Source organism: Zea mays, chromosome 5 (assembly GCF_902167145.1).
Source record: "Zea mays cultivar B73 chromosome 5, Zm-B73-REFERENCE-NAM-5.0, whole genome shotgun sequence".
Lineage (NCBI taxonomy): Eukaryota > Viridiplantae > Streptophyta > Magnoliopsida > Poales > Poaceae > Zea > Zea mays.
In genome coordinates, this window is record NC_050100.1 from 173,497,246 (window position 1) to 173,568,486 (window position 71,241).

The following is a 71,241-nucleotide window of genomic DNA, read 5'->3' on the forward strand; positions in this document are numbered from 1 at the left end:
GTAAACGGGCCGTGTCGGGCTAGCCCACCGTGCCTAGTTTCTTGTCCGAGCCCGGCCCGCTTATTTATGCCGGCCCGGCCAAGCCCGCATAGAACCGGGTCGTGCCGTGCTCGGACCGACCCAAATAACGGGCTTCGTGCCGGGCTCACGGGCCTCGTGTTTATTGGACATCTATACTAGTGTGTCAAACATGGGCAGCGATGTCCTCGCAGCAGGCCCCATGGGCCATGGCCCTTCTTGCAGGCTTTGTAGCATGCACTCAATTCATCATGCAATGTGTGTCCATAACCCTATGCCAGTAGTTGGGTGGTATCGAAACTTTTATTTGCTTTGACCTGTTTGAGCTAGCCGCCGGGATACATCATGCATGTGGCTGTAGAAGAGTTGTATAGCTGGCTGCAGAGGTTACGATCGAACATCAGAGTTGAACGGCGAGTAGTCAAATTTGCTGCTGACTGATCCAGGATCACTGTCAACTAGCGTGCTTCTTCCCATGAAATCTATACGGCAGGATTGAAGATTCGGTGGACAGAATTGTCTTCTCTAGTCGAGCTACTGTCTATATCATGCGTCCTTGCCAGCGCAAGTAAACTGTGGGCTGTAATAGCAAGCTAGGATAAGCATTTGACTATTGCTTCTGCTGCCTTTCCACTGGTTGGTCCCAATGTCAATTTATGGTTGTAACGGGTCCTCGTTTTGAAATTTGAACCAATTGATTAACTAGTTGCATTGGTTGCACCTTCTTCGTTCAATCAAGCTTGATTTATTTCGTAGCCTGTGCGTATGGATGTTGAACTTGCAGAAACTAGCAGCGCCTCGTTCAGCCCGGTGAACATGGCATCTGACGTGCGATTTTCAGAATATGCATGCTTTGATGTCTTGCTAGGATGTGTCATGTGTGTGCGCAACTGCGCACAGTGCAGCTAAGCTAGCATAGTTGCTTAAAGTCATCTAGAAGCGACGACAATGGCTGCGGGAGAAATCAAGTGATTCAGGTGGTATTTTGCACCCATGAAACAAAAGCAATAACAATTCAAAACTGTCATAAACTCGACCAATTTAATATGCTTGGCTTACTGATGAAATGATTAATTGTAGGATCCTGCGTCCTGCCACAACGAATCTGTGTGTTGTATAGATGGTACCTCCAAAAAAAAGTAAGTACGGTGAAATGGAACTAATTTATATAAAAGCATACAAAAGAAAGTTATCATGCATGGTTTTACAGAAAAAATATGTACACACATGAAACGTGACCGTTGCTTCCTGAAATGTATGAAAGTTAATGCAGACAAATTCAGAAAATTTTGTCTTTAGAAAAGAGCAGACATTAACGCAAATCAAAAGCCAAACGCAGCCTCGATCGAGGACTGTATGTCAAAAGAGGAGGCTCGTTTCAGATAAGGATGACAATGGGTATGTAACACAAATAGCCGACCAGTTTTACCCGTTATGAACACGAGTATGTTCATAGATTATATGATGGTTTCATTATAGATAGGTATGTTAATGGGATCGGATAGATGCGTACGGGTACCAGTAGTTACTACTACTCATACTCGTGTATCCGTACATAAACACTACCAAAACTAAGAGCATCAATTTAAAAAAATCCATTATTATACTCACACCATAGCGCTAAAAGAAATCATTCTCCGGCTATCGTTTGTTTAACTATCAAGTTATATAAATCATATGATTTGTTATGTTTGAAGTTGAATGATTATTTTATATTTTAAGCGATTGGCATATTATAATTTGACACTTTTTTTAGCGAGTATAAGTAAGATTCTACACCCGCGAGTGGATATGGATAACCCCATGGATAGGATTTTTTATAAGTACTGATATGAAATGATACTACCAAACGGTTATATACCCATTGTTATCCCTAGTCTCTAGGTGATAAACCTAAATATTTAAAATGAGGCCCTACTTAATGAAATACCTGAACAAATTCTTCAACGAGAGGACATCCCATGTGATGGGGATGCGATTCACGATATTCTGTTAGGTTCAAGAAAATCTCTCATTTTAATGGAACGCGGCTCACCGACCCAATCCCTACACTGATTTCAAGATAACTCTCATTTTAAAAGACTAAAGTTTGAATTCTAATTGCGATACTATTCTGAGTAAATATCAAAAACAATTTTAGGTAAGTAATAATTAGCGTATGGGATAACATAATTCAACATGGTATTATATATATTGTCATCTGTCGTATGTTTTTTTTGTCTTATGTTTTTTTGTCTTATGTTTTTTTTTTGTAAAGCTTTGGTACATGCAAATCTATTACTTGTTTACATGCACAATCTAGAGAGACCAACACTAGTACATAACTAACATTCATTGTGTCTGCTCTGTCAGTTCACATTCTAGCAGGGATAGAGGTTTTTTTACCCAGGAATGATACATGTTGTTCGGTTCGGATTAAACCCAGGTGTTCGGCCCGCTGCAGCTGCAATCCATAGCCTGTTTTGAAGTAGTGCAAAAGCCAGACGGTCATGGTATTGATGAAATCAATACCATATATAGATATTGTTGATGGAGGTAGGTATTGATGAAATCAATACCATATAAAAATATCTTATTGTTGATGGAGGTATTAAATCCTACAAAATTTAAAAAGTATGAACTCCCTGTCGAGGATTTCAACTCTAATGGATAGATTCCACCAAAGAAAAGTATGGTTAGTCCACATTGTCGTTCTTAGGGCATGTATAACCCTATTTAACATATGTTCTATTGAGAGGTCTTTAGGGACTAAATGAAAAAAGTGAAAGAGACGGTCTTACATGACTCTCTATACATATTATCTTAACTATATTCATGATATAAAGGCTTAGGGTTTATATTATACAATCTCTTAGGTTTCTCTTGTACATAGAAACCGATCTAGAGGTTTAGGGTTGTATATGCCCTTATGTTCCACAGCTCGCGGCTCGGTAGTATTTTTTCTTGGTTGTAGCAATAAATTAAAAAACTAGCTAGCTTTAGAAAAATCTTACAATAGAAAAATATTACATATACCTATACACTTCAATAAAGCAAACCCTACTAGATATTCTATCACTTGGCAAGGTATTAGGTATCCACATCATTTCTCACTAAGTGCTCTACTAACTTGCAATTCTTTCATGCAAGTTATTCATGCCATCCCTTATTTATTATAAAAATTGTCCATGGCATATACTTATATGCAATACTTTTAATCTATCAACATATAAACCATCTACATATCTTGTTGTTGTAAAAATTAATATAATATTCTATTGCTTTTCTTCTATTAGCTTACTGATTTTTATTAGATTTGATGCAATAAAATAACATGCAAATCAAGCTCATATATAATTGAACCACACCTCTTACAGCATCACGGATTTTGTCAATATGCAGATAAAACATATGCTTACTAACCAAATGCAAAAAAAATCTACATTTTATAATCACAATATGCCACTAATAATTAAGCCACTCACATTATCCTAAATTAGTTGCCGCTATTATATTCGTGTCGAACAAACTTTCTTAACCAAAATAAATATGTATATCTTTATAAAAAGTTTATTATAAAATAAACTTTAAGATATATTTAATGCTACTGATTATATGTACTATAAAATATTAATATTTTTTATTTATATCTAGCCAAAGTTAAAAATGGCTAACTTCTAAAAAAACGAAAATATTTTGTACCGAGAGAGAACTACCACACAGTTATAACGTTATATAAACATAACACATGAAATGAAATTGAAGAATGTACATCTTTAAATTTATTCCAAGTATAAACTAAGGACATAAAGCTCCCAAATCATATCCCAATTAATAGACAATTTTCACTATCGTCGAGAGTATGTCCCTACCTAAAAGGAGAATCAAATGTGTGCTCCTCTTGGCTACAAATATCAATGTAATGTACATGCATGATACTACATTGTATATTGTGTATCAACAAGGGTAAGAACCCCGGTGTGTTTGGAGGCATGGCGAGTCCTTCCAAACCCTAGCGTGTGTCTTTAGCATCTCCTTTACCCTGAGACCAGCCCTCTCGCCGGCATTGGTCTGCAGCACAAGCAGCAGTTTTGCCACCACACCGACGGCGAGCATCTCCTGCCGCACCGAGGGCGTCGGCGAGTGCCTGGCCACTGCGTGGAGGGCGCGCACGGCGCTCTCGGTGGCGGCTGCGGACACCCGCATGACCTTCTTGGACAGGACGGCCAGCCCCGCCGGGTGCGCGACCAGGTCCGACCGGCCCTCCGCGCAGCCGCATAGGTGGTCGATGGCCACCACGGCTAGCTCGGTGACGCGGCTGCCGCCCTCATCGAGGAGCAGCTCGACCAGCGCGGCCACCGCGCCGGCCTGGACGGCCTTCACGCGGTTCCGGCCCCACGGACAGAGGCGGCACAGCACGTGCAGCGCCGCCCTGACAGCCTTGGAGGACACCCGGTCCGAGACCACGAGCACCACCTCCTGCACCAGGTCGGCGCTCACCATCATGAACTGCGCCGGCGTCATGACCTCCGTCATCGCCTTGAGGAGAAGGATGCCATAGGCGCGCGTCCGGTAGCTCGGGCGGCGCAGGACAGACGCCAGCGTGTCGAGGAAGTTTCCTTCCCGTTCCATGATCTGGGCAAGGCTCCGCTCAGACGGCTTGAGCGAGTAGAGGACGCCGAGCGCGTCCTCCGCCGGCGAGCTCATGAAGGTCGGAGAATCCAGCACCTCCTCCCCCAGGGAGTCACCGTCGTCGGCATCTTGCTGGCTGCTGGCACGCTTGGATGGAGACCTATCGGCCGAGGAGTCCTTGGCGACTAGTGAGGCGAGGAAGTCGACGGCGCCTGGCGTGGCCTCGACGCAGCGCCTGTTGCGCTCGCTCTCGGCGATGACGGCCTTGATCTCCCTGAGCGCGGCGGCCGCCCCGCCGTGGCGCCCCTGGTCGAGGAGCGCGGCGACGCGGCAGGAGTCGAGCGGCTGGCGCGGCGTGGGGAAGCGCTCGACCTGGTGCGCGGCGCACCAGGCCTGGATGAGGCGGCGCAGCGTGTGGTTGGGCGTGGCGTCCATCTCGGCGGGCGCCAGCGCGCGGCGCGTGACGGGGCAGGTGGCGTGGCCGTCGGTGAAGAGCCAGCGCTCGATGCTGGCGCGGTCGTAGGTGATGCCGGTGGCGAGCGTGACCGGGTCGCGCATGACCTCCAGCGAGATCGGGCAGAGGAAGTAGTGGGGGATCTCCGCCGCCGAATACGACGAGGCTAGCTCCATGGCCATGCCGCTGCTGTGGAACTGCTCTGCTTGTGCGTGTGATCGGAGCGAGGTTGACACGGTAACGATCAGTTGAGATCTTGCCTTACAGATCGATGAGGAAGAGGAGGAGAAAGGAGATGGTGTTGTTTGCTGAGAGCCTGAGAGGGTTGAACCGTTGAACGAATTGAAGGGGAAGAGCGACGGAAGGCGCGTTTTATAGGTGATGAGGAGGGGGTCCGGACCGAAGTCCGTAGCCGAAGGGAAGAGGAAGCGAAGAAGTCAACCCGCGCGCGGCGATGCGTGTGGTCACAGTGTATTGTAAATGGGTTGGTGTGGTGGCGTGCGTTAAAACAAGCAGTAACTTTTATTTAATCGTTACTATTCTATACTATACTTAAAGCACCAGTTTCAACGGTCGTCATGCGTCATTTTTTACAAATAACCCCTCACAGCTATTTTAAATTAATCCGCTGCACGTTTATAGATGGCCAAACGGCACCCGACACGGGCTAGACGCACGCGGGCCACAACTATGGCCCAGGCACGTCATGCCGGCCTGCTAACTGTGTCGGGCCAGCCCGTCGACCCATTTAATTAAATCAACGTAAAATGTTAAAAACGATGCAGGAGGTGGGGTTCGAACTCATGTCCTGAAGAAGAAGGACGGGAGACATTAGATGAAGCTGTCTAACTAGTATTATTATTATTAACCAGTCGGTTAAAGATCTATTTGGATTGTCTTCTCTAAATTTTAGAGGTAAAATAAAGTCAGATCTAAACTTTAGTCTATCTTACATTATTAGAGCTTTAGATGTGTTAAAACTAAACCGAAGTGTGTTCTGAAGTTTTTAAAGTGTTCAAAGTTTGAGAAACGAACTCTAAAGTTTTTAGCTAGAGCTCTAAAATTTGAGAAAGGAATCAAGAAATTCCCAAGTTAATGGCGTAGAAAATTCTCAGAATCTCAGGTCGCTTAAGTACGTTACTCCTCTCGGTGGCGGGGTCTGTTTCCACTTTTCATCTCCCGTGCATTTTACACGCTCGGTTGTTGTGCTTGTGCATCCATAAAGTCTCTTTTGAGTCATTTTTATGTACCACAGTATATACTTTTTCGTCGACGTGTTCACAGCACCAGCGTGAACATCGCCCGGCGGTACATCAGAAAACGCGAGACTGCTAAAAACACGTAGCTTGGCGGGGCCATCGAATACAATAGGCGTGGGTCCTACCGACGGCAGTTAAAACCGTTACCGAGGCCGTCGAATATAATAGGCGTGGGTCCTACCGACGACAGTTAAAACCGTTACCGAGAATAAACTTCGATGGCCAAAAGTGATCGTTGGATATAGCTTAGGTTCGACGGCCGCCGTCGAAAATAAGAGTATTTATGACCCTTTACAATCGAGGGACAGGTACCATCGAACATAATCCTTCGGCCGTAGAAAATAACTTATGTCCGACGACTTTAGACGTCGGAAATTTCCTGTTTTACTGTGGGTGGATTAATCAATTGCCGGTTAATTTCATTTGCCCGGGACTGGTTAAGATCAAAAGGAAGAAACTAGTAGGTGGGTTGTATACTTGTATGAGTCTAGCTAGCTACCTGGTCGGCGTTGGTCTGTGGAACGAAAAGGTATGGCTGGCCAGCCCCCGCTGACCGTACCATCGCCGCGTTCTTGTCTATCCTTGGCCAGGGCCAGGTTGACTTTTAAGGGCTAATTTGGTGACCGGGGATCCCGAGGGGAAGAAATCCTCTTGCTATTCAAAATTGAATTGCAAGGGAATTCCTCCCCATGGATCCTCTAGGGATCCCTAATCACCAAATCAGTCATAATTGATCCCTTCTCCTCCTCATCCCCCGGTGGTATATCTTTGCGTGGTCGTACGTCAGCTAGCCCTTGAAAGATTCCGTTCGCCTTCTTGGGCGAATTAGTTACGTGCCTTTGACGCTTCCTACCTATATCTATCCATCTCCAGAATTTATTAGAAGACGCGAGCGGGATATACCAATTCCAGGCTAGCTATAGGCTATAGCAAGTTTCGCCATGCAATAAGCATGAACGCGTCCACGTACGCATATATATCCACAAAATCACGCGGGATGAGCATATATAGCTAGCTATTAGCTAGCATATCATCCCAAATTCCCATCCATATATGCGTGTTCGATACGTTCTATCGTACGGTTCTCTGTATTGAGAATCGCGCCCATGCTGGACAATATCAATATTATTAATGTTTCACAGAGACTTTCCATACTACTGTACGCACGTGCTGTGAATCTCTTCGACATTTAATTTGCATATCTTCAGTATTGTTACTTGTGCAGGCCTGGCCTCCAGCGAAGTCATCGCATATGTAATCCTTACCAGATCCATGTGCTGAAATAAGGGATACACATCATAAAATTCTAAACAAAACAAGAAAGAACCACCAATTAATCATAGACCCAAACTGGATATTTTTATTTTCTAAAAACTTGCACACCCTCTATCATTAGATGAAAATAAGATGAATCATATGGTTGGAATTTAGAAATACATTTAACGCGTTTTAGCTTTTATTTTTTTAATATAATTGTGGAAGAGGTAATTTAGATCCAAATTTAATGTGTTAGTTAAAATATCTACCATAATCTTTTTTTTGCGGGTAAGAATATCTATCTATCTTGATGACATGGTTGACAATCTATATACAAATTTATGGACTAACTTTAGATTATTTCTCATAATGGCACTGGGTGTTTATTTTGTTTTCAGTTCCATTGATATGTAAATGACACCAAAAAATTATATACGATTGTATTAATAATGTCATTGCTCACAGAAGGACCATACTCTGGCGGCCACCAAGACATATTTAAAGATTTTAGTACAAGAGATTTTTTGCGAGGCCCACCATGATGGGACCACTTGAAAGCTCTCTTGTGGGTTTTGGTGGTTTGGATGACAACCCAATTAAGGGACTGATAAGTGTGCTAAGTGTTGAACAGGTGCTTAGTGAAAAGCATGCATGGTTCAACACAAGTGAACAAATGTGATGGTCCAAAGGTTGAGTGGATCATGATTGTGGACATCACAAGTGAAGGAGAACATTGCTTAAGTGAGTCTTGGTGTTCATATCTTGGAGACAGCTGATCAAGCCAAGGAAGAAAGAAAGAAGAGCTTCGAGGTACCGAGTTCACGGGAGAAGGTCAAGGAGGCCGAGGAACCCATAGTCAGGGGTGAAGAAGAAGACTTCAAAGTCAAGGTTGACCGAGTTGAGAAGAGCTATAATGCATCGAAGATCACTAGTTAAGGACGTAACTTACAATCAATGAGGTAACATCTATAGTTATGAAGTATAAGTCATAAGGCTCAAGATCAAGCTCAAGATATAGAGCAAGGTCACTAGAAGGAGTAATGTCAAAGCTAGAACCTAGAAGCAGCCCAAAAGAGCTAAGTTCATTCTGAATTTTAGTTTGGGTTGTTCTTGTGTTTGGATATGTTCTGTGTGACTTATGCAGGATGTTGGAGCTCATAAATGGAAAACTAGATCAAGTCATGGAGACGTGGAGTTTTGGAGTCCAACATCAACCTCAAACAGGCCAAAAGGGGCAAAACGTTGAAGAAGGTTAAGTGTGCAGATTTGAATGTTCAAATATATTGCATACACCTTCTACTACGCAAATGGAACCTTGGTTTTGCTCTCTAACCATGTTTATAGAGAAAGTGTCATCTGAAGCTCTGTTTGAGGTGAAACAGAAAAGCTAGGAGAAGAGGTAATCTTTTCGTTCTTAGTCAATTGATTTATACTCTAACTATGTTTGTCTAAGTCACAAGAAGGTCCTCCAAAGAGTTGAAATCAATGGTGAAGAAAAGGAGGAAAAGTGAGTTTGTGCTGCTCTCTGGGTAGCACCGGACAGTCCGGTCCCCCAGGGCGGCCAACTGCCTAGCCTCTGGTGTCTCGGCTAAAAATGTCGTACAGTCCAGGCCCAGTCATCAGACATTCCGGTGGTCTTCGGGCAATGGATAGTTTGCCACGCCAGCAGGCGTCAACGAGAAAATTGGAGCACCAGACAGTATAATGCCCCCACAGAAGAAGGCGACCAATCAAGGATCTATAGACTGTTGTGCGGAGGCGCACTGGAAAGTTAGGTGCCCGGTAACCAGGGCAACTTTTTAGCAGTTTATTTTTGAAAGGGCAACGGCTAGGTGATCTCTTGGGGCTATAAAAGGGAGCACTAGGCGCCCGTTTGGAGTAGACAAGTGCAGCAAACAAGTCCATACATCAAGTGATCATATTCTTTCTCTCCCTCTCTTGTGTATCTCTCTAGTTTGTGTAGAGGCACAGCTATAAGCCTTTAGAGAGAGGGAAAGTGATGCTAAGAGCAAGAGCAGGATCTTGAGCATTGTTACTTTGTCGGGGTGCTGTCGAGAAGATTGTAAGCAGCCACAACGTCGTTGTAACCAACAAGTGACATAGTGGAAGGCTCTATCTATGGCATTGACAGATCTAAGCAAACCGAGGAAGGAGTTGAAATAGACTCCAAGCTAAGGTGTGGCTAACTCCAACGAGGACTAGGCAATCATTTTCAGGCTTGGCCGAACCTCGGGATAAATCTCTTTTTCTGTGTGATCTGCTATGTGTTGTGTGCTGTCACTTTGTCTTAATTGATTTTATACTTTCACTTCAATACTTATCTATTGTATAAGCTATCTTTGAAGTGTACGATATTTTGAGATAGGAACTTCATTTCTGCTGCGACCTACTCGAAGTGTCTTTCATTCCACCGCGATCTAGTCTTTGAGTAGAGTAAGAATTTTCAGTTTTTATTCACCTATTCACCCCCTATAGGCGACATCTAGCTCGTGTTCCCAGGCAAAGGGAACTTTCACCACTACTAGGGGCCCCATGCCTCGAGGACCTCCCATGACCCCTGCTAGGAAAAGGGCCTGCAGGCACTAGGTAACTTGCTACTGATGCACTCCAAATAGGAACAACTACACCAAGTCACGATCAGAGAGACTCGGTGGCCCTCCGGACCCCAAGGCGCTCTGATGGTTGAGGCCCCTAGTGCTCTAGGATCTTCAAAGGTGAAATAATATAAGTCTTCAAGGGCCCTTATTCCACGAGGCACTAATCAGTGATCGATACAGGCCCTCGGACCCCTTGTGCTTCAGGGCGCTCATGAGAGTAACTCCTCAGGCACCTCACCCCCGAGGTGCTCATAGGTCCAAGTCCTTGGGGCCTCTAGTACTTTGAGATGTTACAAAAGGCTATGGGTACTCAGGGTAGTCCATCATTCGAGCACTAGCGTCACTTAGATGCTCAAGGACCTATGTCGGCCCTTGGCCTTCTACAAGTATCTAGCCTCGCATCGTGAGACCAGCGAGCCCCAAACCCTTATCGAGTGTTGCACCTCCTAGATCTTGCCTTAATCTCTACTGTTCTCGAGTGTTGTAGTGTAGGCTAAACCTGTCGTCTATGCCATGCAGTCTACAACCTAAAAATCCTTGATTTCTAACAAAATTCAAAAGAATGGTTTTGAATAAACTCTATAATAAACACAAGAGTTACAACTTAACTTGGATATAAAAACGGTGATTCTCTAGTTTTGAATTATAAATGTTTTGACTTCTATGTATATATACATGCATATTGTATATCTAAGTTTATAACAAAAGTATATATATCTAGAAATATCAAAATATCTTTTAGATTTGGAATGGAGGGAGCAACAACCATTAAGTTAAAAATCTGAATTCAACATTAGTATCCATATGATGTCATGAAATTAATATGGGATACAACCAGAGCTACCATAACGTATGCTAATTAAGATTAGAACTAAAATTTATCTAAGAGATCTGAAGGTGCCGTGCAAAGGGAGAAAAAGCTATAACATTTATGGTAATAAATAAGTAGCATTAGATATTTGATGTTATAATTTTTGTATATTTTTTGTTAAACCATTAATGCTTTAACTTTTTTGGGTAAAATAACTTATAATAGAACTAGGTAGGTACCCGTGCGTTGCGACGGCATACAAAATATTAAATAAAATGGTAATGCACAACTAAATCATTTTAAAAAAGATATGTAATGCTCAAATGATAGTGTTGTGGATGTCAAAGAGCGGACGGACGCTCCTGGATAGCGAAGCGTGGAGAACGAGCGAGCGGGTGGGGCGCGACGCACAAAAACCACGACTGGAACTATTAAAAGTAGTGCATTATAGTAGTAAAGATAGTAGATAAAATACCCCTACCAACTTTTAAAGATGGGATAAATATATTAGTCCAGATTTCCAGATAACAAAACCACATTAAATTAGCCAAAGAGACTATATGGTTCTACACTTCTACATAAAATAAAATAAAATAAGAAAGAAAATTCTTGTTGAAAGAGAAGTGATAACAATAATGGGAAATGAGAAGAGAAAGAAATACTCTACAGTAGGGTCTATCATATGAAGTTCGTGAAATAAAGTTCTAGCTCAAAAAACAAGTTTATTCAAATCAAGGCAATATTTACAGTTATACAATACACATGCTGCTTTTGACTGGGAGGCGCTGCTAATTAGCAGTCAAACTCATCAGCATAGACTAAACAAATGGTCTCAAGCTTTATGTTGCCTAAACAATGGAAAAGCACACACGCAAGCAATTCTAACATGCCCTAGTAGTTGACACAATATTCAAAGGAATTTGGTTATCACACGGCAGGAAGTCTGAAACGTTATAGTTGCGACCGTAGGTAATGCTCGATTATTGTAGACCCTGCATGACGGATTACTCAAATAGTTAGTGTAGCGCTATATAGAGATTAGGGGGGCAAGCTAGCAGACCCCTATTCAACTTGGTGATTATTTTGTGGGAAGATAATTCTTTCAGAAAATATTACTGTCCAAGGTTAGTGCGATTATAAAACTTACCCAACAGCAGTGGCGCCCCCATGAAGCAACATTATAAATGACTTTAGTTTCATCCCATGCCTTCCAGATTTTACTTTTCTTCTTTTCAACTGAAATCGCCTTCCTAAGAGCTAGAATATGAACAGTCAAAAAGTTTAACATCAGAATATCCGATAAAAAATTGCATTTGACCGTTCCTCTTAATTAAGGGAAGAAAAAGAAACCTTTTTGAAGTTGATCAGGGAGCAGGTCCTGCATAGACATGAAATTCACACATTAAATATGTAAAACACCTCTCATACAAAGATGCAGAGACATAAAACTCCTCGCTCAGCATGATGATACCATCAAGTGAAGAAAACAGCTACCTTGGTCTTTTTAATTGACACCAAGCATGCAGCCATAAAGGAAGTCATCCCATCAACAACATCCTCCTGCTTAACAAGTACATATCCATCATCTGAGCCACCATCTTCCCACAAATCGACTGACGTTATTATATCCCATGATGTAATGATAATTATTTTCCTTTGGTTCCTTTTATGTCTCTGTTCAGTGTTGGACTGTTAATTGCCTTGATTACCCTATTACATTGCATTACATGCTGCAAGAGCTGGAGGAAGAGGCACACATACCACCTAATCTCAAAAGGAGGATTTCAGAAAGAATGTACATCTAATGATATTGTTCCTATTCACCATTTCATTAGAGTTAATCATCCATGGATAAAATCCTACCATAACCCCTTATGAGCAAGCAACATAGACAACGGGTTAATTCGGTGACCACGTAAACCCTGGGTTATAAGATGGGAAAATTAACATGGTTTGATCTGATCCAAACTTGAAGCATCGTAACTTATAAGTTCAAACTTAAAACTCCAAGTTGCTCCTAGATTCTATTATTTAACTATTTTCAGTACATTTTATTGGAGACAAAAGGTGCTGAAAGCAATAGCTATCATGTTTGTGGTACCATTCACTAAAAAAATTATGGAACCTCAAGAACAATGTGTTCACAAGTTACCCACCTTTATTTGTGTCGTTGTGTACATATGAAACTCATGGAACCGTAAACTACCAGCAAACGCAAACTTCTTGTAAAGGATTATGTCCAAAACTGAGAAATAACACCCAACATACCAAAGAAGCAGGAAGTGGATCTTCTTTCTTTCAAGAGATCTCCTACAATGACAAACATGAGATAAATTGTTGCAAACAATTGTAGCATAAGAGTTGGCTTACCAAATCTGGTCCACGACAACCGCTGTTTGTACCTCACCTGACCAAGAATTGCGGGATGCGGGGTGGGGTGCGGCCGCGGCAGCGGCAGAACGTGCACCATTGGGGTGTGGATGCCTACATTAGACACATAATTAGTAGTAGAGATGGTGAACTTAGAGTAACATATAATCCGTTTTAGACTCCCTGTTGCTATTAATACAAAGTCATAAGCACTCCCTGTTGCTATTAATATTTTTTTGTTTAACTGGATGGCATGTGCTAACCCACTATAATGGCTGATTAGTTTTTTGTTTTAAGTTGTTTTCACAATTTTCATCTTATGGAAGTATGTTAATATAATGATAACTACATCCAAAGTCTAGGGCTTTTCTCTTCTGGTACGGCATGTAAATAGGATTGCCTTACTTTGTCAGCTAATTCACTCTATTGTTGTGTAAAATTGTCTCTATCTAAATTGTTCACCAGGCAGTAAATTTTAAAAAAAACAGGTAGCACATTGCATAGGAGCTGAGGGCTTATAGATACCCAACTGTTTTTGGCTCCTATGTAAGAGTCCAGGGTCTGTCAGATTTGCTAATACATGTGTTTTGACTGTCAAAGAAAATTCTGGTATAAATAGGAGACACCAGCAATTTCAGTAAGGGATTCGATGATATCTTCTGGTACAACATGTAAATAGGATTGCCTTACTTTGTCAGCTAATTCACTATATTGTTGTGTAAAATTGTCTCTATCTAAATTGTTCACCAAGCAGTAAATTTAAAAAAGGTAACACATTGCATAAGAGCTGAGGGCTTATAGATACCCAACTGTTTTTGGCTCCTATGTAAGAGTCTAGGGTCTGTCAGATTTGATACCTATTTGCAACACAGCCGACAGAAAACTGAGATTCTATTCAGAAGACAAAAGTAGTGTTTCCTTTGGCAAAAATCATGCTAGAGCCAGTACTACTACTACACCACATGAATAATAGTACAAACTGCTAGTACATGTGTTTTGACTGTCAAAGAAAATCTGGTATAAATAGGAGACACCAGCAATTTCAGTAAGGGATTTGATGATATTTGCTCGAGATCGACTAATATTAATAACAGTAATAATTCGAGCCAAATTACAGAAGAAGGCAGGGCGGCGAAGAAATTCCCATACCAGAGGAGTAGCGGGAAGGAGAGGAACTCCAGCGAGGGCGTCACTTGTTGCGCCTTGCCCTGAAACACACCTCAATGCCTTGTTGCGCCTGATGCACCCAAGGAGGATCACGCTGGTGTGGTGGCCTTGATATATAGGGGTTTTCTCGATGGTAGGGGATCTCGTTCACCTCGCGGCGTAAGGAAGGGAGACACTGAAGGTGGAAGGGCAGATTTGGCTCGGATTTGTAGGATTTGGCGCGGACTCATATCAGCGTAGAGCACCAGCCACGGGTGGGTGCATTGGGTATGCTCCCCCACGGATTTGGCTCGGATGCTCCCACAAGGGTGGGTGCATTGGGTATACTCCCAACGGATTTGCCAATGGATGGGATTGAAGAACGCTCCCCTCTCGGCACCGAAGATGCTCCCCCACAGATTTGGCTCGAATTGGAAGGGGCGCGGATGGGGCGGAGGCGTCCGTTGATGGCGGCACGGATGGAGTCACGAGGTGGGACAAAGGAGAGGGAGGCGTCCGCGCCCGTCGCGGAGAGGATGGAAGGGGCGCGGATGGGGCGGAGGAGATGGAGGCATCAGTCGCGGAGAGGATCTCGGAGAGGAAGGCGTCAGTCGCGGAGAGGAGAGGGAGGTGTCAGCCGTTGGCAGAACGCGCACCACTGGCTGTGAACTCCTACAATAGGTACATAAGTAGTAGTAGAGATATATCTAACATTCAATTCAATTATAAAGCCATCCTGTTGGCATTATAAATGAATGACCTGATAATGACTCTACAGTACTGTACTACAGACTCTACAGTACTGTAATACAGATCACGCATGCAACTGTGTCTTTTTGCCTTGGTTGACACAGATGGAAAAACAAACAAACAAAATGGGCATAGACTGGTGTTCACAATATTTTGGAACAGGCATTAGCTGTAAAAGACGCAAGATGGCTTACGATTATTATTATCAGTGTGTTCCAACTGAAGCTCACCATTTCCCAGCAAATTCCTCCCAACTATACTCCACTTGTAGTTGGAAACTCGACAAAGGTATATTTAACATGTGGAATGAAAAGCTTGTTTGTTCTGTTGGAATTGGAAGTAGCTGTAGCAGGATAAGTGACACAACTACCTTCTCAACGATGCTAGTTCCTTTGTGCAACCAATTCTTATTACTAAAGTCCCCTGGTGCAAATCAGTCTGCACAGTATACCGCACCACTGAACAGTCAGCACAGGCATGGCTATCAGATCAGATGGACCAAAAACTGGGGATTGCCTCCTGCAAAGGCTCCAAACCAGAGTTTTTTTTTGACCCTCTCTATTGGCTTTAGCACAGACAGATAAGAGGAAGGTGGAAGCAATGTAAAGTACAAAAGAGGCTTCAACCCCAATCCAGGTGGAATGGAAGCAGCATAGCATGCAGTGGAGACAAAGCAAAGGCACACAGATAATGTGGTAGCATAGTTCACAAGGAAGAACCAGCAGAGAGCCAGGCGGCCGTCCATGGCCAAGCATGTGACTTCTCCAATGCATTTATCTGTCTGCACACGGATCATGGCATGCATGTGTCAGCATAAGTGTCGAATCTACCTAGTTTGACGATGACGGGCATCCCAATGTTTGAAGGGCCGGTTACGCAAGGCTTTGGAAATTTCTGAACCGACCAATGTAACGAAGAAATTTCTTGTCCATGCATGGCCATGCCACTGATCGAGCAAGCAAATTAAACCACACGGTTTGTTGTGCGCATGCATTGCATGCTTGATCAGAAACGCTGAGCAAAATTCCAAACCACCTCCTAGAATAGAATCCTAGCTCCTACAGCGAAGCCGATGCAACATTTCGCACTGCTACTACTGTATTAATTACTGTCTAAACAAAGAAAGAAAGAAGAAATGAATGAACCCATGACCTGGGAGCCGATGATGACCGCGCCGCGGTGCAGGAAGAGGGTGAAGCGGCTGGTGAGGTTGAAGCTGCCCGTGAGCCACCTCCCGAGGGGCACGTCGAGCCTGGCCCCTCCCCCACCGGCGGCCCTCGCTCCCAGCTCCGCGACGGCGCACCGGAACGCCGCGGTGTTGGGCGTGGCGTCGTCGCCCACAGCCCCGAACTCCTCGACGGATGCCCATACCTCGCGCGCCGGCCCCGCGCCCGCGTAGAACCCCGCGCAGCTGTCTCCGGGATCGAGGGGGCGAGAGCGAGGGGCGATCGGGAGGGCTATAGATCATCTAGAACACTGACTCATCCTTCGCCTCTCCGAGATCCGGCGCTAGGAAATGCTCCAGATCGACGGAGGAGGACAAGAGCTCGCTGGGGATGGTGGGGATCTGGACGTACGCGACCTCTGCGGGGCTGGGGCGGGCGCCGATGCGAGATTGCCGGGGGGGAGGAAGAGGGCGGAGGCGTGGTGATGCCGGTGGGGCTGGGTTAACGCGAGGGCGTGCGCGAGATCTGGGGGCGAGGGCATCCAAGCGCGGTCGTGGGAGAGAGCGGTGGGAATGAGCGGAGCGGAGCCGACGATGCCGTGGCAGTGGAGGCAGAACCGTGCACCATATCGGTGTGTGGACGCCTACACTACGTTCTTAATTAGTTGTAAAGATAATATTAAGGTGAGGGCAGAGGGTGGCGGTGTTGCTCACTGTTTTCTTGCAATGCCTTATGCCTGTGCACTTTTCAAAACGTTGTATAAAAACTAGGATGTACGGCCACCGTACCCCTGTCGGCGAAGATTTTAGACCGGCCGGGAGAGAGGAGGAGGAGAAGAAGAAGATGCATGTGTGAGACCCTGTTTGGTTTTGGTAATTGATTGACAACTTATGTGGACTAATAAGTGTTTATGTTGAGATACACAGGTGATTAGTCCACAGGTACACTAGTGTGAGTTATTTTAGCCATGGTGATGATGTGGCTTGGTGATATTGAGATGCTCAACTAGTGTGATAAAGGAGCTCATTGCATATGAAGACATGACATGGTGTCATGTGGCTATATGGAGAAGATCAAGAGATATGGCTTGGTTTCGATGGACCGAGTGGCTAGTGTGAAGGGCAAGTCAAAGGCTCATGTGTGAGGGACCGCGTGGCGGTGAAGCAAGAGCAAGGACTTAGCACCGATGGACATAAAGCAACGGTGAAGAGCAAGCTATGTTGAGATTGATGAACCAAGAAGGCTATGTGATAACATGGAGTGGATCATATCATTACAGAAATATCAAGCCATGTGTTGATCTAGGCTATTGATCAAGTGGCTTAATGATGATGGTGGAGGAACTTCATGCTATGGACAAATGGTAAAAAGTATCATGGTTGGCTACACTTATGGATGCCCATTGTTCATCATTTAAGGAGATGGAATTGAATGCTCAAGGCAAAGGTATAACAATAGGTTTTTGTTTTACCGGTCAAAAGGTGCTTAGAGGTTGATAATTGACCGGGTTAGTAGGCTAGATAGCCGTACTATCAAGAGGGGTCAATTATCTTACTTGACATGTCTTTAGTGCCTCATTGCTCATATAGTTGGTGCATTTGCATGAGGGCTAACAACGCTTTGGTTCGTAAAACTTATTCAAAAGCGATTTCTTGAATGTGGGCTGAATTGAGGTACCGCGGACCGTCCGGGCCAGCATGGCGGACCGTCCGCAGGTCTAACTTGAGATGATGGGCAGAAACACGGAGTTTTTGTGTTTCGTGAAGTTTTTGTACTGCGGACCGTCTGGTCCCAGGTGGCGGACCGTCCGTAGTTGAAGGACTGGTGTTTGGACAGAACTCGAGTAGTTCTGTTTTGGTTTTATTTTTTGAACTGCGGACCGTCCGGGGCCTGAGTGCGGACCGTCCACAGTACAAATATTTTGTATTGCGGACCGTCTAGGGTCCAGGTGCGGACCGTCCATAGTACAAATATTTTGTATTGCGGACCGTCCGGGGTCCAGGTGCGAACCGTCCGCAGTACAAATTTCAGCAAATGTGCAGAGTCAGCAAAACTTCGTTTTGGCTCAGTTTTATGTATCGCGGACCGTCCGACCTTGAGAGGCAGACCGTCCGCAAGTCATTTTTGAATGCTCTGACATTTTTATAACCGTTTATAGCCGTTGGGATTCTTGTGCGGACAGTCTGGGCTTGTATTGCAGATCGTCCGCATGTGCGCAGAAAAGGGGCAATTGACCCATAACGGCTAGTTTTGGAGAGGGGGCTATATATCCTTGTGTTGCCCGGGTTGAAAGCAAGAAGGAGGCCATTTGGAACACTTGTGAGCATATTGGAGCCTTTCCTCTCCCTCTCTCTCACTCATATTGGTTGGGATTGCATTCTAGTGAGATTGAGAGCCATCTAGTGCATTGCATCAAGTTGTTGATCTTTGAGGCACTAGGGAGATCATCAAGTGAGGTCGTTGGCTTGTTACTCTTGGAGGTTGCCGCCTCCTAGACGGCTTGGTGGTGGTTCCCCGTGAGCTCTTCAAAGGAGATTGTGAAGAGGCCGCGGTGGTGATTGTGAGAGGCGTTGTGCTTGCCTCGCCGGAGCGGTGAAAAGCAACTCTAGTGGAATCGAGGTTTGAGGGTTCATTGACCAATCCGGCTCAAGAGATCAAGTGGAGACTTGATAGAGGAGCGATTGGGAGCTTTGAATCTACCTCAACGTGGACTAGGGGTGACCGGCAAGTCATCGACACCACGGGAAAAAATCATTGTGCCACGTGTCATCATCTTCCCGTTGGTTTGCAACTTTCCTCACTAGCTTGTACTTACTTGTTCATATACTTATGCTAGTGAGTATTTGTTGCTCGTGTATGCTCTTGTATATCTAGTCATACCTATAATAAAATAGTTGCTCACTTGTTGTTAGCTTGTGTAGCTAATCTGTTTTACTTAGCTTGTGTAGCTAAGTAGTTGTTTCTCTCTAGTAGTGCTTGTGCTTTGTGCTCTTTGCTTACTAGTATGTTTAGGAGCTATCGTTATGATTAAAATTACTTTGAAAAATTTATATGTCGTTGCTAACTAGATTTGTATGGGAGAGCTCTTTCACTATCTTGGCACCTTAGTTGTTTCAATTAGAATCTTTTGTTAGGTGTTTGTAATAGTTAGAGGAGTGTAGTCTTGGCTAAAACAAAATAGTTTTAATTCCGTATTTATTTGTGTTAGCCATTGTAATTAGTTTTAGAAAGGACTATTCACCCCCCCCTCTAGTCCGCCATCTCGACCCTACAAGTGGTATCAGAGCCTGGTTCTCTCATTTGGTGGTCTTAACCGACCCGAGAGTAAGCTGGATGGCGACTAAAGGGGTAGAGGTTACTTGTGAACCACATATTTTTGATGGCACACATTTTGCACAGTGGAAAACTTGCATGAGTCATTATTTTCATACAATTGATGCAAAATTGTGGTGGATCATAACTGTAGGCTTTTATAAACCCTTTGATGAGAACACAAAAGATCTCACCCAAGAAAAAGAGAAATGCTTACATCTTGAACACCAAGCTATTAACATTTTATATCAATGGATAAGTGATAAGGTGTTTAAGGAAATTATGTATATGGAGACCGCCCATGATATTTGGACATATCTTGATGGCGTATATGGGAGGATCTCTAGCAAGGATGTGGAGCACATCCTCAACACGGTGGTTGTGGAAGATTGCTCCACCTCATGGTCAAGTGATAATGATGAAAGACATACCACAAGTTCACTTGATAATGATGATTGTGCTGGCTCAAACTCAAGTGATGCAAATGATTGTTCTATCTCAAGCATACTTGATGATTATGGTGATTGTTCATGCTCGGACGATGATATCGCTACTACAAGCCCATCCATTACACCACATTGCTTCATGTCACAAGGTAATACGAAGGTATATAATGCTAATGTGACTAATTATTCATATTCATATGATGAGCTTGTTGATAGACTTGCTAGCATGAACATTGATTTAGAAAATGAGAAAGATAAAACAAGAAATTTGGAAAGTGAAAACTCATTTCTAAAGTATTCATGTGAACAACAAAAACATCTACTTTATGTTATTACTTGTTCACATGAGGAGCTAAAATTGAGTCATGAGGAACTTAGTGTTGCTCATGAAAATTTGATACAAGAGCATGCTTTTCTCACTAACGAAATTTCTAGTAAAGAAAATAAAACTAGTGAGAATTCATCCCATGAATTATATGATCAATTGAAAAATGTTGCTAATCCATGTGATGAAGGCAAGAAGCATGTACCCACCTCTTGTGATGATTTATTAGCTATGCCATGTTCTTCAACTATAGATTATTATTATTCTTCCTTGTCTTGTGAGACTAACCTTTTGAAGGAAAATAATAAGCTCAAAAACAAAGTGAAGAATTTAAGCAACATGTTTGAGAGATGGCATAAATCAAAAGTCACTCATGATCTTATATTGAAAAATCAAAGAAGATATGATGACAAGAGTGGCCTTGGTTTCAATAAGAGCAATATCAAAGGCAGACAATTGAAAGTAAAAGGAAATAAGATATCTCACTTCATGTGCTATAAATGCCATGAGATGGGTCATCTTGCAAAGGCATGCCCCAATAAAAGGAAGCTCAAGTTGAAGAAGGAAGAAAGGTGGCTAAATCATGACAAGTGCTTCAAGTGCCACACCTGGGGTCACCTCACCTCAATATGCCCAACCAAGAAACAAGTGAAGCCTCAACCAAAGCCACGAGTTGAGCAAAAGAAGAATCCCCAAAAGCAAATCAAGTTTAACCATGAATATAATGGTGATGTGGGGAAGAAAAAGAAAACAAGAAGAGTAAGAAGAAGGCATTCAATATATAATCAAGATGACATGATGAGCACAAATCAAAAGAAGAAGGATGATTTGGCTCAAATCAAGTGCTACATGTGTGATGATATGGGTCACTTTGCCTCAAGGTGTCCCAACAATCTTGAGAAGAAGGCTCAAGCAAATGAGAAGAGGCAAGACAATGTGAAGCAAAATTTGAGAAAGGAAGAGAAGGCTCAAACAAAGAGAACTTGCTACACATGTCGGGAAAGGGGACACATGGCAAATTCATGTCCCTTAGGTAACAATTCTAAGCCTATTTTAATTCATAATAATATTATGCTTAGAAAGGATGGCAATGGTACCTCATTTGTTGCAATTGCAAAACATCCCGCTATTCATACTAAGGCAATGCCTAAGTATGTTGCTCCTAACTTAAAAGGACCCAACTTAGTTTGGGTACCATCAAAACGTGGATGATCATGAACAGGTACCTTGGGTGTTGGAGGCTTGATTCAATAATATTCATTTAATCATCATATGTTGAATTAAGTGTTGAAGACTTATAAAATTCTATCCCAATGCCAAGTCAATAATAAGTAAAGTCCAAATTCTACCAAATACAAGTGCTTTATTCAAGTTGGTTAAATTATGAATGGATTGCAAATAAGTTAAGCTCAAACTTGCTATTGGATGATCATGAGGCATATAAAGTATAATATTTGTTGACCAAATTCATTTGAATGCATATGAGTTGATTGAATTGGATATATATGCATATGTTGCTTGCTATAAGATGATTGAATGGACAATTTGCTAAATAATCAAGCTTGGATTGATTTATGTTGAATAAATTCAAGAGACTTTATTTAGTAAGTGGTTTGAATGGATATTTGTCTTTTGAAAGTGTTTCATTTCAGATTTGATTCAACTTGAAGAAGAGTGACTCAATTTACTGAAATCTGGCCAACATTGAAAATCTGACAAGGCTGTGCTCATAACCATGTTTGAGTGATCAAATCTATTTGGATTGGCTTGAAATTCAGTTTACTTGCTCTATACATATGATAGCAAAGTCTGTGCAAATTTCATAATCATTGGATAAGTGAAACTTCTTGATTAAGTCAATCTTGTCAGCACAAACACAGCAGTTTTCAGCATGTACCTACTGTGGGAGATATTATGGCTGGCAGCACATATGAAGTCAAATGAGTCTCAACTTTTTACAGCTGTTAGCAGACTTATTAAAGCACATCTCCACCAATTGTCGTGGTCATAGGATCTGTACATCAAAATTTATGAATGTTTCTTTGAAGTATACAGAATCTGTCATAAGTGACAAGTATTTGAAATATTGAAAGTCACTTTGATTGGAAGGCTCTCATATAGGATAAATCACATAAGTTGTCTGAGAGACCATAGTTTGGTTTTTAATTGATCTATAATCATGGAAAGTGAAGGGGTACAAGGATATTTGTTGAGAAATATTTTGGCACTTATCTTGGTACTCCAAGTTGAAGATCAAGACCAAAGATGATCAAAATTGAGGTTATCATATAACAGATTGCATAATCTTCTTTCTTACATATGGTAATACAAATGCTTAAATTGGTTGTAAGTATTTCTTGGCACATTTCAATTTGATTACTCTATTATTGCCATGATCTAGACATAAAAGAGAAAACCCTCGTGTTCGTGAATGAATAAGGTGCTAAGTAAGAAATTCAAATTCTTAAAGCACTTATCTAAAGGGGAATTCTCTATATGACTAGAGTTGTGAAACTATTTTTTTTACCTAAGTGATCTATGTAGTTTCACAGCATGAGAATGAGTTTCTCAAATGGACTATGCAATTAAACGAATAAAGAAGAACAATCCAAAACTATGTGATGTATTCTCTCTTGTACATTTGGATTTATTTCTTCTACATTAAATACTCACCATGATATGATTTAAAATTAGCCTTTGAACTTAATCAATTTATCATGCATGTTTAATTTGTTAAAATTAAGCATTGAAGATTAAGAGAATTTTAGTTCATATAATAAGGTTTCCTTGTTTAAGTATCTGCCTACTTTATATATTCAAAGTGTTATAAAAGAGAATTTGGTGCTTGTATTACTAACAACATCTCTTTTGAGCTTGTTCATGAAGTCCAGTGAAAAGAGATTCCATATGTTCAAATTGGTTACTCCTCACCAAAAAGTAAGAAAAGGATTGCTAGAGGCAAAGTGGTACTTAATTGGAGCAATCAAAAGATTGACCGAGAAAGAGAGCAAGCAACACATTCAAAGGCAAATCAAGCAAATATGATTGATGTTTCAAACATGGATTGATTTTGAGTATTTTCCAAGTATTTTTGGTTTGACATCAATTCATGATCACTTATACTCAAATCATGTACATTCATGCAAATTATTTATATATGGTTGAATACTAATGCTTGGTGCAGTCATAAAGTTCAATGATCCTATTTTAAAATTCAACTATTGAGAAGTTAACAGTCAGCTCAATGGAATGCAAGTTCCAGGTCTCGGACCGTCCGGTCCTAGGCCACGGACAGTCCGAGAGATCAGGCCACGGACAGTTCGAGCTCCCACTGCGGACCGTCCGTGAGTAGCAGTCTTGCATAAACAAAGGAATTTTCTGGACCAGTATCTCCACAAGTGGTATCATCCTTACAAGTGATATTCCTATATTCCGTGCAAATTCATAATTCTCTCACATACAAGTGGTATTGAAGGAACAAATGCATGTGAACTACAACATTCAAATTGTGCACTTGATCTTAAATGGGTTCTCGACTTCATACTGGTGAAGAATGGATTTCTTATTGATAATTGGTCTTCACCAAGCTATTCAATTGGACTTCACATTGCTATTGGAGAGCTAATCAAAAGAATCTTGACTATCCTCTACTCCAACATAGCAAAGGTATCATTGTGATGTGCATGATCATATCATCCCCTACTAGTATGTGGTTAGTGCATATAGTACATACTTAATAGTATCATGCATATTTAATGAAATATTTAAATTCATGTTCTACCACTATTGGTTATTTTCGTTGATTGAAACTAGTGGTAGCATATGAGTTTGTTCATGAGCAAAGTGAACCCATGTACTTAATTTATTTTGGATTGCAACAAGCTACAAGAACAACCTCGATAAGATAACCGCTTAATGCGTGTGAAGAAGCTTAAAGAGGGTTCAACCCGAACTTGGAAGCTTAAGCAAATCTATTTGGTTAAGTCACATATTGAGCTGCTCATGAGGATGACTTATGAAGAAGATACCAATGCAAATGAATATCAAAACCTTCAAGTGGCATCAATATCTACAGAGAAATGTCCAGGCCAATATTATTCCTTCAATTGGTATTCACTAAGTGGTTTCTAGATCAATCATACAATTGATATCCTTTGAGTGGTACAAGACTTCAAGTGATCCACAACCTTAAGTGATCATCAACTCAAGAGATCAACTCTCTCCTAAAATAAGTTCATGCAAGTGATGTCAAGGATTTTTATCATGCATATGGTGTCCATCAAAAACTTATTGAGTACTTTCAAGTTGATATAATATTCACAAGTACATTTTCCCAGAGCCTTAGAACAACCCTTTTATGGTAATTAATGACAAAGGGGGAGAAGTTGGAACAAAGATATGTAAATGTGCAAGTTGGAACAAAGATATGGAAATATGCACAAGAGAAAATTGGACATGAACTCAGGGGGAGCTTTTGGTCAATTGTGTTAGAATGAATATGAATGGATCAAGAGCAAAGTATAATGGTATGATATTTTATTGAACAAGAGATGCACACAAGTAGGGGGAGCAAGCTCGTGAATATATGTTTGATGCATTTGTTTGTGCACAACATTTCTTGCTTGCATCACATTTGTCTTATATTCCTACATACTTGTGTGTAAGTGTTTGCTAGAACTAAGACTTGGATGATGATTGATTTAGTGATATTTATAAGACTAGTCTTAGTATGAAAGGAGTAACTAGAATCCTATTTATTATGATCTCATGTGGTATCTAGTTTCACTTGTTTCTAGCATGATGATGCTAAGGATGAAATGAAAAGTAGTAAACACGCTACAAAGGTACATTTCTATTTTGTATACTTTAGCATCATGTGGTAGTGATAATGTCCCCTCAATTTTCATATCTTTGCATGTGTGTAAGCTTGAAACCAAACCATCCAAGCACACATGTAGGCGATGATATCACTACCAAACCGTTTTTATGGTGTTTATCCAAATCTTAACAAATGAGCTTAAAGTTGGATAAGGAACATAAGAACTTTGCCAAACTAGCAATTTACACTTGTGTGAAAAGCTAGCTTGGAAAAAGAACAAAAACGACAAATCTTTGTAGAGTTGTCATCAATTACCAAAAAGGGGGAGATTGTGAGACCCTGTTTGGTTTTGGTAATTGATTGACAACTTATGTGGACTAATAAGTGTTTATGTTGAGATACACAGGTGATTAGTCCACAGGTACACTAGTGTGAGTTATTTTAGCCATGGTGATGATGTGGCTTGGTGATATTGAGATGCTCAACTAGTGTGATAAAGGAGCTCATTGCATATGAAGACATGACATGGTGTCATGTGGCTATATGGAGAAGATCAAGAGATATGGCTTGGTTTCGATGGACCGAGTGGCTAGTGTGAAGGGCAAGTCAAAGGCTCATGTGTGAGGGACCGCGTGGCGGTGAAGCAAGAGCAAGGACTTAGCACCGATGGACATAAAGCAACGGTGAAGAGCAAGCTATGTTGAGATTGATGAACCAAGAAGGCTATGTGATAACATGGAGTGGATCATATCATTACAGAAATATCAAGCCATGTGTTGATCTAGGCTATTGATCAAGTGGCTTAATGATGATGGTGGAGGAACTTCATGCTATGGACAAATGGTAAAAAGTATCATGGTTGGCTACACTTATGGATGCCCATTGTTCATCATTTAAGGAGATGGAATTGAATGCTCAAGGCAAAGGTATAACAATAGGTTTTTGTTTTACCGGTCAAAAGGTGCTTAGAGGTTGATAATTGACCGGGTTAGTAGGCTAGATAGCCGTACTATCAAGAGGGGTCAATTATCTTACTTGACATGTCTTTAGTGCCTCATTGCTCATATAGTTGGTGCATTTGCATGAGGGCTAACAACGCTTTGGTTCGTAAAACTTATTCAAAAGCGATTTCTTGAATGTGGGCTGAATTGAGGTACCGCGGACCGTCCGGGCCAGCATGGCGGACCGTCCGCAGGTCTAACTTGAGATGATGGGCAGAAACACGGAGTTTCTGTGTTTCGTGAAGTTTTTGTACTGCGGACCGTCTGGTCCCAGGTGGCGGACCGTCCGTAGTTGAAGGACTGGTGTTTGGACAGAACTCGAGTAGTTCTGTTTTGGTTTTATTTTTTGAACTGCGGACCGTCCGGGGCCTGAGTGCGGACCGTCCACAGTACAAATATTTTGTATTGCGAACCGTCCAGGGTCCAGGTGCGGACCGTCCATAGTACAAATATTTTGTATTGCGGACCGTCCGGGGTCCAGGTGCGAACCGTCCGCAGTACAAATTTCAGCAAATGTGCAGAGTCAGCAAAACTTCGTTTTGGCTCAGTTTTATGTATCGCGGACCGTCCGACCTTGAGAGGCAGACCGTCCGCAAGTCATTTTTGAATGCTCTGACATTTTTATAACCGTTTATAGCCGTTGGGATTCTTGTGCGGACAGTCCGGGCTTGTATTGCAGACCGTCCGCATGTGCGCAGAAAAGGGGCAATTGACCCATAACGGCTAGTTTTGGAGAGGGGGCTATATATCCTTGTGTTGCCCGGGTTGAAAGCAAGAAGGAGGCCATTTGGAACACTTGTGAGCATATTGGAGCCTTTCCGCTCCCTCTCTCTCACTCATATTGGTTGGGATTGCATTCTAGTGAGATTGAGAGCCATCTAGTGCATTGCATCAAGTTGTTGATCTTTGAGGCACTAGGGAGATCATCAAGTGAGGTCGTTGGCTTGTTACTCTTGGAGGTTGCCGCCTCCTAGACGGCTTGGTGGTGGTTCCCCGTGAGCTCTTCAAAGGAGATTGTGAAGAGGCCGCGGTGGTGATTGTGAGAGGCGTTGTGCTTGCCTCGCCGGAGCGGTGAAAAGCAACTCTAGTGGAATCGAGGTTTGAGGGTTCATTGACCAATCCGGCTCAAGAGATCAAGTGGAGACTTGATAGAGGAGCGATTGGGAGCTTTGAATCTACCTCAACGTGGACTAGGGGTGACCGGCAAGTCATCGACACCACGGGAAAAAATCATTGTGCCACGTGTCATCATCTTCCCGTTGGTTTGCAACTTTCCTCACTAGCTTGTACTTACTTGTTCATATACTTATGCTAGTGAGTATTTGTTGCTCGTGTATGCTCTTGTATATCTAGTCATACCTATAATAAAATAGTTGCTCACTTGTTGTTAGCTTGTGTAGCTAATCTGTTTTACTTAGCTTGTGTAGCTAAGTAGTTGTTTCTCTCTAGTAGTGCTTGTGCTTTGTGCTCTTTGCTTACTAGTATGTTTAGGAGCTATCGTTATGATTAAAATTACTTTGAAAAATTTATATGTCGTTGCTAACTAGATTTGTATGGGAGAGCTCTTTCACTATCTTGGCACCTTAGTTGTTTCAATTAGAATCTTTTGTTAGGTGTTTGTAATAGTTAGAGGAGTGTAGTCTTGGCTAAAACAAAATAGTTTTAATTCCGTATTTATTTGTGTTAGCCATTGTAATTAGTTTTAGAAAGGACTATTCACCCCCCCTCTAGTCCGCCATCTCGACCCTACAGCATGGGATTCCCACAGCCCCACACACAAGCTGTGATCCGGTGACGTCCGTCCTGTTCCTACAGCGCTAGATTATGATTCCTTAATTTATCACTATGATTCATTAATGCATTAGAAACTGCGTCGTGTCGAAACGTCATTCGTCTATGAGAGGAGAAATAGTATAATACTAGGTATATGCCCGTGCGTTGCAACGGGTGACATTTGTACACACATAGGTCATTGTTTAGTGATGTTATCAGCTAATGGGTCACACTTGTGTATGTATAGGTCATTGTTTACTGATGTTATCAACCGAACTCTGCGTATCAGGTCGACACGCGAGGGAGGTGGCATCGAGAGGCAGGCTCGGGGGCGGGGCATCGGGTGTGTGCGACCATGAATCACGTTGAGAGGCAGGCTCGAGGGGCGGCATGTGGCTGGAGGCCGTGGCATGCGGAGCGCTGCGCGATTAGAGCAAGAGACGGGGAAGAGCCAGAGGAGGGCAGGCGTGGATGGTTTTGCCAAAAGTGTCGAGTCCATTTGTCGGAGATAGGAAAGGCAGAACCAGAGAGGGTCAGCCTACGCCTTACCTTCTTCATAGTAGTAAGTTAGGTACCTATACTTTGTTATGAACATACATATGCCTTGTTTAAATAAGAGTTATTTAAACATGTTCCAACAGAATTTGCGAGTAAAGTTTGTTTGGTGTTTATACCTTTCCCTCGTGATCTTCTAGACTGCCTTCTTCATCGAGATAAGTAGAGATTGACATATCCTATTTGAATGTGAACCAATCCTATAATTCATTTACCAACTGTATTTTTATATGTGCCCAAAACGTTGTGGGTTCCACAACATTGTACAAGCTTGGCTATATTGGGCACCAACTATATATAAAGCTAGTTTATCCTATTTAGAGTGTTCTTCCTATTGGACATCTTCAGAATCGTCAACAGAGATTAGACGAAATAGGAGATGTTTTTGACACCGTGAGCTTGCCTATGATAGATAGACCAGCAATCAAATTTGCTTTCATTGATTAAGCAAGATCACCCCATTAGAGTTGGCAAACAACGTCCAAAATAAGTTAGCAAAGTACCTAACAAATTATACTTAAAAATGAGAGAATTACCTTTGCGCAAATTTTCGTGCATTGTCACGAAAGTTAAAAAATTAGTGTAAAATATAGATAAAGGATGACAAACATCACTATGATAAATATGTAACTTAGAAACGGTAAAAGTTGGTGCTTTATTCTGAACAAATTTTGAAGAAACAAATTAAAAAAATTAAAATATAGATCCATTATTCCAAATTTTAAATGGTGGCAGTAGCACTGGAACACCTCATTGCACAAGCTCCACTATACTTCAAATGTGTCCTATTAGTATGCAGGGCATACTGCAATTCTAATAGATTGAAATAGAAAACTTTTCATTCCACGTGACATCCACTCCAACACTTTTCTTTATCGCTAATCACAAATGATTCTGTAAAGGATGGTCATAATCTACAAACTCTATCCATCCGTTTAAATCTGATTCATATAATATTTTTTTTCCAAAAAATATGAAACTTCTTATGGGCAAACAACAAATTAAATAGAACCTACTTAAACATATTAACTGAAAACTAAGGTTGCTAATAAAGAGGAGGGAAGAAACAAAATCTATGTGAAACTATACACAGGTTGTTTCCGTCCTTTACAAAGAAAACCTGAAATGTTTCAGCTCCAAAAACAACGCCACAACCCCTTTTGGAATCAGCGACCATGCACACAACCTACTCCTTCAGGTTTTGTTCGTTTATGCCGGATTGGTGGGTCGGAACGATTCCTAATCGGATTGGATCTCTAATTTATATAAACTTTGATTAGCCGGAACGATTTCGGGTGCAATCCGACGTAAACGAACAAGGCCTCACTTGAACCCAAGTTATTCATGTTGTAGGCCAAATTTCCAATGAGTGACAAGTTTGGTAAAAGGCTATAGCTACAAAGAAAGGGAAATACAGTGAGAGGGAGTTAGAAGTGAAGCTGTGTTAGTAGGTTCCTGCAACTATACTGCATCATGAGGCTCACATATCTCAAATACCACGGCACAGTCATCTAATAGTGCATCAAGGACTAAATATCAGAGTTGTCAAAATCTGAATCGCAAATGGTTGTGTTAAGAGCAACAATTAAATCAGCATTGCAGCAGGCGCAGAGTGGATGTACACTTGAACCGGATGTCGACATCGTTCTTGGTGAGCTCGGTGGCGTTGATCTACTCCATGGAAATGTTGGCGAGGTCCTTGATGCTGTCGTCCATGAATAGCCACATGTGCTCCTTCTCCAGCTTCACCTTCTCTTGGGGGTTTAGTCCGATCGGGTACTTTTACTTGAGAGCCTAGTTCCCTCTCTCCTGTGCCTCGACCCTCGGCTTTAGCCGCTCCACTGGGACCTCCTGTCTCGCTAGCAGGGACGATGGTATAAAGGACCTCATCCTATAAGAAATATTAGTGATATTTATATTTTTAAATAAATTTATTGAAAATAGATCCAAAGATATATTGAATAATACTAATTACGTATTGTATATTTAATCAAAGTTGAATGTTTGGAAGATAAAATTTTAGTGCTGCAAATACGAATTGCATTCAAATAGGGGTAATATAATAACTTCTCGTGGTTAACGTTGAGGATTTACATGCCACATCATTCAGAGTTTCCGACAAGAGGAACATGACAGAAAAGTTCTAACTATAAGAAGTTGAAATTAAGGTTGCAAGAAGAAGAAAAAGAAAGAAACATTACAACCAGGAAGCACGAACACGAATTAATGTTTGATTTTTCATTGAAACATGAAAACAATTGCATGTATATATGGGTGCAATTGGAAGATCAGCTGCTTGGGTCTCCGCTTAGACCTCTCCTCGAATGCAAGTAGGAGTTCCCTGCAGATATTTTGTAAATTGAGGAACTCTTATTCGGGTGTAAACTCTCAGTGGGGTGTCATTTAAATTTCAGAGATTACGATGACCGTACTTGACAATGTCTTCCAGGCCATTGATGAGCTCTTTACGATGACCTTGTGCACGGACAATCCCATTATAGTTAGCCACCTTGGGCCAGTCTTGGGAGGCAACAACCTACATAGAACCATAAAGTGCTACTATAATGATATGATACTATCCCTACTGTAAACAGAAAAGATCTTACAGAAGCAATGGAAGGGGCGGTATCATCTAGAGCGGCAGGGTGAGTAACATCAGCACCAAATATAATTGTTGGTTCAATTGTAACACCCGGCAAGCTTTCTTTGGGATTAGCAAATTCTAAGTTTCTTCCTCCAAACTGCAAAGAATGAATACATTAGTACCATGCTTCTCAACAAATTTTGTGAAGAGATCAAGTTGAGATTAACCTTGGCATTGATCTTAATAGCAACATTAGCAAAATACGCAGGACCTGCACTTCTAACATTTTTATCCAGGCAACACTGCGACATGATTGTACAAATAATAACTCACAATTTCGTCTGTTACCTGCCAAAGACGAGAGCAACTTTATAACCATGGACAGAGGTGATACCAATGGAGAGAATCTATATCGTCTGTTACCTGAAATACTATCGTTATACCGATTATTCCCATGAACAGGTGATTCTTCGTGACCCCTTTGAAGACATTCTTTTCCTCGGGTTTTCGTGCATTGAACTCATTGAAGATCTGGCATAAAAAACACACCCAAGTTAACTCAAACCTTCGTTCCAGATCTACATGGAGTTAACACGGGCCATAAATCATCAAAATAATCTATATTTTCATAGCAAATTCACTCTGGTATGGTTCAACTTCGTACAAGCAAGACAACAGGTTAATATATGGTCAGTCAAGGGCCTAGATTCTAGGAGGTTAAAGCTGGCCACATTAAATTACTGGAACAAACCAAAATGCAAAGAAAAATAGTGAGTCACTGAAAATTGACCAAAAACAGACCAAGTGAAGCGCATATAACCAGCTTCCACATAACTTATGCCATACCTGAAATTCGACTATGGTAAAGCAATGAATAGCTTATAACGAGTCCTTACGTGAAGAAAAATATCCATGTAGTATCAATGCTAGGGTACACATTAGTCCCTTTTGGGGGAAAACTACTATCAATTTATAGTCAACTTAATATTGATTCTTTTCTTTTGGGAACAATCCAATGTCAGTATGTATTTGTCTAAAAGGTGAAGCAAGATTCGTCCACTAATGTTCTGTTATGATTCTTAAATTATTGAAGAACAAATACTCCACTGGCAAAATACAAATGTGTTGAAGATGAAAGTATTTGTTACCTTCTCAGCATCAGATCGGCTTTCATTCTGCAGACGCAGAATCCTTACTCCATCAAAATCGAAAATCAGAAGAATTGCTACTTCTTGTAAAGGATTATGTCCAAAACTGAGAAATAACACCCAACATACCAAAGAAGCAGGAAGTGGATCTTCTTTCTTTCAAGAGATCTCCTACAATGACAAACATGAGATAAATTGTTGCAAACAATTGTAGCATAAGAGTTGGCTTACCAAATCTGGTCCACGACAACCGCTGTTTGTACCTCACCTGACCAAGAATTGCGGGATGCGGGGCGGGGTGCGGCCGCGGCAGCGGCAGAACGTGCACCATTGGGGTGTGGACGCCTACATTAGACACATAATTAGTAGTAGAGATGGTGAACTTAGAGTAACATATAATCCGTTTTAGACTCCCTGTTGCTATTAATACAAAGTCATAAGCACTCCCTGTTGCTATTAATATTTTTTTGTTTAACTGGATGGCATGTGCTAACCCACTATAATGGCTGATTAGTTTTTTGTTTTAAGTTGTTTTCACAATTTTCATCTTATGGAAGTATGTTAATATAATGATAACTACATCCAAAGTCTAGGGCTTTTCTCTTCTGGTACGACATGTAAATAGGATTGCCTTACTTTGTCAGCTAATTCACTCTATTGTTGTGTAAAATTGTCTCTATCTAAATTGTTCACCAGGCAGTAAATTTTAAAAAAAACAGGTAGCACATTGCATAGGAGCTGAGGGCTTATAGATACCCAACTGTTTTTGGCTCCTATGTAAGAGTCCAGGGTCTGCCAGATTTGCTAATACATGTGTTTTGACTGTCAAAGAAAATTCTAGTATAAATAGGAGACACCAGCAATTTCAGTAAGGGATTCGATGATATCTTCTGGTACAACATGTAAATAGGATTGCCTTACTTTGTCAGCTAATTCACTATATTGTTGTGTAAAATTGTCTCTATCTAAATTGTTCACCAAGCAGTAAATTTAAAAAAGGTAACACATTGCATAAGAGCTGAGGGCTTATAGATACCCAACTGTTTTTGGCTCCTATGTAAGAGTCTAGGGTCTGTCAGATTTGATACCTATTTGCAACACAGCCGACAGAAAACTGAGATTCTATTCAGAAGACAAAAGTAGTGTTTCCTTTGGCAAAAATCATGCTAGAGCCAGTACTACTACTACACCACATGAATAATAGTACAAACTGCTAGTACATGTGTTTTGACTGTCAAAGAAAATTCTGGTATAAATAGGAGACACCAGCAATTTCAGTAAGGGATTCGATGATATTTGCTCGAGATCGACTAATATTAATAACAGTAATAATTCGAGCCAAATTACAGAAGAAGGCAAGGTGGCGAAGAAATTCCCATACCAGAGGAGTAGCGGGAAGGAGAGGAACTCCAGCGAGGGCGTCACTTGTTGCGCCTTGCCCTGAAACACACCTCAATGCCTTGTTGCGCCTGATGCACCCAAGGAGGATCACGCTGGTGTGGTGGCCTTGATATATAGGGGGTTTCTCGATGGTAGGGGATCTCGTTCACCTCGCGGCGTAAGGAAGGGAGACACTGAAGGTGGAAGGGCAGATTTGGCTCGGATTTGTAGGATTTGGCGCGGACTCATATCAGCGTAGAGCAGCCACGGGTGGGTGCATTGGGTATGCTCCCCCACGGATTTGGCTCGGATGCTCCCACAAGGGTGGGTGCATTGGGTATACTCCCAACGGATTTGCCAATGGATGGGATTGAAGAACGCTCCCCTCTCGGCACCGAAGATGCTCCCCCACAGATTTGGCTCGGATTGGAAGGGGCGCGGATGGGGCGGAGGCGTCCGTTGATGGCGGCACGGATGGAGTCGCGAGGTGGGACAAAGGAGAGGGAGGCGTCCGCGCCCGTCGTGGAGAGGATGGAAGGGGCGCGGATGGGGCGGAGGAGATGGAGGCATCAGTCGCGGAGAGGATCTCGGAGAGGAAGGCGTCAGTCGCGGAGAGGAGAGGGAGGTGTCAGCCGTTGGCAGAACGCGCACCACTGGCTGTGAACTCCTACATCTCTACTACTACATAAGTATGTAGTGTAGACGTCCACAACCGGTGGTGCATGGTTCTGCCACCCTCCTCCCCACCGCCGCCGCGGTTTCCTCGCATCCCGCCCGCCCGCGGCGCTCCTTTCCATCCTCGAGCAGTCGCGGCTTCCTTCTATAGCGCTCCTTTCCATCCTCGACCGCGGTTTCCTCGCCACTGCGCTCCATCTCTCTCGCCCTTTCCGGATCACTGCCCCCTGCCCTCTCTCTCGCTTCCTCTTCTCCCAAGATCCCATCGCTGAGAGCACACAAGCACAAGCAGGGGACCCTTCCATCCATGGCTCGCCCCGCAGAGGCAGGGGGCCCTTCCAACGATGGAGCAGCTCGCCCCGCACTGGCAGGGGGGCCTTCCATCCATGAGAGCACCGAGGAGCCGTGGAGCCGCGCCCGAGGAGGACCGCCGAGGCCGGGCGGCCGGGCATGCGCCGCGCCGGGATGCACGGGTGCTGGGGCCAGACCGCGCCCGCCCCTGCGCCGGATCCGAGGCCGAGGCCGCGCCCTTGCCTGGAGGACCGCCGAGGAGCCAGCCGTGGAGCCGCGCCCGAGGAGGAACGCCAAGGCCGGGCGGCCGGGCACGCGCCGCGCCGGGATGCACGGGTGCTGGGGCCAGACCGCGCCCGCCCCTGCGCCGGATCCGAGGCCGCGCCCTTGCCTGGAGGACCGCCGAGGAGCCAGCCATGGAGCCGCGCCCGAGGAGGACCGCCGATTTGGGGCTAGATTTGGGGGAAGAGGAGAACGGGGTAGTATGGCAATGCCGTCGTCCCCGCCGCTGCGGACGAGTGGAAAGCGGAGAAGGCGAAGAAGCAGGACAGTGTCGATGCCGCGGCGAGCGACGTCGGCAGCTGCGTGTCGCTCTCACTCGCCACCGACGAACGGTCCGAGGCGGCGTCGGAGTCGTCGGTCGCGACCAGCTCGGTGGCCGGGCCGGAGCGCTCACCAAGGACGAAACCGGCCAGGAGGCGCCCAGCATCCGCCGATCTGGGGTCAGCACGGCGCGAGCGCGACCGCGACCGCGCCGTCGCGGCCTCCTACGGCGTCCGCTCCCGCAGCGCGCGGGCGTCGGCGTCCCCGCCGCCGAGGCAGGTGCCGCGGGACCGCTCCGTCCGGCATTCGCCCTCGCCGGCAGCGAAGCGGCGGGCGTTGTCTGAGCCCCGCCGCGCCACCAGCCCAACTCCGTCCGTACAGCGCAAGCCGTCTGTCCCGGCAAGGCCGGCCAGCCGCGTCTGGTTGCCCAGCTTTGATTTTTAATAACTAGGCGACATCAGTTGCAGAATTTGCGTAATTACGATTTACGATATATGAACCAGTTACCTAGAATGTTAATAATTCATAGTGTGCGTTGGATTCTCCGTATGGCACTACAGGCTGAGATTAAAACATGACTTTTCTTAACACTTAGCTAACTGAACGAATAATGAGATATATTGCAGTGTAATCCATGCTCTAACCAGTGCACTTCATATTTTAGAGCTCCGGAAAAAACATCGTGTGGACCTGGAGAGACTAACAATTACATCACGACCATTCAAGACATTGTCATTCTTTGTGTTAGCCATTGCTCTGAATTTGGAAAGAACATGTTCATCTGTTCTGAAAAAAGGTTACCAGTTAAAAACTGCAATGCTTTTGGTTGTTGCTACTTGGGTTCTGCTCATGTTCACTGATGGCCTGAATGAAAAGGTACCATCTTGTTTTAAATTAATTAGAACATATGTGTTTTGCAGGAATAAGAACAGTCTGAGTTACATAAATGCTACATATTAGATAATGACTTGCAAGAAAGCTTTGCCCTTTTTTATTCTTTTTGGCACGAATATTTGAAAGTGGTTGATAAACTGTAATCTGTTTTTTACTCTTACTCTTTAGAGCATCTCCAAGAGCTCCCCAGAAAACGACTCCTCAAAATTAGTTTTAAGGGACATCTAAAAATTAGTGGGGATAGATTTTAATTCTTTCTCCAACAGATCCCTTAAAGCGACAGATTGTTTCTGGGGAGCCAAAAAAACCCCTCATTTGTAGCTACAAATAAGGGAGTTTTAAGGGTTATGAAAACGTTGGGAGCACTTTAGGGAAACTGTTGGAGACACGTTTTTGTGTTTTCCCAAAAAACTGAATTTAGGGGAGACTTATGGGAGCTCTTGGGAAAAGTTGTGTTTTCCCCAAAAAATTAATCCCGTTGTATTTGGGGAAGCCCTAAAACTATCTACCATTTGGCAAATTTGCTTGTATATTGTTCAAGAAAATTTCATCTACATCGCTACAGCTTGGTCACATTAAAAATAATTTTCTTCCAATATCTCCCGTTGCATGCCCAATATGCAGCTTTGATAAACATTAAAACATGGTATGTTGTCATTGATGCAGCATCTGCAGGAGCTACTTTGGTATGTCAGGTTTGGATTGTGGTGGATTATACTAGGGGTCGCTTCATCCATTGGATTAGGTAATTCCAAATAGTTCCAGATTTGGTGAAACTGTGCATTATGAGTTTAATTAGTTGATTTAAATATAACATGAGTTTCTGCTAAATTATTTTGCAGGTTCTGGTTTGCACACTTTCATAATGTATTTGGCTCCCCATGTTGCCCTGTTCACTATCAAAGCGGTTCAGTGTGGTAGGGTTGATTTGAAAAGTGCTCCTTATGACACTATTCTCCTTGAAAGGAGACCATCCTGGTTAGAGAAAGACTGTCTGCAATTTGGACCCCCAATTTATCATGAAACAATTCCATTCAGCAAAATATTGCAAGAAGTTTATCTTGAAGATATTCTTTGGAGCATTGGAACTGCACTTGGAGAGCTTCCTCCATATTTTCTCTCAAGAACAGGTTCTGTTCATACTGCTTTGCGTACTAAGTACAACATAATTTACTTGATTACAGCTGTTTTCTCTTGCCTGTCCACTTGATCCAGTTCTTCCACTTTGAGCCATTGCTTCATCAGCATAATTTACTTGATTACAACTGTTCACAATATCATCTAGATGAGCTACTTGAGATAGGATTCGAAAATACCGGAATTAATTTCTCTTTTCCAAAATTTTAGTTTGAATCTGTCTGACTAACAGTCCCAACACCTTTCTCACCTCAGCACAAACTTCAATAACAGACCCATAGACACCTCAATCTCTATCTCTACTACTCCTTATGTCTTTAGTGTAGGCGTCCACAGTTGCTTGGTTCTGCAACAGTAAACATCATAGGAGTATTGTTATCGTGTTATTATACGGTTCCGTTGCAACGCACGGGCACTCACCTAGTAGGTACATAAGTAGTAGTAGAGATATATCTAACATTCAATTCAATTATAAAGCCATACTGTTGGCATTATAAATGAATGACCTGATAATGACTCTACAGTACTGTACTACAGACTCTACAGTACTGTAATACAGATCACGCATGCAACTGTGTCTTTTTGCCTTGGTTGACACAGATGGAAAAACAAACAAACAAAATGGGCATAGACTGGTGTTCACAATATTTTGGAACAGGCATTAGCTGTAAAAGATGCAAGATGGCTTACGATTATTATTATCAGTGTGTTCCAACTGAAGCTCACCATTTCCCAGCAAATTCCTCCCAACTGTACTCCACTTGTAGTTGGAAACTCGACAAAGGTATATTTAACATGTGGAATGAAAAGCTTGTTTGTTCTGTTGGAATTGGAAGTAGCTGTAGCAGGATAAGTGACACAACTACCTTCTCAACGATGCTAGTTCCTTTGTGCAACCAATTCTTATTACTAAAGTCCCCTGGTGCAAATCAGTCTGCACAGTATACCGCACCACTGAACAGTCAGCACAGGCATGGCTATCAGATCAGATGGACCAAAAACTGGGGATTGCCTCCTGCAAAGGCTCCAAACCAGAGTTTTTTTTGACCCTCTCTATTGGCTTTAGCACAGACAGATAAGAGGAAGGTGGAAGCAATGTAAAGTACAAAAGAGGCTTCAACCCCAATCCAGGTGGAATGGAAGCAGCATAGCATGCAGTGGAGACAAAGCAAAGGCACACAGATAATGTGGTAGCATAGTTCACAAGGAAGAACCAGCAGAGAGCCAGGCGGCCGTCCATGGCCAAGCATGTGACTTCTCCAATGCATTTATCTGTCTGCACACGGATCATGGCATGCATGTGTCAGCATAAGTGTCGAATCTACCTAGTTTGACGATGACGGGCATCCCAATGTTTGAAGGGCCGGTTACGCAAGGCTTTGGAAATTTCTGAACCGACCAATGTAACGAAGAAATTTCTTGTCCATGCATGGCCAGGCCACTGATCGAGCAAGCAAATTAAACCACACGGTTTGTTGTGCGCATGCATTGCATGCTTGATCAGAAATGCTGAGCAAAATTCCAAACCACCTCCTAGAATAGAATCCTAGCTCCTACAGCGAAGCCGATGCAACATTTCGCACTGCTACTACTGTATTAATTACTGTCTAAACAAAGAAAGAAAGAAGAAATGAATGAACCCGTGACCTGGGAGCCGATGATGACCGCGCCGCGGTGCAGGAAGAGGGTGAAGCGGCTGGTGAGGTTGAAGCTGCCCGTGAGCCACCTCCCGAGGGGCACGTCGAGCCTGGCCCCTCCCCCACCGGCGGCCCTCGCGCCCAGCTCCGCGACGGCGCACCGGAACGCCGCGGTGTTGGGCGTGGCGTCGTCGCCCACAGCCCCGAACTCCTCGACGGATGCCCATACCTCGCGCGCCGGCCCCGCGCCCGCGTAGAACCCCGCGCAGCTGTCTCCGGGATCGAGGGGGCGAGAGCGAGGGGCGATCGGGAGGGCTATAGATCATCTAGAACACTGGCTCGTCCTTCGCCTCTCCGAGATCCGGCGCTAGGAAATGCTCCAGATCGACGGAGGAGGACAAGAGCTCGCTGGGGATGGTGGGGATCTGGACGTACGCGACCTCTGCGGGGCTGGGGCGGGCGCCGATGCGAGATTGCCGGGGGGGAGGAAGAGGGCGGAGGCGTGGTGATGCCGGTGGGGCTGGGTTAACGCGAGGGCGTGCGCGAGATCTGTGGGCGAGGGCATCCAAGCGCGGTCGTGGGAGAGAGCGGTGGGAATGAGCGGAGCGGAGCCGACGATGCCGTGGCAGTGGAGGCAGAACCGTGCACCATATCGGTGTGTGGACGCCTACACTACGTTCTTAATTAGTTGTAAAGATAATATTAAGGTGAGGGCAGAGGGTGGCGGTGTTGCTCACTGTTTTCTTGCAATGCCTTATGCCTGTGCACTTTTCAAAACGTTGTATAAAAACTAGGATGTACGGCCACCGTACCCCTGTCGGCGAAGATTTTAGACCGGCCGGGAGAGAGGAGGAGGAGAAGAAGAAGAAGATACATGGGATTCCCACAGCCGCACACACAAGCTGTGATCCGGTGACGTCCGTCCTGTTCCTACAGCGCTAGATTATGATTCCTTCATTTATCACTATGATTCGTTAATGCATTAGAAACTGCGTCGTGTCGAAACGTCATTCGTCTATGAGAGGAGAAATAGTATAATATAGTAGGACGATTACACGGTATCTACGCAGAGCGAAATAAATGGAACGAAACCAAATCAGACGGATGCGTCGGCGCCATCCAGAGTTCCAGACGGAAGCTGCGCGTGCATGCATGGAGTCGCTTGCCGCGGGGATCCAATAATGGGCGATGGGGCTGGGCCCGCACGTCGGCCGGGCCGGTTTGACTTTGACCAGACCATCATCGTCGTCGTAACGGAGCAGTTGTGTTATCGTCAACTGCAAACGCACGCGCGCGTGGCCAGATCGCGCTGCTGCAGCATTTTACATTTTTACTATATATTATTCGAATTTCGGCACGTGCCGTGTGGCCTGTCTAACGACGACCGTTTACCACTCCACCTGCGGATTTATCAGAGCGGCACTTGATTCACTTTCAGCGAATCCTGGATGCTTCGATACCTTTTTGTTCAGCTCATTCCTACTACTTGTACTACTCTTGCTAGTTCGTAGTAGCTTTCACCAAGTTCTTTATGACTTACTACGGTTTTAGGGTCTGTTTGGTTCGCTACCTGACTTGCTACACTTTGCTTAACTTTTCTGTTTAAGGTTAGTTCTTCAATTCGAACGACTAACCTTAGATAAAATATGACCTAGTTAGTCACGAACCAAACAGGCCCTTAATCCAACTACAACTATAATTTCTATATTATTTTATTTCTATATATTGCAGTTGCAACAGTCTAAACACCTATAGCAGCTACGGCTGTAGGGTAGCCGAATTTGATCGGATCACAATCGACTGCATACCACATATATAAAAAGAAGGTACTCCTACTAGTGGTTTGTTTTGTTATGACCAAACCAGACCAGACCAGACCTGTTGATCGAGCGGCAACCTGACAGGGCTCCTAATTTCCTAAACCATGCGCATATGACCAGAGGCTACTATACTGCGGCGGCGACCAGCTCTTTGTGTGTGATTGATCGTATCAAACCTGACGAACCGTTCTGAAGAATTAGTGGTATACTATAATAAGGAGGTAGCAGGAGTCACGAAAGGCTCGGATCTTCTCTACTTGTACACCGTACCTACTGCCTGAAAGAATTTGCAAAAAAGGTGGTGTAGTACCGTACTCATTTTTCCTATTGCGGGGGCGCACGTTTCTCATCCACTCCTCGATTTTCCGGTGATGCTCGCGCGCGCGCGCGCAAATCGAAACAAAATTTAAAGCACGCACTTTTGGTTGCCACCGCAACTTTCAGAAATAGAGCACGTACGGCAGTACGGCACCTACTGTACGCTTCTTCGGCCTTTAATTCGTGCGTTCCAACAGATCGGCTATACGGATCCAGTCCAGGTTCACGGGATCCGCCGCACTTGCTAAAATTTTTATTCGGTGCACTTGTGCTAGCCGAGCAAGTATAACAAGGTGACTATAAGGATCAAAACAGTTGAAAAAAATTCGGTAACTTTTTGGTATCGTTTACCGGATTTTCCACCCATTTTGGGATTTATCGGTATATATAAAACATGATAATGTGTTCCGAAAACGGCACGATAAACAGTGAGATGTTTTTACCGACCGTTTTTGGATTTTTTCGAAAAAATCTGATAAATTTCCCGTATTTTTCATATTCGGTAAAATCCAGTAATATATCATATTTACCATATTTGGGAAAATCTGGTGATTTCTCATATTTAGGAAAATCATCTTATTATTCATAAGTAAATACTTAATGTTAGTATGATCATGTTATTACTTATCGATACTAGTCACTTCTTAAACCAACCATTTCATAATAGATTGTATTTAAATATCATGTAATTTAACTTATGTATGAATGTATCGTGTGTTTGAGACTTTTGTATTGTATGGTTAAATTTTTTGAGTGGACATATATGATCATTTGTGTATGATAAAGACTACATATTTTGTATTTGAGACTTGTACGGGGATGCGAATGAACAATAATATGTTGGTGACTTATATATTGTGTGGTTAAAACTTATGAGTGAACAAGCATGCTTAATTGTGTGTGTGGATAAGACTATGTATTATGTATTTATGTGATCGATACTTGTTTGTGTAGTAAATAAACAATGTTAGGACTCATTTATTGTGAGTTCTCTGATTTATTAAGTTACCGTTTTCCGATCGATTCCGAGGTATTTTGTCTAGATTTATCCATTTTTTATATATCGGAATTTGCGGGCCATAATCTGTTTCATATTTTCCCTGTTTTCCAATTTCGATCGAACAAAAAATTATACGAGTGAAAACAGTGAGAGGGTTTTTCGACAGTTATCGATTGTTTTCACTCCTAAAGGCGACGGAGACTGACTACAAGAGATACACGTTAAATTTATGGAGATGTAGAAGAAAGAGAAATAGAGAGATAATAGAAGCGAGTTGTTGACTTAAGTAGCAGCTGAAAAGCGGGCTGCTAACGGACTTCAATACACTTTGTGAGAGAAAGAGATAAGCCAAATATTAAATGTACAGTCTATATTATAAGATGGTTATTATATGACTAGACTTTTAGTTGGTTATATATAATATAACAATATCATAAAACCTATTCACTACCGGAATCCGAGACTTTGCCGAGTGTTGGATTCTTTGCCGAGTGCCTTTTATCGGGCACTCGGCAAAGAAGGCTTTGCCGAGAGCCGCACTCGGTAAAGTTAGGCTCTCGGCAAAGAGCCTCTTTACCGAGTGCTGGACACTCGGCACAGGACCCCACTAGGCAAAGACAAGTTTCACTACAAGAAACTAATAAATGTTCGTGGGTTAATTTAAGAACGTGGGTACCGACGTTCTTAATTGAGTTAAGTTCATGGGTTTGTTGAAGAACGTGGGTACCCACGTTCTTAGTTTAAATTCGTGCGTACTAGCTAAAACCGTCGAACTTATCGTATTATGAACGTGGGTACCCACGTTTTTATATTAAGTTCGTGGGCCACGTGGACACCGTCGAACTTAACCCAAAAACCTAAATCCCCAGCCCGCCCATACGACTCTCTTCTTTCTCGCCCACTGCCGCACGCACTCCACCGCGCCGCCGCCAGCCACCGCGCTCGCTAATTCCATTCCATGTGGCTTCATCCGCACCGGCGCTCACGAAACCAAACCAGCAAAGCTCGGCACGTGATCCTCCGTGGCGTGCGCGCGCGCCACATCCCCGCGCCCTCTTGTCTTGTCTCCCACAACGGGTGTTGCCAAGGTCCAAGTCCAAGGCCGTCAGGACTTTGACGACGGGCAGGTCAGCCGGTCTCCTCCCATGGGTAAGCACTAAGCAGGCTATTGCTGGCTTTCAGTTCAGGCAGGCCACTGTTAGGTCCGAACCAAACACCGCAGCCGCATTGTGGCTCTCAGTGAGTCTTGCTCGCCCGAGAAGCTAGAACACGAGAAGCGACCGTGGAATTTCTGGAGAAGCCGCCGCTGCGTTCAGCAGAGCGGAGCTACAGTACGCGTGTTATAGTCCTGCTATACTTGCACTAGCATTTTATTTTAGTAGTAGTTGACAGTCGTGATGCTCCAACCACCAGATTTTGACATGGCCTACCGTCAACACAACTATGTTCAATTATCCGAGGGATGGAAAAATTCGGCTACGGTTTCCTCTAGGAAAGGTCGCAGAGCACCAGCGGGCACCTTCGCAGGCAGTCCGCAGACGATGCGGTGGTCACTAGTCTGTCCGTCCGGTCAGGCGGAAGCGGTGGCGCCTCCACTAATCATTTGGTTTGCCTGGCTTTTGCATTCTTCGCGGTTGTTGTACTGTGCAAAAAATACCATGCTGCTGAAATATGCATGATTTTTTCAAATACAATTTCACCTCCATTTACGGACTTCAGTAGTGATCAAAGCACGACACATTGTATCTCATGCTGCTAAGTTTTGAGATGACCATACATGTCTCTTATGATTGTGCAGGAATTAGAGAAATCGAAGCCTGTCATACTAACTGGTGACCTTAATTGTGCGCATCAGGAGATTGATATACATGACCCTGCTGTGAGTAACCATCTATTTGAATTTCTTTATGCTGTATCGTAATTTTTTAGTCTCTCACTTAATTGTATCCTTATTTGGCGGTTTGTTTTATGCTACAAACACCTTGATCCCAGTAATAGAGTAGAATGACAGAAGTTTAGCCGTGGTTTTGGACCCATGTTAGATCTGAGATTTCTGATCCAGTTTTATTAGAAAGCTTGAAGAGTGGAGAAAATTGTTGCCCAAAGTTGCAAGAAACCGATAAACCTTACATTGCATTGTCATGGTGTCGTTCTTTTAGCAACCTGTACTCCTTGTTGCTCATATCTATATGTATATGTCGGTGCCCTCCATCAGATTGGAATATGTGATAAACATTACCGGTTTTGCTTTAGCTACTTCACCTATCTTTTCTACATGGTCTTTAACCCATTTTTAATACCTGTTTTCCAGGGAAATCGTAGAAGTGCAGGCTTCACAAACGAGGAAAGAGAATCATTTGGGACCAATTTTTTGTCCAAAGGGTTTGTGCTGGCAGGTGCTCTAAATGCTCATAATAAACTAGAAAAAGAACATGATGGCTGCCGAAGTTTGCGTGGGCAATCAGGGGTTTCCTTCTCTCGAGTCCTAGCAGAAGTGTTGAAGAATTGATTGAGTATTCAGCACGGTGGAATTTTCAGATTTGCAGAACTTCGAAGTGAAATACTGACTGAAGTGCCTGAAAATACAAGGTTCTGTTTTCTCCACACAATTTTGATTCGTCCATCTGTACTCTTTTATTCTTAGAAAATAAGTTATTACATGAGTCAGATAGAAACTTCCTTTTTCATGGGAATTTTTCTTGGTGCACGGACAAAACTGCTGCTAGCACTAGCACTGCTGCTTTGCACTCTGAGATTGTCGATTTTATCAAGCCAGCTTTGGGGAAGCTTGAAGGTGAATATGTGACCAATGACCTTTATGACCTCAATGCTTGTATTTAGTACGTGACGAATTTGTGATTGCAACTGGAGTCATTGCTTGCTGCTATTTTTCTTTGGTTGTCACCAGAGCAGAGACCCAGTTTGGTGCATATACATTAGCTGAATATTGGCACTGTAACACTGTCACTTATTGGAGGATTATTTTTCGACGATGTTTGCAATGGATGCAAGAATCTTGCCCGTCATTTCATTTCATCATTTGTTCTTAGTTCTTACCATTGGAGAAACATAAATACATATATAGTGCCATAACTACTATGTAATTGACAAAAAAAATTCTTTCATCTGACACACACACCACATAAGATGACAGTTGTGGCTATTCCTAGATGTACAGTAAATTGCAGCACATATGTCCTTTTCTCAAGAGGTCATTGCTATATTTTAACACATTGGTTTTTGTGGCGTAGGATAAAATCATTGTTGGTTCAACATCATGAATGACACTTGGCATCGTTTGTTCTAAGTTTCATGTTGTGCATTGTGTTTAAGGTCCCATATCATGCCGCAAGCAGTGTAATATTAAGCATGTTGGTCACACCTTGTGTAAGTAATTCTTGTTAATGACGCTCTTAGTCTTTTATTTTTCTTGTCCATTGAGACATGTGAACAGATCTTTTTTCTATTGGCTATTCTTCAACAGATAAGAAGCATCATATCAAAGAAACTGGGGCCTTTTGAGCAGGTAAAAAACATGGATGAATCACAAGCAACTTCCTAATATATATGAATGCAAATGAAGTTTTGCATTATTTAACTTTTAATCAAGGGAATGGTCCAAGGGTGCATCACTGGAATAAGCTCGAGACCACAAGTGTCATATATCCTCTAATCTTTACTCTCTCAGGTATATGCATGCTTGGCATTGTCTTAATTTATTTAGCACTTCTAAACTAAGAATATGTTAAGCTCTTCGTATTTTGTTTTCTATCCTAATTTGTCTCCATTCAGCTTCATAGTATGGTGTCTATCAGAAGCTACGCCTTTCTACTTAAAAGGTTTCAGCCATGGCTGTGCTGAATTTGCAACGGTAGGTTCCAGTTGAATACGTTCATTGCTACAATGAAGCCGTTTTGTTGTTTGATATCAACTTCTTGTAGCTGCTAGCATTCACAACGAGCATAATTATGAGGCCAACTGAAGTGCAGCCAGATAGGAAATAGATGAGCTATTGACCTCTATGTCAAATGAAGTAGTATCATATAATTTCCTTGCTGGGCCACATTATCAGTTGATCAACACTTCACAGCGGCTAGCGGGTAGTATTTTAGTAATAATTTTAGTAATCCGCTCAGAATCTGCCCAATCTCAGAATATGCCCATATTCTGTACTGCATTTGAGCTCAAAATCCCGCACATATTTCATTGGTTATGGAACTGTAAGTTCATCTGAAGTACTTATAAGGCAGATTCAAGTATTCATTTGCAAAACCATTTCTACACACAAGTATCCTGGTGAGATGGTTTCTAGAAAGTAGTGATTCCTTATCAGCTTCTTGTTCAACATGTTTCAAGCTTCAGAGTTGCAGACTAGTATGATTGAAACATTGGAAGCAGTGGAGATAGAGAAACAGAAACATCACAGCACTAGAATGGAAGCCCTTGCACGTTTGGCTAGACTTGAGGTATATGCCTGTCTACAAACGACCCCTACCCAATCTTCACAGGTCTTAGCAATGCTCTTAAAGAGGGTTTTCACAGGTTACAAACGGTGAGCTTGCAAAGTCACTTGCCAGGGAACAATGGAATCTGGAAGTTCAAGTATGTTTTCTCTCCCCCCATCGTATATTATGTTTTTGGGCTTAAGATAAGAAGCAATGGATAATCTACAGACTGCCCTGCTCTGAGTCGACAGCAGATGTAGAGGCAAACTATAGATGTGACTATGCATAGATAGTTGAAAGCATGGGTTTTTATTCTTCCCTTCAAGTTTAGAGAATGCTGACATTTTCAAGAGCCTACACCTTAACATGTGGTCCACAATGCTATGACTAGACAAAATTGATACATTCTGGCAATGGAATAATGGGTTAGTCTAGAGTGACCTTGCACTGCAGTTCTGTGCACAAATGTAATTAACTATTTTTTGTTGCTTTCGTATTGCTGGAGTCCGATATTTTACCATAACAACTGCTAGCTATGCGTTGAATGTGATTCATAATCCATAGGTGTTTCACAAATTATACAATGCTCTATTGTTAAACTGAAAACTGTTTATTCTTGATATTTGAATAGGTAGATCAAGTGGCGCAGCTTCGAGAGGAAGTTGAATTGAAGAAACTTGCTCAAGATAGTAAGTTGACCATGACCTTCTTTTGGGGGCTCTCTGGCTTAGAGTTTACTGTGTTTTTAAGCACTTTTAGTTCGTTCTTAGGCCAACGCTATATTATGCTGACTTATTTTGTTTTCTTCTTGAACCTATTTAAGTATGACATGCCATTCTTTTTGGTTTCGACTAATAGCACTTTTTTTTGGTATGTGACCGTTGTTACCATTCCATGAACAAGAATACAGAAGAAAGCTAACAAAGATACAAAAGACAAGTGCCCCTCCGGTTGATGAAGTAAGCAATCAACTTACATTTGCCAGTGGCTTTTCATTCCACTCAACTGATATAATATTTAATTGAGCCTTTTTTTAGTAGAACTATTGACTCCTCGAAAACATGTCTCTTTACCTTATCTATTTGTAATATGTGTTAACTTTTGTCTAGATAGAATCTTTGAGAAGGTTCAAGCTGGAGGAAGAAATTATTGATGCAGAATACACTCTGACATGTGACAGAATTGTGAGCTTGAAGGACAAGGTAGGTTTTCCCGTGTATGACTGACCTCATGTATTGATTAATTCTTATTTACAAATGGTAGTATTGATTCAGGATTTTTTTATAACTATAAGCTCAATTGGATATTATTAGTCTGCCTTATTGATCTCCCATATATCATAGTGTCTTGGTCATTGTACTGTGGTATAACATTAAAGTGAGGCTAGTGCTGGCTACAATTTATATATCGACCAATGCAAGAATGAATATATATAGGTTGTAGATGATCTTTTTGGTTCAGCTGTTCTTGCACGCATAATTAATATCTTTGTGTACTTGTGATTTAATGCCAGTTGTATATTTATGAGAATTTTGGTTTATTTTGTAGGATTCCGGCTCTCATCAAGTGACTCCTCCCCCTCACGATAACTTTGCGGACAAATGTCTCAATTCTAGTGGTGGAGCTACGAACAACAATCCGATGTCCTGATCGAGAGCGATGGAGCTAATGTTTGAACTTGTGTATTTGAACTTGTGAACTACAAATGTGAACTATGGATGTGAACTTATGTGAATTTGTGAACTTATGTATTTGGACTTAATTATGTGACTTTGTGAACTTATGTATTTGAACTTGTGTGAATTTGTGATATGAACATATATCCACGTGTTTGAAATCTGTATTGTATGTGATATTCTGTGTTACATGTGATATTATGTGTGTCTAATTTTTCATTTATGTATTTTTTTATTTTTTTCTGGAAAGAGTTAAGAACGTGGGTACCCACGTTCTTAAGGTTAAGAACGTGGGTACCGTCGAACTTAATGGGCAGCCATTGCCGACCCACGCAGGACCCATAAGTTCGACGGCCACGTGGCCCCGTCGAACTTAAATGTAAGAACGTGGGTGCCGTCGAACTTATGGGAAAAAATTCGACGGCCCCCGTCGAACTTAAAAACCCACGTTCTTAACCTTAAGTTCGACGGTACCCACGTTCTTAATGTTAAGTTCGACGGTACCCACGTTCTTAACCTTAAGAACGTGGGGACCGTCGAACTTACTTCTTTAAGTTCGTCCAAAAATCGCCGTCGGCTATATTCGTCGGTAAACCCACGTTCTTATGGTAAGTTCGACGGCCTATTACATTAAGTTCGACGGTTTTTCACCCACGTTCTTTAACCAGTTTCTTGTAGTGTTTGCCGAGTGTCAAACACTCGGCAAAGGGGGCTCTCGGCAAAGGGTCGTCAGCGGCCGTCCCAAAGCTGACGGCCGTCAGTCTTTGCCGAGAGCCAACGGTTGGCACTCGACAAAGAGTCTTCTTTGCTGAGTGTCACATAGTAGGCACTCGACAAAGGAGGATTTGTCGAGTGTCATCTCTAGACACTCGGCAAAATATATTTTTATTTTTTTATTTTGTCTCCCAAACTTTTTGTGGTATGTTCCTACACTATGTAGACCTACATGTATCATTTGTGGACAATTATAACAGAGTTTCAATCGTTAGTAGATTTAGTTCGTTTATTTGAATTTCTTCGGAAAATTCAAATTTGAACTGCAGGTCACTCGAAACTTGGAAAACCGTGCATGAAAAAATGATATTCATGTTACTTAGCATAAGTTACGACCGATTTCAGAAGCGTACCGGAAACTTCGAGCAACATGCTCACTAAACATGGCCGTGAACTTGGCATCCACATGTTTAAAAATTGTATAAAACACAAACAAAGTCAGAAAATCATGAAACTTGTCCACGTGTCATGATATCATATGTACAGGCTGTGATAAAAAATTGAAAAAAATTCGAGAAAACTATGACGCGCTATGTGTACAAACCTAAGAGATCCACATTGAAACTCTATGATTTCATGTGTAGTTCTCTTAGGTTTCTACACATAGTGTCTCACAACTTTGTCCAAACATTCTCAATTTTTTATCACAACCTGTACATATGATATCATGACACGTGGACAAGTTTCATGATTTTCTGACTTTGTTTGTGTTTTATACAATTTTTAAACATGTGGATGGCAAGTTCACGACCATGTTTAGTGAGCATGTTGCTCGAAGTTTCCGGTCCGCTCCTGTAATCGGTCGTAACTTATGCTAAGTAACATGAATATCATTTTTGCATGCACGGTTTTCCAAGTTTCGAGTGACCTGCAGTTCAAATCTGAATTTTCCGAAGAAATTCAAATAAACGAACTAAATCTAATAATTATAAAAAACACTTTTATAATTGTACCAAAATGGTACTTGTAGGTCTACATAGTGTAGGAACACACCACAAAAAGTTTGGTTGCCAAAAATAAAAAAATAAAATATACTTTGCCGAGTGTTGTCCAGTTAGCACTCGGCAAAGACGGCTTTGCCGAGTGCCTGTCCGTTGGCACTCGACAAAGTCTGTAGAGCACATATTTGCCGAGTGCTCTACAGCTAGCACTCGGCAAAGGCATCTTTGCCGAGTGCCCGAGATCCGGCACTCGGCAAAGTTTATTTTTAAATTTTAAAAAATTATTTGCCGAGTGCCGGATCGCGGGCACTCGGCAAAGAAAGTGACTTAACCGCCCGACGGGCTCTCTTCTCTCTTTCTCTCCTTTCACACTTGCTTCTCTTCCACCCGCCCGGCACGCCCACCGCCGGTCGCGCCCCGTCGTCGCGCCCACCGCCGCGCCCCGCCGTCGCGCCCACCGCCGGCCACGCCCACCGCCGAGCACCGCCGTCGCGCCCACCGCCGTCGCGCCACCGCCATCGCCGACCCAACACCGTCCCGTCTTCTACCCCGGTCCCTCTCCGACGAATTTAGTGAGTATAATAAGTTTAATTAGTTTAGTATGTATTTATTGAGTTTATAGTATATGTGTTTAGTGAATTTAGTGATTTTTGTGAGTTTAATTAGTTTTGTATGTGTGTTTAGTGAGTTTATACTATATGTTTTTAGTGAATATAGTGACTTTAGTGAGTTTAATTAGTTTAGTATGTGTGTTTAGAGAGTTTATACTATTTGTGTTAATTTGACATAATGTGATGGTGGATATGGATGCCGTTGAAATATGTGTGATGGTGGATATGGATGCCACTTATAGATGTGACTTGCATTCATCGTGTCGTTTGTATATGTGCGTGTCAGCCATCGTGTTGTTAGATCTATTTGTAGGTTTTGGAAACCTCCCCGTACAGGGGAAGTGCTGCCGATTTTTTTGACATGTTTGTTTATTTTTTACAGAGAAGATACTTGTCTTCCTAGCCACTGCGGGTCTGCCTGCACCGTGTCGCGTCGCCACTGCACCAACCCGCCACAGCCCCGCTAGCCTGATTCCACCGTCACCCTAGGTATAACCTCAATTTCCGCATCATGGTCGTAGATCACGTAACCCAGTTAGGTGTCTCCCGTTCGAAAGAGATACGGTGTAGATATGCAGATCTTTGCATATCTACAAATGTATCAGTTTCAAATTGTCCACGTTTTTTGGACAGCCCGCGGTTGCCTAGATGGTGTTAGTTTCCATGCTCTACTCCGGTCCGAGACAGAGTTTCGGCGTCACCTCCCTGTTGTTCTCCGGACAGTACACTCTCCCTGTCAGGACGTGTATCCGGAGAACAGCGGGGAGGTGCTGCCGAAATTCTATCTCGGATCGGAGTAGAGCATGGAAACTAACTTCATCTACGCAACCGCGGGTGGGATTAGGACCTATCCACACCTATTAGAAGGTACGAACGTAGTGTACATGCATTACATGTCTATATTAAACTATACTCGGTTATATATGTTAGAGGATGGAGGACCGTGAGTGGATGTACACGGGACGCCTTCGACGTAATGATGTCACCCCTGAATGGATTAGGCAGACCGATGCTTTCGTGGAACGGGCATATGGCGAAGCTGCTAAAGGAGTTAGCCTAGTCCCTTGTCCGTGCAGCAAATGTGACAACCGGAAAAGAAAACCAAAGAAGGCCATGGTAGAACATATTTGGAAGAATGGATTTACGCCGGACTATACTCGGTAGATCTTCCATGGTGAAGCGCATCGCACGAGAGAGGAGGTGGTGAGACAACGCGTCGAGGATTACGATGCTGATGCCAGGGTAGCGGACATGTTGAACGACTATCACGAGGCACAGTTCGCCGAAGGACGTATGGAGGACGAGCCAGAGGTGACCGCAAAGGCATTCTACGACATGTTTGACGCGGCACAGAAACCCCTTCACGGCAAGACAAAGGTTTCTCAACTGGATGCCATTGGGCGTATAATGGCGTTCAAGTCGCAGTATAGCATGAGTCGAGACGCCTTCGATGGTTTGTTGACAGTTATTGGCAGCCTGCTTCCGGAGGATCACGTTCTGCCAAAGAGCATGTACGAGGCACAGAAACTCCTTCGTGCACTCAAGATGACGTATGAGCAGATACATGCTTGTCCGAAGGGCCGTGTCCTATTTAGGAAAGAACACACTGAGGCAAAGTAATGTCCGAAGTGTAAATCGTCTAGGTTCATGGAGGTAGACTCTGGTGATGGACAGAAGAGGCAGCTCGACATCCCCGTGACAATCCTACGCCACCTTCCGTTCATACCGAGGATCCAACGTCTATACATGACAGAGGAATCCGCGAAACAGATGACATGGCACAAAAAGGCAAATGATACAATCCTGACAAGATGGTTCACGCATCCGATGGTGAAGCATGGACCCACTTTGATGTCATTCACCATGAGAAAGCCAAAAAGGCTCGTAATGTTCGTGTTGCGCTGGCCACAGATGGGTTCAATCCCTATGGAATGACCGCTGCCCCATACACATGTTGGCCCTGAAAGGGAAATGTGCCCTTGGGCCATTTCTAAGTGTTTTGGTGATTTAGTGTCCAACACAAGTGCTTAAGTGTTAATATATGCAAGGTGGTGGACAAAGTGCAAATCAAGTTGAAAGGTATGTTTCTAGACTTAGTACATTGTTTTGTGGACTAATGTATTGTGTATAAGTGCTGGAAACAGGAAAGGAACAATTGGAAATGTCTTGGCTCGAGCAGCCAAGACTCTGCTCAGTCTGGGAGCACCGGACTGTCCGGTGGTGCACCAGACAGTGTCCGGTGGGCCAGGCTGGCTCAGGCAAACTGGCCGCTCTCGGGAAGAATTTAACGGCGTACGGCAATAATTCACCAGACTGTCCGGTGTGCACCGGACTGTCCGGTGAGCCAACGGTCGGCTGCGCGATCTGCGCAAGACACGTGGTCGAGCCAACGGTCGGGAGGGGGCACCGGACTGTCCGGTGCGCCAACGGTCGACTTCGTCAAAAAAAGGAAAGAAATCCGCACCGGACAGTGTCCGGTGTGCACCGGACTGTCTGGTGCGCCAGGCGACATAAGGCAAGATTTGCCTTCCAGGAATGCTCTCAATGGCTCCTAGCTGCCTTGGGGCTATAAAAGGGACCCCTAGGCGCATGAAGGAGTACACCAAGCATTCTCAAAGCATTCCTAAGCACTAAGACATCGATTCCGCGCTTTTGATTCCTTGCGATAGCAATTAGAGCTCTAGTTGAGTTGTGAACTCATTGAGTTATGTTGTGAGCTCTTGTTGCGACTTGTGTGCGTGGTGTTGCTGTGATTTCTTGTCTTGAGTGTGTTGCTTATCCCTCCCTTACTCCGTGCTTCTTTGTGAACTTTAAGTGTAAGGGCGAGAGGCTTCAAAGTGTGGAGATTCCTCGCAAACAGGATATAGTGAAGCAAGCAAAACACCGTGGTATTCAAGTGGGTCTTTGGACCGCTTGAGAGGGGTTGATTGCAACCCTCGTCCGTTGGGACGCCACAACGTGGAGTAGGCAAGCGTTGGTCTTGGCCGAACCACGGGATAAACCACTGTGCCATCTCTGTGATTGATCTCTTGTGGTTATTGTGTTTTGTTGAGACCCTCTCTAGCCACTTGGCATTATTTGTGCTAACTCCTAATCAAGTTTTGTGAGTTAAATTTCAAGTTTTACAGGATCACCTATTCACCCCCGTCTAGGTGCTCTCAATTGGTATCGGAGCCGTTCTCTTCAAGAAAGGGACTAACCGCCCGAAGAGATGGATCTTAAGGGGAAGGGAATCGTGATCAACGACAAGGAGAAGGAGTCCTTCGTCAACGAGCCGAAGGATGACAAGCCTACCGACTCGGGCTCGGGCCACAGACGCAAAGATGGGAAGAAGAAGAAGACAAGGCGCATCAAGGAGATAGTCTACTACGACAGCGACGAATCTTCCTCTTCCCAAAAGGACGACGACGACTACGAGAAAAAGAAAACGGTCAATTCGAACTTTTCTTTTGATTACTCTCGTATTCATCAAAGTACAAATGCTCATTTATTATCCATTCCACTTGGTAAACCTCCTCATTTTGATGGAGAGGACTACAGATTTTGGAGTCACAAAATGCGTAGTCACTTGTTCTCTCTCCATCCTAGCATATGGGAGATAGTAGAGAGTGGAATGCATTTTGATAGTAGTGATAGTCCCATGTGAAAGGGAAATGTGCCTTTGGGCCATTTCTAAGTATTTTGGTGATTGGGTGTCAACACAAGTGCTTAAATGTGAATCTATGCCCATGGATGAACAAAGTGCAAATCACAAGTAAAGGTATGTTTCTGAGCCTTAGTACATTGGTTTTGTGTACTAATATATTTGTCTAAGTGTTAGAAACAGAGAGAAGAAGAAAAGGAGAATGTTGGCTGTGTACAGCCAACAGGCTGTTTCGGTCTGGGGCACCGGACTGTCCGGTGGTGCATCGGACAGTGTCCGGTGCGCCAGGCTGCCTTGACCTGAAGACGCCGCTCTCGGGAATTTGCCGACGGCGTACGGCTAAAATTCACCGGACTGTCCGGTGTGCACCGGACTGTCCGGTGAGCCAACGGTCGGCCGAGCCAACGGTCGGCCGCGGAATCTGCGCGCGACACGTGGTCTGGCCAACGGTCGGAAGGAGGCACCGGACTGTCCGGTGTGCACCGGACTGTCCGGTACGCCAGATCTGCAACGGTCGACAACGGTCGGCTGCGCTGTTTAAGGAAGGAAATCGGGCACCGGACAGTGTCCGGTGTGTACCGGACTGTCCGGTGCGCCCGACGACAGAAGGCAAGGATGGCCTTCCAGATTTATTCTCAACGGCTCCTAGCTGCCTTGGGGCTATAAAAGGGTCCCCTAGGCGCATGGAGGAGTACACCAAGCATTCCTACAACCTTTCTAAGCACCAAGACATTGATCTCGCGCATTCGTTTCATTGTGATAGCATATAGAGCTCTTGTGGAGTTGTGAACTCTTTGAGTTGTGTTGCGAGCTCTTGTTGCTGCTTGTGTGCGTGTTGTTACTCTGATTTTGAGTCTTGTGTGCGTTGCTAGTTCCCTCCTTACTCCGTATTTCTTTGTGAATCTCAAGTGTAAGGGCGAGAGACTCCAAGTTGTGGAGATTCCTCGCAAACGGGAAAAGAGCAAAGAAAAGAAGAACACCGTGGTATTCAAGTTGATCATTGGATCACTTGAGAAGAGTTGAGTGCAACTCTCGTCCGTTGGGACGCCACAACGTGGAGTAGGCAAGTTTTGTACTTGGCCGAACCACGGGATAACCACCGTGTCATCTCTGTGATTGCTTTCTTGTGGTTATTGTGTTTTGGTTCCTCTCTAGCCACTTGGAAATAACTGTGCTAACACTTAACAAGTTTTTGTGGCTATAAGTTTAAGTTTTACAGGATCACCTATTCACCCCCCCCTCTAGGTGCACTCAATTGGTATCAGAGCGGTTCTCTTCAAGAAAGGGACTAGCCGCCCGAAGAGATGGATCCTAAGGGGAAGGGAATCGTGATCAACGATAAGGAGAAGGAGTCCTTCGTCAATGAGCTCAAAGATGACAAGCCTACCGACTCCGGCTCGGGTCATAGACGAAAGGAAGGGAAGAAGAAGAAGACGAGGCGCATCAAGGAGATCGTCTACTACGACGACAGTGATGAGTCTACTTCTTCCCAAAAGGACGACGACCACAACGACTACGAGCAAAGGAAACCGGTTAATTCTAACTTTTCCTTTGACTACTCTCGTATTCCGCAAAGTTCAAATTCACATTTGCTTTCCATTCCACTCAGCAAGCCCCCACACTTTGATGGGGAGGACTACGGATTTTGGAGCCACAAAATGCGTAGTCACCTATTCTCTCTCCATCCTAGTATATGGGAGATTGTAGATAGTGGAATGCACTTTAATAGTTCGGATAGTCCTATATTCATTAATGAGCAAATCCATAAGAATGCACAAGCTACTACTGTTCTTCTAGCTTCATTGTGCAGGGATGAATATAACAAAGTGAGTGGCTTGGATAACGCCAAGCAAATCTGGGATACCCTCAAGATCTCTCATGAGGGAAATGACGCTACCTTGCTCACCAAAATGGAGTTGGTGGAGGGAGAGCTTGGACGGTTCGCGATGATAAGGGGCGAGGAGCCAACTCAAACATACAACCGGCTCAAGACCCTTATCAACAAAATAAGGAGCTACGGAAGCACGCGATGGACGGACCACGACGTCGTCCGACTAATGCTAAGGTCCTTTACCGTTCTTGATCCTCATTTGGTGAATAATATTTGTGAGAATCCCAGGTACACCAAAATGTCGCTCGAAGAAGTCTTAGGAAAATTCGTCAGCGGGCGAATGATGATCAAGGAGGCAAGATATGTGGACGACGCCTTGAATGGACCGATCAACGAACCACAACCTTTTGCTCTCAAAGCAACAAGAAGTAAGGAGGCGCTACCTAGCAAGGTGGCACAAATTGAGGCGGTCGGACTTAATGATGAAGAGATGGCTCTCATCATCAAACGCTTCAAGACGGTGCTAAAGGGTCACAAGGGGCAACCAAGCAAGACCAAGACGAAGGGGAAGCGCTCATGCTTCAAGTGCGGTAAGATTGGTCATTTTATCGCTAACTGCCCCGATAATGATAGTGACCAGGAAAAGGGAAACAAGAGGGAAAAGAAGAAGCATTACAAGAAGGCAAAGGGCGAGGCGCATCTAGGCAAGGAGTGGGACTCGGATTGCTCCTCTTCCGACTCCGACAATGAAGGACTCGCCGCCACCGCCTTCAACAAATCAACCCTCTTCCCAAACGAGAGTCACACATGCCTTATGGCAAGGGAGAAGAAGGTATGTACTCGCAACTCTACCTACGCTTCTTCAAGTGAGGACGAATCTAGTGATGAGGACGAAGTAGATTATTCATGTTTGTTCAAGGGCTTAGATAGATCTAAGATAGACAAAATTAATGAATTAATTGATGCCTTGAATGAAAAGAATATACTTTTAGAAAAGCAAGAGGATTTGTTGTATGAAGAACATGATAAGTTTGTAGAGGCTCAAAAATCCCTTGCATTAGAAATTAAGAGGAATGAAATGCTTGCTCGTGAAGTGTCAACATGCCATGATTCTATTTCTAACTTAAAGAGCATAAACGATGATTTAAATGCTAAATTAGAAGTAGCAAATAAATCCAATTCTTGTGTAGAACATGTTGTAATTTGTACTAGGTGTAAAGATTTTGACATTGATGCTTGTAGTGAACATCTTGTTTCAATTTCCAAGCTTAATGATGAATTGGCTAGTCTTAATGCTCAACTTAAGACTAGCAAGCATGATTTCGATAAACTAAAATTTGCAAGGGATGCCTACACAATTGGTAGACACCCCTCAATTAAGGATGGACTTGGCTTCAAGAGAGAAGCTAAGAACCTAACAAGCCATAAGGCTCCCATTCCCGCCAAGGAGAAAGGGAAGGCCCCTATGGCTAGTAGTGTGCAAAAGAACCATGCTTTTATGTATCATGATAGGAGACAAACTAGAAATGCTTATAGGAGTTATAATGCTTATGATGATTTTGACTCTCATGCCATGTTTGCTTCTAGTTCTTCCTATATGCATGGTAAAAATATGTCTAGGAGAAATGCTATGCCTAGAAAGAATGTTATTCATGCTCCTAGGAAAGTAGTGAATGAACCTTCTACAATTTATTGTGCTTTAAATGCTTCCTTTGCTATTTGTAGAAAGGATAAGAAAATTGTTGCTAGGAAATTAGGGGCAAAATGCAAGGGAGACAAAACTTGCATTTGGGTCCCTAAGGACATTTGCACTAACCTTGTAGGACCCAACATGAGTTGGGTACCTAAGACCCAAGCCTAAATTTGCCTTGCAGGTTTATGCATCCGGGGGTTCAAGCTGGATTATCGACAGCGGATGCACAAACCATATGACGGGGGAGAAGAAAATGTTCACCTCCTACGTCAAAAATAAGGATTCCCAAGATTCAATTATATTCGGTGATGGGAATCAAGGCAAGGTAAAAGGGTTAGGTAAAATTGCAATTTCAAATGAGCACTCTATCTCTAATGTGTTTTTAGTAGAGTCTCTTGGATATAATTTACTATCTGTTAGTCAATTATGCAACATGGGGTATAACTGTCTATTTACAAATGTAGATGTGTCTGTCTTTAGAAGAAGTGATGGTTCACTAGCTTTTAAGGGTGTATTAGACGGCAAACTTTATTTAGTTGATTTTGCAAAAGAAGAGGCCGGTCTAGATGCATGCTTAATAGCTAAGACGAGCATGGGCTGGCTGTGGCATCGCCGCTTAGCACATGTGGGGATGAAGAACCTTCACAAGCTTCTAAAGGGAGAACACGTGATAGGTTTGACTAACGTTAAGTTCGAAAAAGATAGACCTTGTGCAGCTTGTCAAGCAGGTAAACAAGTGGGAGGAGCGCATCACAGCAAGAATGTGATGACCACTTCAAGACCCCTGGAGCTGCTGCATATGGACCTCTTCGGACCCGTCGCCTATCTGAGCATAGGAGGGAGTAAGTATGGTCTAGTTATTGTTGATGACTTTTCCCGCTTCACTTGGGTGTTCTTTTTGCAGGATAAGTCTGAAACCCAAGGGACCCTCAAGCGCTTCCTCAGGAGAGCTCAAAATGAGTTTGAGCTCAAGGTGAAAAAGATAAGGAGCGACAACGGGTCCGAGTTCAAGAACCTTCAAGTGGAGGAGTTCCTTGAAGAGGAAGGGATCAAGCACGAGTTCTCCGCTCCCTACACACCACAGCAAAATGGTGTGGTAGAGAGGAAGAACAGGACGCTCATCGACATGGCGAGGACGATGCTAGGAGAGTTCAAGACCCCCGAGTACTTTTGGACGGAAGCCGTGAACACGGCTTGCCACGCCATCAACAGGGTCTACCTTCATCGCCTCCTCAAGAAGACGTCGTATGAGCTACTAACCGGTAACAAACCCAATGTATCCTACTTTCGTGTATTTGGGAGCAAGTGCTACATTCTAGTGAAGAAGGGTAGAAATTCTAAATTTGCTCCCAAAGCTGTAGAAGGGTTTTTGTTAGGTTATGACTCAAATACAAAGGCGTATAGAGTCTTCAACAAATCATCGGGTTTGGTTGAAGTCTCTAGCGACGTTGTATTTGATGAGACTAATGGCTCTCCAAGAGAGCAAGTTGTTGATTGTGATGATGTAGATGAAGAAGATGTTCCGACGGCTGCTATACGAACCATGGCGATTGGAGAAGTTCGGCCACAGGAACAAGATGAACAAGATCAACCTTCTTCCTCAACCATGGTGCATTCCCCAACCCAAGATGACGAACAGGTACCTCAAGTGGAGGCGTGTGATCAAGGGGGAGCACAAGTTGATCATGTGATGGAGGAAGAAGCGCAACCGGCACCTCCAACCCAAGTTCGAGCGATGATTCAAAGGGATCATCCCGTTGACCAAATTCTGGGTGACATTAGCAAGGGAGTAACTACTCGATCTCAATTAGTTAATTTTTGTGAGCATTACTCCTTTGTCTCTTCTATTGAGCCTTTCAGGGTAGAGGAGGCCTTGCTAGATCCGGACTGGGTGCTGGCCATGCAGGAGGAGCTCAACAACTTCAAAAGGAATGAAGTTTGGACACTGGTGCCTCGTCCGAAGCAAAATGTTGTGGGAACCAAGTGGGTGTTCCGCAACAAACAGGACGAGCACGGGGTGGTGACGAGAAACAAGGCTCGACTTGTGGCAAAAGGTTATGCCCAAGTCGCAGGTTTGGATTTCGAGGAGACTTTTGCTCCTGTGGCTAGGCTAGAATCAATTCGTATCTTGCTAGCATATGCCGCTCATCATTCTTTCAGGTTGTACCAAATGGATGTGAAGAGCGCTTTCCTCAACGGGCCAATCAAGGAGGAGGTGTACGTGGAGCAACCCCCTGGCTTCGAGGATGAACGGTACCCCGACCATGTGTGTAAGCTCTCTAAGGCGCTCTATGGACTTAAGCAAGCCCCAAGAGCATGGTATGAATGCCTTAGAGACTTTCTAATTGTTAATGCTTTCAAGGTTGGGAAAGCCGATCCAACTCTTTTTACAAAGACATGTGATGGTGATTTGTTTGTGTGCCAAATTTATGTCGATGACATAATATTTGGTTCCACTAACCAAAAGTCTTGTGAAGAGTTTAGCAGGGTGATGACGCAGAAATTTGAGATGTCGATGATGGGCGAGTTGAACTACTTCCTTGGGTTCCAAGTGAAGCAACTCAAGGACGGCACCTTCATCTCCCAAACGAAGTACACACAAGATCTGCTAAAGCGGTTTGGGATGAAGGACGCCAAGCCCGCAAAGACTCCGATGGGAACCGACGGACACACCGACCTCAACAAAGGAGGTAAGTCCGTTGATCAAAAAGCATACCGGTCCATGATAGGTTCATTACTTTACTTATGTGCTAGTAGACCGGATATTATGCTTAGCGTATGCATGTGTGCTAGATTTCAATCCGATCCTAAGGAGTGTCACTTAGTGGCGGTGAAGCGAATTTTGAGATATTTAGTTGCTACGCCTTGCTTCGGGCTCTGGTATCCAAAGGGGTCTACCTTTGACTTGGTCGGATACTCGGATTCCGACTATGCTGGATGTAAGGTCGATAGGAAAAGCACATCGGGGACGTGCCAATTCTTAGGAAGGTCCCTGGTGTCATGGAATTCTAAGAAACAAACCTCTGTTGCCCTATCCACCGCTGAGGCCGAGTACGTTGCCGCAGGACAGTGTTGCGCGCAACTACTTTGGATGAGGCAAACCCTCCGGGACTTTGGCTACAATCTGAGCAAAGTCCCACTCCTATGTGATAATGAGAGTGCTATCCGCATGGCGGAAAATCCTGTTGAACACAACCGCACAAAGCACATAGACATCCGGCATCACTTTTTGAGAGACCACCAGCAAAAGGGAGATATCGAAGTGTTTCACGTTAGCACCGAGAACCAGCTAGCCGATATCTTTACCAAGCCTCTAGATGAGAAGACCTTTTGCAGGCTGCGTAGTGAGCTAAATGTCTTAGATTCGCGGAACTTGGATTGAATTGTAGCATACATGTGTTTATGCCTTTGATCATGTTCATTCTGTATTTTGTTGCTTATTGTGGTGCTCAAGTTGTACAAACACTCCCTGGACCTCACAAGTCCGTTGCAAAGTGATGCACATGTTTAGGGGGAGCTGTGTTACAACTTGACCCTGTGAGACTAACCATATGCTTGAGTTTGCTTGATTTAGTCTCAAAGGAGAATTGAAAGGGAAAAGGTGGACTTGGACCATGAAAGACTTCCACTGCACTCCGATGAGAGGGTAACTTATTCCAAGTCCATCTCATAAACTCTTATTGCCATTTGATCTTAATTGAAGATTTTGGTGAGGCAATGGGGTTAAAGGGCCAAGGTTGATCCCGTTTTGGTGCTTGATGCCAAAGGGGGAGAAAATAAAGGCCAAAGCAATAAATGGATCAGCTACCACTTGAGAGATTTGAAAATAGTAGAGTAGAGCTTTTGTCTTGTCAAAACTCTTATTGTCTCTTTTGTGAAAAGTTGGCTTCTTGTGGGGAGAAGTAGTAATTATGGGAAAAAGGGGGAGTTTTTTGAACTCTTTGATCAATCTCTTTTGGAATGACTCTCTTTATGCTTCAACATGTGTGTTTGACTTAGAGATAGAGATTTGAGTTCGATTTACAAAAACAAACCAAGTGGTGGCAAAGGATGATCCATATATGCCAAAATTGAATAAAACTCAAATTTGTTTTATTTGAAGTGATTTTGCACTTGTTCTAGTTGCTTTATGTTGTGTTGGCATAAATCACCAAAAAGGGGGAGATTGAAAGGGAAATGTGCCTTTGGGCCATTTCTAAGTATTTTGGTGATTGGGTGTCAACACAAGTGCTTAAATGTGAATCTATGCCCATGGATGAACAAAGTGCAAATCACAAGTAAAGGTATGTTTCTGAGCCTTAGTACATTGGTTTTGTGTACTAATATATTTGTCTAAGTGTTAGAAACAGAGAGAAGAAGAAAAGGAGAATGTTGGCTGTGTACAGCCAACAGGCTGTTTCGGTCTGGGGCACCGGACTGTCCGGTGGTGCACCGGACAGTGTCCGGTGCGCCAGGCTGCCTTGACCTGAAGACGCCGCTCTCGGGAATTTGCCGACGGCGTACGGCTAAAATTCACCGGACTGTCCGGTGTGCACCGGACTGTCCGGTGAGCCAACGGTCGGCCGAGCCAACGGTCGGCCGCGGAATCTGCGCGCAACACGTGGTCTGGCCAACGGTCGGAAGGAGGCACCGGACTGTCCGGTGTGCACCGGACTGTCCGGTACGCCAGATCTGCAACGGTCGACAACGGTCGGCTGCGCTGTTTAAGGAAGGAAATCGGGCACCGGACAGTGTCCGGTGTGCACCGGACTGTCCGGTGCGCCCGACGACAGAAGGCAAGGATGGCCTTCCAGATTTATTCTCAACGGCTCCTAGCTGCCTTGGGGCTATAAAAGGGTCCCCTAGGCGCATGGAGGAGTACACCAAGCATTCCTACAACCTTTCTAAGCACCAAGACATTGATCTCGCGCATTCGTTTCATTGTGATAGCATATAGAGCTCTTGTGGAGTTGTGAACTCTTTGAGTTGTGTTGCGAGCTCTTGTTGCTGCTTGTGTGCGTGTTGTTACTCTGATTTTGAGTCTTGTGTGCGTTGCTAGTTCCCTCCTTACTCCGTATTTCTTTGTGAATCTCAAGTGTAAGGGCGAGAGACTCCAAGTTGTGGAGATTCCTCGCAAACGGGAAAAGAGCAAAGAAAAGAAGAACACCGTGGTATTCAAGTTGATCATTGGATCACTTGAGAAGAGTTGAGTGCAACTCTCGTCCGTTGGGACGCCACAACGTGGAGTAGGCAAGTTTTGTACTTGGCCGAACCACGGGATAACCACCGTGTCATCTCTGTGATTGCTTTCTTGTGGTTATTGTGTTTTGGTTCCTCTCTAGCCACTTGGAAATAACTGTGCTAACACTTAACAAGTTTTTGTGGCTATAAGTTTAAGTTTTACAGGATCACCTATTCACCCCCCCTCTAGGTGCACTCACCATGTTTATCAATGAGCAAATTCATAAAAACGCACAAGCTACTACTGTGTTGCTAGCCTCATTGTGCAGGGATGAGTACCATAAGGTGAGCGGCTTGGACAATGCCAAGCAGATCTGGGACACCCTCAAGATCTCACATGAGGGCAACGACGTCACCATGCTCACCAAAATGGAGTTGGTGGAGGGCGAACTTGGGAGATTCGCTATGATAAGGGGGGAGGAGCCAACCCAAACATACAACCGGCTCAAGACCCTTGTCAACAAGATAAGGAGCTACGAAAGCACGCGATGGACGGACCACGACGTCGTCCGCCTAATGCTAAGGTCCTTTACTGTTCTTGATCCTCATCTTGTGAACAATATTCGTGAGAATCCTAGGTACACCAAGATGACGCCCGAGGAGATACTTGGAAAGTTCGTAAGCGGGCGGATGATGATCAAGGAGGCTAGATACGTGGATGATGCATTGAATGGCCCAATCCAAGAGCCTCAAACTATCGCTCTCAAAGCAACGAGAAGCAAGGAGGCGTTACTGAGCAAGGTGGCGGAAATTGAGGCGGCCGGGCTTAATGATGAAGAAATGGCCCTCATCATCAAGCGCTTCAAGATGGCGCTAAGGGGTCGCAAGGAGCATCCCAACAAGACCAAGACGAAGGGGAAGCGCTCATGCTTCAAATGTGGTAATATTGGTCACTTTATCGCTAATTGTCCCGATAATGATAGTGACCAGGAAAAGAAGAAGAATTACAAGAAGGCAAAGGGCGAGGCACATATTGGAAAGGAGTGGGATTCAGATTGCTCCACGTCCGACTCCGACAACGAAGGACTCGCCGCCACCGCCTTCAACAAGTCATCCCTCTTTCCCAACGAGCATCACACATGCCTCATGGCTAAGGAGAAGAAAGTAAGTACTCAAAACTCTACTTATGCTTCTTCTAGTGAGGATGAGTCTAGTGATGATGATGAAATAGACTATTCATGCTTATTTAAGGGCTTAGATAGATCTAAGATTGACAAGATTAATGAATTGATTGATGCTTTAAATGATAAGAATAGGCTACTAGAAATGCAAGAGGATCTCTTGTATGAAGAACATGATAAGTTTGTAGAGGCTCAAAAATCCCTTGCATTAGAAATTAAGAGGAATGAAATGCTTGCTTGTGAGTTGTCTACATGCCATGATTCTATTTCTAACTTAAATAGCATAAATGATGATTTGAATGCTAAGTTAAAAATAACTAGTAAATCAACATCTTGTGTAGAAAATGATGTTATTTGCAATAAGTGTAAAGATTTTGATATTGATGCTTGTAGTGAACACATAGCCTCTATTGCAAAATTAAATGATGAAGTTGCTAGTCTTAATGCCCAACTTAAGACTAGCAAAAGTGAATTTGACAAATTAAAATTTGCAAGGGATGCCTACACAATTGGTAGACACCCCTCAATTAAGGATGGTCTTGGCTTCAAGAGGGAAGTCAAGAACTTAACAAGCCATAAGGCTTCCATCTCCGCAAAGGAGAAAGGGAAGGCCCCTATGGCTAGTAATGCTAAAAAGAACCATGCCATCATGTACCATGATAGGAAATTTTCTAGAAATGTTCATGATGATAGGAGTTGTAATGCTTACAATTCAAATACCATAGTTGCTTCTAGTTCTTCTATTATGCATGATAGAAATTTGGCTAGGAGAAATGTTATTAATCACATGCCTAGAAGAAATGTTGTTCATGTTTCTAGGAAAATAATTAATGAACCTTCTACAATTTATCATGCTTGTAATGCTTCATTTGCAATTTGTAGAAAGGATAGAAAGGTGATTGCTAGGAAATTAGGGGCAAAATGCAAGGGAGATAAAACTTGCATTTGGGTCCCTAAAACAATTGTGACTAACCTTGTAGGACCCAACAAGAGTTGGGTACCTAAGACCCAAGCCTAAATTTGCCTTGCAGGTTTATGCATCCGGGGGTTCAAGCTGGATTATCGACAGCGGATGCACAAACCACATGACGGGGGAGAAGAAGATGTTTACCTCCTACGTCAAGAACAAGGATCCCCAAGATTCAATCATATTCGGTGATGGAAATCAAGGCAAGGTGAAAGGCTTAGGCAAAATTACAATATCAAATGAGCACTCTATATCTAATGTGTTTTTAGTTGAGTCTCTTGGATATAATTTGTTATCTGTTAGTCAATTATGCAATATGGGATATAATTGTCTATTCACAAATGTAGATGTGTCTGTCTTTAGAAGAAGTGATGGTTCACTAGCTTTTAAGGGTGTATTAGACAACAAACTTTACTTAGTTGATTTTGCAAAAGAGGAGGCCGGTCTAGATGCATGCTTAATTGCTAAGACTAGCATGGGCTGGTTGTGGCATCGCCGCTTAGCACATGTGGGGATGAAGAACCTTCACAAGCTTCTAAAGGGAGAACACGTGATAGGTTTAACTAATGTGCAATTCGAAAAAGATAGACCTTGTGCAGCTTGTCAAGCAGGTAAACAAGTAGGAGGAGCACATCACACCAAAAATGTGATGACCACATCAAGACCTTTGGAGATGCTTCACATGGACCTCTTCGGACTCGTCGCCTATCTAAGTATAGGAGGAAGTAAGTATGGTCTTGTTATAGTTGATGACTTTTCCCGCTTCACTTGGGTATTCTTTTTGCAGGAAAAATCTGAAACCCAAGGGACCCTCAAGCACTTCCTAAGGAGAGCTCAAAACGAATTTGAGCTCAAAGTGAAGAAGATAAGGAGCGACAATGGGTCCGAGTTCAAGAACCTTCAAGTGGAGGAGTACCTTGAGGAGGAAGGGATCAAGCATGAGTTCTCCGCTCCCTACACACCACAGCAAAATGGTGTGGTAGAGAGGAAGAACAGGACGCTTATAGACATGGCGAGGACGATGCTTGGAGAGTTCAAGACCCCCGAGCGCTTTTGGTCGGAAGCCGTGAACACGGCTTGCCACGCCATCAACAGGGTCTACCTTCATCGCCTCCTCAAGAAGACGTCATATGAGCTACTAACCGGTAACAAACCCAATGTTTCGTATTTTCGAGCTTTTGGGAGTAAATGCTACATTCTAGTGAAGAAGGGTAGGAATTCTAAATTTGCTCCCAAAGTCGTAGAAGGGTTTTTGTTAGGTTATGACTCAAATACAAAGGCGTATAGAGTCTTCAACAAATCATCGGGTTTGGTTGAAGTCTCTAGCGACGTTGTATTTGATGAGACTAATGGCTCTCCAAGAGAGCAAGTTGTTGATTTTGATGATGTAGATGAAGAAGAAGTTCCAACGGCCGCAATACGCACCATGGCGATTGGAGATGTGCGGCCACAGGAACAAGATGTGCGAGATCAACCTTCTTCCTCAACAATGGTGCATCCCCCAACTCAAGACGATGAACAGGTTCATCAAGAGGAGGCGAGTAATCAAGGGGGAGCACAAGATGATCATGTGATGGAGGAAGAAGCACAACCGGCACCTCCAACTCAAGTTCGAGCGATGATTCAAAGGGATCATCCCGTCGACCAGATTTTGGGTGATATTAGCAAGGGAGTAACTACTCGATCTCGATTAGTTAATTTTTGTGAGCATTACTCCTTTGTCTCTTCTATTGAGCCTTTCAGGGTAGAAGAGGCCTTGCTAGATCCGGACTGGGTGTTGGCCATGCAGGAGGAGCTCAACAACTTCAAAAGAAATGAAGTTTGGACACTGGTGCCTCGTCCCAAGCAAAATGTTGTGGGAACCAAGTGGGTGTTCCGCAACAAACAAGACGAGCACGGGGTGGTGACAAGGAACAAGGCACGACTTGTGGCAAAAGGTTATGCCCAAGTCGCAGGTTTGGACTTTGAGGAGACCTTTGCTCCTGTGGCTAGGCTAGAGTCGATTCGTATTTTGCTAGCATATGTCGCTCACCATTCTTTCAGGTTGTTCCAAATGGATGTGAAGAGTGCTTTCCTCAACGGGCCAATTAAGGAGGAGGTGTACGTGGAGCAACCCCCTGGATTCGAGGATGAACGGTACCCGACCACGTGTGTAAGCTCTCTAAGGCGCTCTATGGACTTAAGCAAGCCCCAAGAGCATGGTATGAATGCCTTAGAGACTTTTTAATTGCTAATGCTTTCAAGGTTGGGAAAGCCGATCCAACTCTTTTTACTAAGACTTGTGATGGTGATCTTTTTGTGTGCCAAATTTATGTCGATGACATAATATTTGGTTCTACTAACCAAAAGTCTTGTGAAGAGTTTAGCAGAGTGATGACTCAGAAATTCGAGATGTCGATGATGGGCGAGTTAAGCTACTTCCTTGGGTTCCAAGTGAGGCAACTCAAGGATGGAACCTTCATCTCCCAAACTAAGTACACACAAGATTTGATCAAGAGGTTTGGGATGAAGGACGCCAAGCCCGCAAAGACTCCGATGGGAACCGACGGACACACCGACCTCAACAAAGGAGGTAAGTCCGTTGATCAAAAAGCATACCGGTCTATGATAGGGTCTTTACTTTATTTATGTGCTAGTAGACCAGATATTATGCTTAGCGTATGCATGTGTGCTAGATTTCAATTCGATCCTAAGGAGTGTCTCTTAGTGGCTGTGAAGCGAATTCTTAGATATTTAGTCGCTACGCCTTGTTTCGGGATCTGGTATCCAAAGGGGTCTACCTTTGACTTGATTGGATATTCAGATTCCGACTATGCTGGATGTAAGGTCGATAGGAAGAGTACATCGGGGACGTGCCAATTCTTAGGAAGGTCCCTGGTGTCATGGAGTTCTAAGAAACAAACCTCCGTTGCCCTATCCACCGCTGAGGCCGAGTACGTTGCCGCAGGACAGTGTTGTGCGCAACTACTTTGGATGAGGCAAACCCTCAGGGACTTTGGCTACAATCTGAGCAAAGTCCCACTCCTATGTGATAATGAGAGTGCTATCCGCATGGCGGATAATCCTGTCGAACACAGCCGCACAAAGCACATTGACATCCGGCATCACTTTTTGAGAGATCACCAGCAAAAGGGAGATATCGAAGTGTTTCATGTTAGCTCCGAGAACCAGCTAGCCGATATCTTTACCAAGCCTTTAGATGAGCAAACCTTTTGCAAGTTGCGTAGTGAGCTAAATGTCTTAGATTCGCGGAACTTGGATTGATTTATAGCATACATGTGTTTATGCCTTGATCATGTTCCTTATGCATTTTGTTGTTTATTTATGGTGCTCAAGTTGTACAAGCACTCCCCGGACCTGACAAGTCCGTTGCAAAGTGATGCACATATTTAGGGGGAGATGTGTTACAAATTGACCCTTTGAGACTAACTATGTGCTTGAGTTTCCTTGCTTTAGTCTCTAAGGAGGATTGAAAGGGAAAATGTGGACTTGGACCATGCAAGACTTCCACTGCACTCCGATGAGAGGGTAACTTATTCCAAGTTCATCTTTATGATCTTATTGCCTTTTACTCTTAGTTGAAGATTTTGGTGAGGCAATGGGGTTAAAAAGGGCCAAAATTGATCCCGTTTTGGTGCTTGATGCCAAAGGGGGAGAAAATAAGGCCAAAGAAATAAATGGATCAGCTACCACTTGGGAATTTTGAAAATAATAGAACAGAGCTTTTGTTTTGTCAAAATACTCTTATTGGCTCTTTTTGTCAAAAGTTGGCTTCTTGTGGGGAGAAGTGTTGATTATGGGAAAAAGGGGGAGTTTTTGAAATCTTGAATCAATTTCTCTTGGAACGACTCTCTTCATGTCTTAACAAGTGTGTTTGACTTAGAGATAGGAAATTGAGTTTGATTTGCAAAAACAAACCAAGTGGTGGCAAAGAATGATCCATATATGCCAAATTTGATACAAAATAAATTTGAGTTCTTATTTGAATTGATTTTGTACTTGTTCTACTTGCTTTATGTTGTGTTGGCATAAATCACCAAAAAGGGGAAGATTGAAAGGGAAATGTGCCCTTGGGCCATTTCTAAGTGTTTTGGTGATTTAGTGTCCAACACAAGTGCTTAAGTGTTAATATATGCAAGGTGGTGGACAAAGTGCAAATCAAGTTGAAAGGTATGTTTCTAGACTTAGTACATTGTTTTGTGGACTAATGTATTGTGTCTAAGTGCTGGAAACAGGAAAGGAACAATTGGAAATGTCTTGGCTCGAGCAGCCAAGACTCTGCTCAGTCTGGGAGCACCGGACTGTCCGGTGGTGCACCGGACAGTGTCCGGTGCGCCAGGCTGGCTCAGGCGAACTGGCCGCTCTCGGGAAGAATTTAACGGCGTACGGCTATAATTCACCGGACTATCCGGTGTGCACCGGACTGTTCGGTGAGCCAACGGTCGGCCGAGCCAATGGTTGGCTGCGCGATCTGCGCAAGACACGTGGCCGAGCCAACGGTCGGGAGGGGGCACCGGACTATCCGGTGTGCACCGGACAGTGTCCGGTGCGCCAACGGCTCCCAGGCGCCAACGGTCGACTTCGTCAAAAAAAGGAAAGAAATCCGCACCGGACTGTCCGGTGCGCCAGGCGACATAAGGCAAGATTTGCCTTCCAGGAATGCTCTCAATGGCTCCTAGCTGCCTTGGGGCAATAAAAGGGACCCCTAGGCGCATGGAGGAGTACACCAAGCATTCTCAAAGCATTCCTTAGCACTAAGACATCGATTCCGCGCTTTTGATTCCTTGCGATAGCAATTAGAGCTCTAGTTGAGTTGTGAACTCATTGAGTTGTGTTGTGAGCTCTTGTTGCGACTTGTGTGCGTGGTGTTGCTGTGATTTCTTGTCTTGAGTGTGTTGCTTATCCCTCCCTTACTCCGTGCTTCTTTGTGAACTTTAAGTGTAAGGGCGAGAGGCTCCAAAGTGTGGAGATTCCTCGCAAACGGGATATAGTGAAGCAAGCAAAACACCGTGGTATTCAAGTGGGTCTTTGGACCGCTTGAGAGGGGTTGATTGCAACCCTCATCCGTTGGGACGCCACAACGTGGAGTAGGCAAGCGTTGGTCTTGGCCGAACCACGGGATAAACCACTGTGCCATCTCTGTGATTGATCTCTTGTGGTTATTGTGTTTTGTTGAGACTCCTCTCTAGCCACTTGGCATTATTTGTGCTAACTCCTAATCAAGTTTTGTGAGTTAAATTTCAAGTTTTACAGGATCACCTATTCACCCCCCCTCTAGGTGCTCTCAGGCCCGTGTTCGTTATCCCCATCAATCTCCCCCCGGCGTATGCTTTCAAAGACAGAACATATTTGTGTCGTTGATAATTCCTGGACACCCGAGGAATAAAATGGGCGTGTACATGGAGCCTTTGATTGATGAATTGGTCCGTGCTTGGGAGGAAGGGGTATGGACGTACGACCGAGCTACGAAGACAAATTTCAAAATGCATGTTTGGTACCAGTACTCCATGCATGACTTTCCGGCGTATGGGCTATTTTGCGCCTGGTGTGTTCACGGTAAGTTCCCATGCCCAGTTTGCAAGGAAGCTCTTAGGTTCATTTGGTTGAAGAAGGGTGGCAAATATTCGTCATTCGATAAACATCGACAATTTCTCCCTCCTGACCATGCATTCCGACTAGACATCAAGAACTTTACGAAAGGTGTCGTGGTGACAGACCGCCCACCTGCAATGATGACTGGTGCCGAAGTTCGCCAACAGATAGATGGTCTCGTGGCCAACCCAGAAGGTGGTTTTGTGGGATATGGTGAGCAACATATGTGGGCACATAAGTCGGGCTTGACTCGGCTCCCCTATTATGATGACCTGCTCCTTCCACACAACATTGACGTGATGCACACTGAAAAGAATGTCGCCGAGGCACTTTGGGCAACAATTATGGAGATTCCTGATAAGTCAAAGGATAACGTAAAGGCAAGAGTGGATCTGGCAGAGTTATGTGATAGACCAAACCAAGAGATGAAGCCGCCTAGTGGTGGAAAGACATGGAGAAGGCCTAAGGCCGATTTCGTCCTGAGCAGGGCCCAGAGGAAGGAAGTACTACAGTGGATCAAGATGTTAATGTTCCCTGATGGGTATGCAGCTAACCTTAGTAGGGGGGTGAACTTATCTACTCTGCGAGTCTTAGGGATGAAGAGTCATGACTTCCACATATGGATTGAAC

General features: G+C 43.7%; 4 protein-coding genes across 8 annotated transcripts; 2 read left to right on the forward strand and 2 right to left on the reverse strand.

Annotated features, from left to right (window-relative positions):
* Window positions 1–3,746: 3,746 nt before the first annotated feature.
* LOC103627250 (E3 ubiquitin-protein ligase PUB23) lies at window positions 3,747–5,418 on the reverse strand. The gene has a single exon (XM_008647537.4). The coding sequence runs from the start codon at window positions 5,263–5,265 to the stop codon at window positions 3,955–3,957; it is 1,311 nt and encodes a 436-aa protein (XP_008645759.1). The 5' UTR covers window positions 5,266–5,418; the 3' UTR covers window positions 3,747–3,954.
* A 24,560-nt stretch (window positions 5,419–29,978) lies between these two features.
* Window positions 29,979–32,523, reverse strand: LOC103627251 (protein argonaute 18). Of its 3 annotated transcripts, XM_035959195.1 has the most exons (6): window positions 32,403–32,523; window positions 31,678–31,785; window positions 31,482–31,602; window positions 31,277–31,411; window positions 31,103–31,206; window positions 29,979–31,011 (listed from the first exon to the last, which is right to left on the reverse strand). In XM_035959195.1, the coding sequence occupies exons 3-6, from the start codon at window positions 31,563–31,565 to the stop codon at window positions 30,909–30,911; spliced, it is 426 nt and encodes a 141-aa protein (XP_035815088.1). In that variant the 5' UTR covers window positions 31,566–31,602; window positions 31,678–31,785; window positions 32,403–32,523; the 3' UTR covers window positions 29,979–30,908. The 3 variants fall into 3 exon arrangements, 2 of the variants coding, with proteins under 2 accessions (XP_035815088.1, XP_008645760.1); XR_553512.4 differs by lacking the exon at window positions 32,403–32,523 and having other exon boundaries at window positions 31,482–31,525; window positions 31,678–31,819; XM_008647538.3 differs by lacking the exon at window positions 32,403–32,523 and having other exon boundaries at window positions 31,678–31,821.
* Window positions 32,524–34,801: 2,278 nt separating this feature from the next.
* On the forward strand, window positions 34,802–37,409 carry LOC103627252 (serine/arginine repetitive matrix protein 1). Its single transcript, XM_023300159.2, has 4 exons — window positions 34,802–35,059; window positions 35,232–36,167; window positions 36,852–36,930; window positions 37,028–37,409. The coding sequence occupies exons 1-2, from the start codon at window positions 34,802–34,804 to the stop codon at window positions 35,733–35,735; spliced, it is 762 nt and encodes a 253-aa protein (XP_023155927.1). The 3' UTR covers window positions 35,736–36,167; window positions 36,852–36,930; window positions 37,028–37,409.
* An 8,123-nt stretch (window positions 37,410–45,532) lies between these two features.
* LOC103627254 (golgin candidate 2) lies at window positions 45,533–47,783 on the forward strand. 3 transcript variants are annotated; one of them, XM_035959196.1, is made up of 7 exons: window positions 45,533–45,785; window positions 45,890–45,968; window positions 46,460–46,563; window positions 46,640–46,699; window positions 47,174–47,231; window positions 47,446–47,501; window positions 47,652–47,783. In XM_035959196.1, the coding sequence occupies exons 3-7, from the start codon at window positions 46,474–46,476 to the stop codon at window positions 47,766–47,768; spliced, it is 381 nt and encodes a 126-aa protein (XP_035815089.1). In that variant the 5' UTR covers window positions 45,533–45,785; window positions 45,890–45,968; window positions 46,460–46,473; the 3' UTR covers window positions 47,769–47,783. The 3 variants fall into 3 exon arrangements, with proteins under 3 accessions (XP_035815089.1, XP_008645764.2, XP_008645763.2); XM_008647542.3 differs by lacking the exons at window positions 45,533–45,785; window positions 45,890–45,968 and having other exon boundaries at window positions 46,455–46,563; window positions 47,656–47,775; XM_008647541.3 differs by lacking the exons at window positions 45,533–45,785; window positions 45,890–45,968 and having other exon boundaries at window positions 46,456–46,563.
* Window positions 47,784–71,241: the final 23,458 nt, after the last annotated feature.

Excerpts from the sequence above, each read along its gene's own strand:
- LOC103627250 (XM_008647537.4), bottom strand. The coding sequence starts at position 5,265 with ATGGCCATGGAGCTAGCCTCGTCGTATTCGGCGGCGGAGATCCCCCAC.
- LOC103627251 (XM_035959195.1), bottom strand. The coding sequence starts at position 31,565 with ATGTCGCAGTGTTGCCTGGATAAAAATGTTAGAAGTGCAGGTCCTGCG. Across the intron at positions 31,412-31,481 it reads CTATTAAGATCAATGCCAAG|TTTGGAGGAAGAAACTTAGA; the intron begins GTTAATCTCAAC and ends CATTCTTTGCAG. Across the intron at positions 31,012-31,102 it reads GGCCTGGAAGACATTGTCAA|GGAACTCCTACTTGCATTCG; the intron begins GTACGGTCATCG and ends AAATATCTGCAG.
- LOC103627252 (XM_023300159.2), top strand. The coding sequence starts at position 34,802 with ATGGAGCAGCTCGCCCCGCACTGGCAGGGGGGCCTTCCATCCATGAGA. Across the intron at positions 35,060-35,231 it reads CGCCAAGGCCGGGCGGCCGG|TATGGCAATGCCGTCGTCCC; the intron begins GCACGCGCCGCG and ends AGAACGGGGTAG.
- LOC103627254 (XM_035959196.1), top strand. The coding sequence starts at position 46,474 with ATGATTGAAACATTGGAAGCAGTGGAGATAGAGAAACAGAAACATCAC. Across the intron at positions 46,700-47,173 it reads AATGGAATCTGGAAGTTCAA|GTAGATCAAGTGGCGCAGCT; the intron begins GTATGTTTTCTC and ends ATATTTGAATAG. Across the intron at positions 47,232-47,445 it reads GAAGAAACTTGCTCAAGATA|AATACAGAAGAAAGCTAACA; the intron begins GTAAGTTGACCA and ends TCCATGAACAAG.